The following is a 72,089-nucleotide window of genomic DNA, read 5'->3' as shown; positions in this document are numbered from 1 at the left end:
GCGTACTGCGCATGTTGTTCCATTGTTTAAAAAGGGGTCTAAGAGTAAACCTAGCAATTATAGACCTGTTAGTTTGACGTCAGTGGTGGGCAAATTAATGGAAAGGATACTTAGAGATAATATATATAAGCATCTGGATAAACAGGGTTCAATGGTTGGGTATTAATGGTGGAGTAGCAAGATGGATTCAACAGTGGCTGAATGGGAGATGCCAGAGAGTAATGGTGGATGGTTGTTTGTCAGGTTGGAGGCCAGTGACTAGTGGGGTGCCACAGGGATCTGTGTTGGGTCCACTGTTGTTTGTCATGTACATCAATGATCTGGATGATGGTGTGGTAAATTGGATTAGTAAGTATGTAGATGATACTAAGATAGGTGGGGTTGTGGATAATGAAGTAGATTTTCAAAGTTTACAGAGAGATTTATGCCAGTTGGAAGAGTGGGCTGAAAGATGGCAGATGGAGTTTAATGCTGATAAGTGTGAGGTGCTACATCTTGGCAGGACAAATCAAAATAGGACGTACATGGTAAATGGTAGGGAATTGAAGAATGCAGATGAACAGAGGGATCTGGGAATAACTGTGCACAGTTCCCTGAAAGTGGAATCTCATGTAGATAGGGTGGTAAAGAAAGCTTTTGGTGTGCTGGCCTTTATAAATCAGAGCATTGAGTATAGAAGTTGGGATGTAATGTTAAAATTGTACAAGGCATTGGTGAGGCCAATTTTGGAGTATGGTGTACAATTTTGGTCGCCTAATTATAGGAAGGATGTCAACAAAATAGAGAGAGTACAGAGGAGATTTACTAGAATGTTGCCTGGGTTTCAGCAACTAAGTTACAGAGAAAGGTTGAACAAGTTAGGGCTTTATTCTTTGGAGCGCAGAAGGTTAAGGGGGGACTTGATAGAGGTCTTTAAAACTGATGAGAGGGATAGACAGAGTTGACGTGGATAAGCTTTTCCCACTGAGAGTAGGGAAGATTCAAACAAGGGGACATGACTTGAGAATTAAGGGACAGAAGTTTAGGGGTAACATGAGGGGGAACTTCTTTACTCAGAGAGTGGTGGCTGTGTGGAATGAGCTTCCAGTGAAGGTGGTGGAGGCAGGTTCGTTTTATCATTTAAAAATAAATTGGATAGTTATATGGACGGGAAAGGAATGGAGGGTTATGGTCTGAACGCAGGTGTATGGGACTAGGGGAGAATACGTGTTCGGCACGGACTAGAAGGGTCGAGATGGCCTGTTTCCGTGCTGTAATTGTTATATGGTTATATGGTTTATGTCACTGAGACAGGATGTTTTTCCTGCATGTGCTTGTGAGTGTGGGAGACCTGAAAAACAACAGTGTGTACGCTGGTTCCGAGACCACAACATATGTTTCCTTAACCAAATAAATGCTACAATTTGTAAAGAAATAACATACCACATAGCACATGCATCCAAATCACTCAATTATAATGAAGGACGATGCGGCTTAATCCTTTATGCCTGCTTCACAGCTCCGTAAGTATCTATTTAAAATCTATTCTCTTACCCTGAGATTCTCGCACAGAATAGTTGTTTAAATTATTTTGCAAACATGTTTTCCTGTGGCAAGGCTATGTTAACACTCACGCCTGTGTTAGAATGTTACGCCTTTACCTCCCCCCTCGACTCCATTCAAGGACCTAAGCAGTCGTTCCAGGTGCGACAGAGGTTCACCTGCATCTCCTCCAACCTCATCTATTGCATCCGCTGCTCTAGATGTCAGCTGATCTACATCGGTGAGACTAAGGTGAGGCTGGGCGATCGTTTCGCCGAACACCTCCGCTCGGTCCGCAAGAACCTACCTGACCTCCCGGTGGCTCAGCACTTCAACTCCCCCTCCCACTCGGAATCCGGCCTCTCTGTCCTGGGTCTCCTCCATGGCTAGAGCGAGCAACACCGGAAATTGGAGGAACAGCACCTCATATTCTGCTTGGGGAGTCTGCATCCTGCGGGCATGAACATTGAATTCTCCCAATTTTGTTAGCCCTTGCACAACCCCTTCCTCAGCCCTCGGGCTCCTCCTCCTTTTTCCTTTCTTCTCCCCGCCACCCCCCATCAGTCTGAAGAAGGGTTTCGGCCCGAAACGTTGCCTATTTCCGTCGCTCCATAGATGCTGCTGCACCCGCTGAGTTTCTCCAGCATTTTTGTGTACCTTAGAATATTGTGGATTGAACTCACAATCCAAATGTTTCACCTTGACATTATAAAGAACGATGCTGGCAAATGAGTGAGAAAGACTGGTGAGCAGTAACTGAGAATAATCAAAGCTCATAAAACAGGAACCAAAATCAGTATTGGTGGGAAAAAAAACGAATAACAAGTGACAAAAAACACAAGTGACAGTATTCAGAGTTCTGTGAGAACCACACTGTTCCCCCTACGAATCATGCTGCTCTTCGACACTCTTCAATTAGATTTTGTGAGACCTCCTCTCACTGCTCCCCCCTCTGCGATTCCCGACAGGCTCCTTCTCTTCAACGCTCCGGAGATGCTGCCTAATACGTTGAGTTACTCCTCCAATGCATCTTTGTAGTGGTAATAAATATGCTGAGTACTATCAAGAAATAACAGGTTGTGACAAAGATTTCTACCTTCCTATAGATATAGCAAATCAAATTTGCGAAGTGATTTGGACGACAGGTTCATAAAATACACATAGGATTGTCTCCCAGAGTTACTTTGCAACAAAACAGTGGGTTGAATTAAACACAAAATGCTGGAAAGCCGCTGGCAGAGCCATTGCCTCAGTGCACATTGTCCCTGTGAATTTGTGGTATTTCTCCGGGTGTTCCGCTTACTTCCCACAAGCCAAAGACATATGGGTTAGTAAGTGTTAATGGGCCTCTGTAAATTGCCCCTTGTGCAGGAAGTGGATGCAAGAGTTGGATAACATAGCCATAGTGTAAATGGGTGATCGATGGTCAGAGTGGACTCAATGGGCCTGCTTCCATGCAGCATCTTTCAATCGTTCAACAGTTCAGGCAGCTTCTGCGCAAAAAGAAACGGAGTAAATATTTTGTCAAAGAACCTTTGTCAGAACAGGATAGGATGAACTATCTTGCCTTGTGCAATGAGACACAATTAAATTGAACACAAAAACCAGCACCAAGTGTTGGCCATTCAGTTCCTTGCACCTGCTCCACCATTCAATAGATTCATGACCAATCTGTCACCCCAATATCATCTTTTCATACCAAGTCTACACACCCAGATTCCCTTAATATCTAAAAATCATTTGATCTCCATTTTGAATGTACTCAATGACTAAACCTTCTTTGGTAGAAAGTTCCAAAGACTCTTATCCCAAATGGCCAATTCTATTTAGTGACTGCAATTCTTGCTTTAGATAGTCATTCAGGGATGATCATCCATGATCACATGGGCTCGAAGGGCTGAATGGCCTACTCCTGCACACGTTGTATATAAAAATCATCCATGCAGTGCTCTTTCGTATGGATTTCTAACATTTCATTAAGATCAGCTTTCGTTCCTCTAAAGTGGAGGCAAATCTGGCCTCTATTCTCTAAACTTTCACAAGACAGACCCCTCATCCCATGAATCTATCTATGTGATGAATAGTTGTTACATTTTTTGATACATAATTATTATTCATCATATTGCCATACCCTTCTGGGAATAACAGGAACAATTTGACAAAATTCTACTTGACACATTTTGTCAGAAACTATATTAGTTTAATGAGAGGAAGCAGAGGATGATGATGGAAGGTCTTTTTTCAGCCTAGAGGCCTGCAACTAGTAGTGTCGTTCAGAAGTCAGTGCTGGCACCATTGTTTCTTGTCAATTATATCAACAAGCTGGATGAAATGTATGAATATACAAACCACAATGAAGTTAGTAGATTACACTAAAACAGGTGGTATTGTGGACAGTAAAGGTTATCAAGAATTACAGCGGTATCTTGATCAGCAACATAAGTGGGGCGAGAAATGGCAAATGGAATTTAATTCAGATAAGTGTGAAGTATTGCATTTTGGTAAGTCAAACCAGGGTAAGACTTTCACAGTGAACGGTAAAGCGGTAGGGAGTGTTGTGGAACAGTCCGAGTACAAATACATACTTCCCAAAAAGTCTCCACAGGTAAACTGCAGTGAAGGAGGCGTTTTGGCACACTGACCTTATCAGTCATGGCACTGAGTAAAGAAGTTGGAATGTTACAAAAGACAAAGTGCTGGAGTAACTCAGCAAGTCAGGCAGCATCACAGAACATGCATAGGCTATGTTCAAGGTCGGGGCCCATCCTACCTGACCCACTGAGTTACACCAGCACCAGTTTAGGACACCAGCTGTAGGAAAGATGCCATTAATTTAGAACGATGGCAGAAAAACTTGACAAGGGTGGTGCCAGGAATTGAGGGACAGAGTTATAAGGAGAAGTTGGGCAAGTTAGGACGTTATTTCTTGTAATGTAGGAGCCTGAAAGATGTATAAAATCAGGAGGGTAATAAACAGGATGAATGGGCAGTCTTTGCCCCCAAGAATTAGAGGACATTGGTTCAAGGTAAGAGGGGAAAGATTTAATAAGAACCCAAGGGGCAGTTTTTTCCACTCAAAGGGCGGTGGAAATATGGAACAAGCTGCCAGAGGAGGTAGTTGAGGCAGATACTATAACATTAGCAAATAGTACTAACTTAGATGGACATCTTGGTATCTTGGTTCTTTTATTGTCACTCAAACTCCTGTGACTCCCTACCTAATAACAATGTAGAACTAGTTCTATAGCAGTTCATAGCAATACCTCATCATCTCCAAAAGCACAACTGTTAACAATTAAGTGCCGACTACAACAGTGCAGAGATTGCAAAAAAAAGATACAAGTAGAAAATATGGATTCAATTTCCGCACAGGGTCCCCTAAACAGCATGAGGAAAAATAGCCAGTTCATTGTTATTAACAGTGCTGTCAGGGAAATCAGGGATAGTATCAAAACAAAAGATGAAGCATACAAATTAGCCAGAAAAAGCAGCCTACCAGAGGACTGGGAGAAATTCAGAGTCCAGCAGAGGAGGACAAAGGGCTTAATTAGGAAAGGGAAGATAGATTATGAAAGAAAACTGGTAGGAAACTTAAAAACTGACTGCAAAAGCTTTTATAGATATGTGAAGAGAAAAAGATTAGTTAAAACAAATGTGGGTCCCTTGCAGTCAGAAACGGGTGAATTGATCATGGGGAACAAGGACATGGCAGACCAATTAAATAACTACTTTGGTTCTGTCTTCACTAAGGAAGACATAAATAATTTGCCGGAAAAAGCAGGGGACCGGGGGTCAAGTGAATTGATTGAATTGAATCCTTTATTTGTCATTCAGACCTTTCGGTCTGAACGAAATGCTGTTGCCTGCAGCCATACATGTAATAATAACAACACACAATAAACACAAATTAACATCCACCACAGTGAGTTCACCAAACACCTCCTCACTGTGATGGAGGCAAAAGTCTTAGAGTTACTGTCTCTTCCCTCCTCTTCTCCCTCTGCGCCGAGGCGATACCCCACCGGGCGATGGTAAGTCAGTCCCGCGGTTCAAGCTCCGCGGCCCGGGGGTGGTCGAAGCTGCCGCCCTCCAGTCCAGCGGACGCAGCTGTTGCAACGGGAGCTCCGGAAAACAGGCACCAGCCTGTGACCTGCGAGCTCCCGACGTTATCATCCACTGGCCCGCGGCCGAGCCCCGGATCCAGGTCGCCGCCGCCAGAACGCCGCCTCAGCCACCGGAGCACCGTCTCCGCCCCGCACCGGGCCGCCCACACGGCAGCGTCTCAGCCCCGCACCGGGCTGCCCCCACGGGAGCGCCTTCCAGCCGGGAGCCGGTCCGCCCTCACCGGAGCGCCTTCCAGCCGGTAGCCGGGCCGCCCACACGGCAGCGTCTCAGCCCCGCACCGGGCTGCTCCCACGGGAGCGCCTTCCAGCCGGGACCCAGGCCGCTCACACGGGAGCGCCTTCCAGCCGGTAGCTGTGCCGCCCGCACCGGAGTGTCTCAGCCCCGCGCCGTCCGCCCTCACCGGAGCGCCGATTCGTGCCGCTGCCCGGACGTCGCCGCAGCTCGAAGGCCAGCCTCGCGTTGGTGAGTCCTGGCTGGCTCTACCTCCGGACCCTCGAGGTCGGTCGCAGGTTGGAGGCCGCCAGCTCCGCCATTAGGCCTCAGCGCAGACGGGGGAAGAGAAGGGGGATACGACAAGAAAGTCGCATTCCCCCAAAGGGAGAGACAGAAAGCCCTGTTTCACACCCCCCCCCCACACATAACACCACCTAATAACCAAAAAATTTACTAAACTAGACGAAAAAAAACACAAAAAAGTAAAAACAGACAGACTGCAGGCGAGCCGCAGCCGTTTCACAGCGCCGCCACTAGGTGATGGAGGAGATGGAGGAGCTGAGTGAAATCCAGGTTAGTCGGGAAGTGGTGTTAGGTAAATTGAATGGATTAAAGGTCGATAAATCCCCAGGGCCAGATAGGCTGCATCCCAGAGTGCTTAAGGAAATAGTCCCAGAAATAGTGGATGCATTAGTGATAATTTTTCAAAACTCTAGATTCTGGAGTAGTTCCTGAGGATTGGAGGGTAGCTAATGTAACCCCACTTTTTAAAAAGGGAGGGAGAGAGAAAATGGGGAATTACAGACCAGTAGTCTAACATCGGTAGTTGGGAAAATGCTAGAGTCAGTTATTAAAGATGGGATAGCAGCACATTTGGAAAGTGGTGAAATCATTGTACAAAGTCAGCATGGATTTATGAAAGGTAAATCATGTCTGACGAATTTTATAGAATTTTTCGAGGATGTAACTAGTAGAGTGGATAAGGGAGAACCAGTGGATGTGTTATATCTGGACTTTCAGAAATCTTTCGACAAGGTCCCACATAAGAGATTAGTATGCAAACTTAAAGCACACGGTATTGGGGGTTCAGTATTGATGTGGATAGAGAACTGGCTGGCAGACAGGAAGCAAAGAGTAGGAGTAAACGGGTCCTTTTCACAATGGCAGGCAGTGAGTAGTGGGGTACCGCAAGGCTCAGTGCTGGGACCCCAGCTATTTACAATATATATTAATGATTTGGACGAGGGAATTGAATGCAACATCTCCAAGTTTGCGGATGACACGAAGCTGGGGGGCAGTGTTATCTGTGAGGATGCTAGGAGGCTGCAAGGTGACGGATAGGTTGGGTGAGTGGGCAAATGCATGGCAGATGCAGTATAATGTGGATAAGTGTAAGGTTATCCACTTTGGCGGCAAGCACAGGAAAGTAGACTATTATCTGAATGGTGGCTGATTAGGAAAAGGGGAGATGCAACGAGACCTGGGTGTCATGGTACACCAGTCATTGAAAGTAGGCAGGTACACAAAAATGCTGGAGAAACTCAGCGGGTGCAGCAGCATCTATGGAGCGAAGGAAATAGGCGACGTTTCGGGCCGAAACCCTTCTTCAGACAAAAATATATTTTATATATATATTTATATATATTGAAAGTAGGCATGCAGGTGCAGCAGGCAGTGAAGAAAGCGAATGGTATGTTAGCATTCATAGCAAAAGGATTTGAGTATAGGAGCAGGGATGTTCTACTGCAGTTGTACAGGGCCTTGGGAGACCACACCTGGAGTATTGCGTACAGTTTTGGTCTCCTAATCTGAGGAAATACATTCTTGCCATAGAGGGAGTACAGAGAAGGTTCACCAGATTGATTCCTGGGATGGCAGGATTTATATGAAGAAAGACTGGATAGACTCGGCTTGTACTCGCTAGAATTTAGAAGATTGAGGGGGTGTCTTTTAGAAACGTACAAAATCCTTAAGGGGTTGGACAGGCTAGATGCAGGAAGATTGTTCCCGATGTTGGGGAAGTCCAGAACAAGAGGTCACAGTTTAAGGATAAGGGGGACGTCTTTTAGGACCTAGATGAGAAAAAGAATTTCACACAGAGTGGTGAATCTGTGGAATTCTCTGCCATAGAAAGTAGTTGAGGCCAGTTCATTGGCTATATTTAAGAGGGAGTTAGATGTGGCCCTTGTGGCTAAAGGGATCAGGGGGTATGGAGAGAAGGCAGGTACAGGATACCGAGTTGGATGATCAGCCATGATCATATTGAATGGCGGTGCAGGCTCGAAGGGCCGAATGGCCTACTCCTGCACCTATTTTTTATGTTTCTATATATATTGGACAGGAATATGGGGAGACCTTCCTTGCTGCTCTGCAAATAATGTCACATCTGTTAAACATCTCAGAAGATACCTTGAGCAGTGCAGTCATCTTTCAATCCAGCACTGAAGACTGAATGAAGGTGTTCAATTTTAAGTTTCTTGAACAATGCTTATTTGAAGGGAGTCATACATATTAGTTTTGCTTAGTTTATAGACACAGCATAGAAACAGGCCCTTCGTGCATACCGACAACCATGTATCATACGTTCACACTAGTTCAATATTACCCCACATTCGCATCCACTCTCTACATATTAGGGGCAATTTACAGAGGCCAATTCACCTAAACCCACACATTTTTGGGATGTGGGAGGAAACCGGAGCACCTGGAAGCCCACAGGGTTATAGGGAGAACGTGCAAACTCCACACTGACATCACCCAATGACAGGATCAAATCTGGGTCTCTGGTACTGTGTGACAGCAGCTCGACCAGCTGCACCACTGTTCTGCCCTAATATTTTTAAGTGATGAGTAGGAAGTTTCATTACTATCTGCGAGATGTAGTGAGTCACTTTAGATGAATTATGCATTTAATGTTTGTGTTACCATTATCACCCTAAAATTTTAATTAAGTTTCTTTCTCGAGCTATGCTGACCTGGGGAGTATTTCCAGAAAGTTTAGCTTCTATTGCAGCAATCCCCAAGTATTTCTCTAATGTACCAGACAAGGCATTTACGTCAAAATTTAACTCCTCCCCTCTTCAAAGCTTTCCCATTTCCCCTCAGTGCTCTGCTATTGTGCAAACCCATCTGAGGCACAGTACATATGCTACCTGCAGATAATTTTCAATATAAAGCTTCTTTCAGTATATTTTCATACCACCCATTGCAGCTGGGGCCTTGGGCAAAGGGGTTTGATCAGGATGTGTGCATGGGACATATAGCCCAGCAAATTTATGTGCTATAAATAACATTAAAGACTTTTCTGACTGGGTTCAATGACAAGTGAAGAACACAACCGCTCACTTACACCCATAACATTGAAATTCCTTGCACGTCAAAGGTCGTAAATTTGCCTGATTCCAACACATTTATAAGGTGGGACCAGCAATACTCTAAATAGCATGTTCATCTCCCAATACATCTTTTGAGCTAGATTTGCTTAATTTTATGAAAATATGCAACAATAAATTCTATTTTGGAAATAACAAACCAATTTTGGGTGACCACTTTGTTGAGCACCTGTTTCAGGTTTCCTGCTACTTTAATTTACCATCTCACTCTGACCTTTATCTGCAGCATCCCGCAGTTACAATAATGCCCACCACAGCCTGAGGAACAATACCTCAAACTCTGTATGTGCATATTGCAGCATTTTGGATTCAATATAAAATCCTCCTTGACATATCCTTTCCGACATCCTGAAATAATGTAAGGGATTAATTAGAAATATGTTAACTGTTAAACCATTTTTGCTTTCATTGAAGGGGTTCAAAGTCAGCATCATATTGCACATGGTCACTGTGCTCCTGAAAATATAATCTTATAACCAGAAACAGAAATATGTTGGAAACATTTTGGACAGGCACCATCTGTCAAGACGAAAATTGCCAAGGGTGTTTATTTGTCATATGCACCCGATATGAACTGAAACAATTAATCTTTTTGCATAGAAGTGCTTCCTAATTTCACAACTGAGTCCTGGCTCTATATTTTGGACTCCTGAGTTCCATACTCCCCAAACATCAAAAATAGATTCTCTTTAAATCTAATATTCTTTAACATGTTGAAAATTATCAAATTAACTTTTCAGGAAATGAAACGAAGAGTAATCCTCATAACTGAACCCTTAGACATTCTATTGGATTCTTCCAAGGTTCTCAGATCTGCCCAAAGTTCTCCAGGTATAGAATAACCAGTGATCTGAAATACTGTAGCATATCTGCACCCACTCCCAACCTCCAATGTATTTTAATTCCTATACCAAGACCAGTATTGGGCACCTTTTCTGCTTCTATCCATTACATATTGTTGATGAACTCCCTAGTCTCTGCAGCCATCTGATGCCTGTAGATTTTCACTATTTAGAAAGAAATGTTTTGCAGATGCAAATGAATGACTACATTTGCCGACATTGAAATCTATCGGGCATAATTTTGCCCATTTACTCAAAGCCATTATTTTTTTAATGTAATGCTTGGACATATTTTACCTGCAATGTCAGCTATTTTTGTCTCATCGGCAAATTTCTCTCTCATCGTTTATGGCAAATGGTTCCAGTCCCAAAACCAATCCTCTGGGACATTAGTGATATGGATACTTGCTCATTATCCCCAAGTCCATTTTGTATCCATTCAACAATCTGCTTTAAATTCCATAAACTTCAATTTAAGCCAAAATAATCTAATGTAGGACTTTAATTTTATATGGTCAGTGCATACACCAAGGTCTGATTCTCTTGATTTTCACGTTCTATTAATTATACGAGTGTACATGCCAACTGCATTCACAGTGCCCTCCATAATGTTTGGGACAATGACCCATCATTTATTTATTTGTCTCTGTACTCCACAAATTTATATTTGTAATAGAAAAAAATCACATGTGGTTAAAGTGCACATTGTCAGATTTTAATCAATGCCATTTTTATTCATTTTGGTTTCACCATGTAGAAATTACAGCAGTGTTTATACATAGTCCCCCCATTTCAGGGCACCAATGTTTGGGACATAACAATGTCTTGTAAATGAAAGTAGTCATGTTTAGTATTTTGTTGCATACCCTTTGCATGCAATGACTGCTTGAAGTCTGCGATTCATGGAAATCACCAGTTGCTGGGTGTCTTCTCTGGTGATGCTCTGCCAGGCCTGTATTGCAGCCATCTTTAACTTATGCTTGTTCTGGGGGCTAGTCCCCTTCAGTTTTCTCTTCAGCATATAAAAGGCGTGCTTAATTGGGTTCAGATCGGGTGATTGACTTGGCTACTCAAGAATTGACCAGGCTACGCAAGAATTTACCATTTTTTAGCTTTGAAAAACTACTTTGTTACTTTAGCAGTATGTTTGGGATCATTGTCTTGCTGTAGCATGAACCGCCGGCCAATGAGTTTTGAGGCATTTGTTTGAACTTGAGCAGATAGGATATGTCTATACACTTCAGAATTCATTATGCTATTACCATCAGCAGTTGTGTCATCAATGAAGATAAGTGAGCCAGTACCTTCAGCAGCCATACATGCCCAGGCCATAACACCCCCACCACCATGTTTCACAGATGAGGTGGTATGCTTTGGATCTTTGTCAGTTCCTTCTCTCTTCCATACTTTGCTCTTGCCATCACTGATATAAGTTAATCTTCGTCTCATCTGCCCACAAGATCTTTTTCCCGAACTGTGGTTGCTCTTTTAAGTACATCTTGGCAAACTGTAATCTGACCATCCTATTTTTGCGGCTAACCAGTGGTTTGCATCTTGCAGTGTCGACTCTGTATTTCTGTTCATGAAGTCTTATGCAGACAGTGGTCATTCACAAATCCACACGTGACTCCTGAAGAGTGTTTCTGATCTGTCGGACAGGTGTTTGTTTTTTTTTCTCTATAGAGATTTCTTCTGTCATCAGCTGTGGAGGTCTTCCTTGACCTGCCAGTCCCTTTGCAATTAGTAAAGTCACCAGTGCTCTCTTTCTTCTTAATGATGTTCCAAACAGTTGATTTTGTTAAGCCTAAGGTTTGGCTGATGTCTCTAACAGTTTTATTCTTGTTTCTCAGTGTCATAATGGCTTCTTTGACTTTCATTGGCACAACTTTGGTCCTCATGTTGATAAACAGCAAAAAATATTTCCAAAGGTAATAAAAATTGGAGGAAAGACTAGGTGCTGAGAGCTCTCTTATACCTGCATTAAGGAGATAATTAAACACACCTGAGCAATTACAAACACCCATGAAGTCATGTGTCTCAAACATTATGGTGCCCTGAAATGGGGGGACTATGTATAAACACAGTTGTAATTTCTGTATGATGAAAACAAAATGTATAAAAATGGCCTTTATTAAAATATGACAATGTGCACTTTAACCACATGTGATTTTTTTTTTCTATTACAAATCTCAAATTGTGGAGTACAGAGGGAAATAAATAAATGTTGGGCCTTTGTCCCAAACATTATGGAGGGCACTGTAACTCATTTAACATCCACTTGCCAGCCATCAATTTTTTTCAACACATCAATATCATTTTAAGAGGGGAAATTTAAAAAAAAAATCCCTACAAATCATCTCTTGCAACCTGCCTGCCAAAACTTCATCTGTATGGGACACGAGGGGGAAAGCGGTGAGAAAGACTGCCCACATGAACCTTTCTATCTTCTCTCCCTCATCTCATGAAAATCAGGAGCAGATACAAGGGCAGTTTATGGAAAGTGTTCTCAGATACACCTAAATATCATCCGGGAAAATGCTCTGCAACATCACAATGAATCGCTAGCTTCAAGCACATCTGGTATGAAAGGGTTTTGAGGCAGACAGTACCTGGAATAGGAAACAGCAGTAAACCAGGGGGTGATTGAAAGCTGGAGTCAAATCAGTAAGTGTACAGGCCCTGACCTCTACCCAACTAAACATTAACATAATTAATTTTGAAAGTAGCAAAAACATTTAGAAAGATAACAGGCAATATACACATTTGGCTGAAAACACTCTACATTTATCTCTATATGCCTGTGACATTTGTATATTTAACCCAGAAGCAATAGATAACATTGAATCAGAAATAACATCTTGTGTATACCCTAAATCTGAAATATTGCTAACATAGTGTAGACAAAAAAGACTAGTCTCAGAATTTAGCTGAAGGAATATAATTTGTATTAGGGGAATTGATTACAAACGTAGGTGCTTCAATTGTATAAGATGATGGAGAGACTTTATCTGCATTACATACAACATTAGTCTTATTCAGCATCTTGGAACAGCTCAGAGGATTAGAGACTAATATCCAGAAGGAACTGGTTGTCTTGAGGAAAGAATGAGTAAGACAGACATGCATCTGCTGGATTGGAGCAAGAGGCGAATTGATGAAACACAAGATATCGAGGAGACTTGAATGGATGTGGAGAAACCATTTCATGTCAGAGAAACTGGAACTACAAATCACTGTTCAAAAAAAAAAGGTTATCTATTTAAGGCAGAATCATTTCTTCCTAGATACTTTGCCTTTGAAACTCGTCAAGACAGTGGAAGCAGAGTTTTTCAATATTTTTAAGAAGCTAGATTCTTGTCAAGGAAGGAGCGGATAGTTGCCATAGTAGATGCAAGGTGAGGTACAATTAAATCAGCTACGAGAAGTGGCTCAAATACATCCTGTAGACATATTCCCAATTGATGTGATCTCATCCAAAATATGGGAATATTTGAGGGTTCTCCCCACTTTTGAACAAGATGTACCCAATCTTCATGATCCTAGCATCTCTGGCATTTTCTTTTTATGTTTTCTAACGTATTTACATTTTCCTCTGGAGAATCAGACAAGATACAGAAAGAAAATACACTAACTTCTATTTCTAAGCAGAATATGTCATCTTCAATATGCCAACATTTTCTAGTTTTCTTAAAAGAAAATGCATTTGTGCCACTTGAAGAACCACAGTGGATTATTCTTGAACATGATGGGAACACTGTTCCATAGGTCATTTATCCAAGAAAATTAAACAAATGACGGTATTAGGAACAGCAGAATGCTGGAATTTTGCGGAAAAATCAAGTACTGGAGGAAGTCAACAGGTAAGGCAACATATGTGGAGGAAATGAATAGGGAACCTTTTGGGGCAGGCAAATGTCTTTCTCACTACTGTTTTCTCAGTTTAGATTGGTGGCTGCTATGGAGAGGTTCTAGAGCATACGGTTGGCAACCAATGACATGATTCTGAAAAATTCTGACGGCCTTTAATTAACTTTAATTAGTCAATAAACTTTTTACAGAAAGGTTTAGAAGGAAACATGGAAAGCAGACAATTATACCGTTGCAGTATAGCAAAAATTATTATTTAATTTATATTAATTAAATTAAAAGATTTATTGCGGAAAAACTGTTCAAAAAACCTAGTTCCAAATATTATTGCCCTCAATCATGACCATTTTCTTACCTGTGCAACTCTTTCTTAAATTTTCAATTGTCGATCTCGTTCCACTGCACTCTTGACAATTCTTCAAAAAATCAAATTTTCATTGAATCTAAACATTTATTTTTGCAACTAAGTTAAAGCAGCATTCAGCCGGAGGCTGCGTTTAGTTCAAGGTTCTGCATACTGCCATACATTGAAGAGCAGTATCCATTCCACATTCATAGGGACTGTAGACAAACATAAGTTTTGCAGAAATTAATCTCCATCTTTATTTACAGATCCATACAAAATTACAATGCCAGAATTTAATCTTTTTAACAAATTACATGTAACTTTTTGAAAAGGCCATAGTATTCATAAAACATTACAGTATAAATAGCTTTTTCTTTGAATTCTTCTGAAGTGAATATGAAGTAGGCTAACAGAATGATGTCCTGAAAATTTGAAGGAAAAAAAAACACCCAACTGATTTAGGGTGAAAGAGGAAGCATTTTGCAGCTGGGTTTGAATTAAAATATGAATGTGCCCATTTATCCCCGAGTATATTATAATTTTGGAATGATTTCTAACCTGTACCTTCCATGCACAACAGCGAAAGTTAAAAATCGTCTCAATTTATACAAGTGTAACAATAGGGTTTCTTGTACAGGGCATTTGTTCACAGTAAATATTGATGTCTAGTATGTTTGGGCACCAGAGAACTTGTATTATATGGTTTGTTTTTTAAAAAAAATGTTGTGATACACTTATATTTCAATCAAAATTCTGACTGCAGTTCTGACCGCAATTAATCATTACGGGATTATTTTGTTATTGGGGAAAAGAAAGCTTCAATAATTTATGCAGGACTCTGAAAACTTCACTCACCATATCTTCCAATTCTCTCCACATCAAGGGTAATATCCCCAAAACAGCTATAACTAATTTTATACATCTTTGCCAGATTTGTGTATGGTTGGAAATGTACTACAAATTCTCTGAATATATTACAATGGGCTAAAATGTAAAGTAATAAATTTATTATAACATTTCACTGGTCTATTATCAGAAACATGCTTTTTTTGAGATTGAACTAATGCAAAACATGAAACTGCGAAATCAAATGTGCCTATCAAATACAGCAGTTATTTCATTGCAATGATATTTATTGCTGTCTCCTGCACCAGAAAGCTTGCATAGGACTTGGTGCAACATGGATTATGGTGAGCAGACTAGTGAATCAAGATGTGGAACACCATGCCCAACCCATCATGCTCACCAAGAACAGATCACTTCTCCACAGTTGTATACCTCCATGTGAATTAAATGGCAGGAATTCTAACATAAAAACAGGGATTCTTGATAATTCAATAAACCTGGGACCTTCAAACATGCAAAGAGCTTTAGATCAGTTATGTCCAAAAACAAAACAGAAGTTCAGAGGTGAAAACTCCATTCTGCATTAAATTTTCAACAGGGCAGGTTCCATCTTTCTGGCCGCAGAACCAAATAAACCACGATATGCCCAGAACGGAGTCTCATCAGCTTCATTCGTCACAAGCTGCCTTATGACCATTTCCAATTATTTACAGCAGACAGTGACACTTCAAAGCAACCAAACACTTGTGGGATCTGATAGTTCAGTAAAAGTGGCTTTATAAAGTTGTATAGAGATTCATTTACAAAACATTCATTTTTCAGGAAGTATTAATTGTCATTTGAATTTTTATTTTAAACTACAGCTCACATTGCAAAGGGCTTTGTATTTTTTTAATATAGTAACTGTCTTGTACTACACACTGTGAGAAAAGTTCACCAATGTCTGTAGATCTCCACTGACACCCCTCTTTTCTGGCTGGCAAATCACTTTGTTTTATGCAATGTAAATTATTTTGTCAACAGGCAAAAAGGAACTGCCCAAATGAACAGAAAGATTATGTAAAATATTGGGGTAACCAGATGTCTGTTACTTTTTGTATTTGTTTCTACTTAATAAGAATTGTTTGTGATAGTAGACTACAAAGCAGGGCAACAGTCGTTTGCATGTACTTTACTTGAAGTTTCTGGCAACTGTCCTGTTTTAGAAAAATGGACCACATACTTGCTGTTCTTATTAATATAAAAAGGGTAAATCACTAGGTGTTATTTTAGTTCAGGAAGAATGTGAATTAATCACATTTCCTTCAATAATGCCAAGCTCAAGAACTGACTACTTGCTAATTAGATATTTATTCTAAAAGCACACTACTTAAGAGATTAGCAGAGTCACAGATAATATAGTTGGTCCAAATTCAGAAAAGCACTTCATGTACAGGATTTTTGCCAATCTTTTGACTAGTCTTGCTAAGTTTTTGTAACAAGTACCTCAAATGTCAGCTAGCCTAGAAATACCATTCTGTTCAAAACTGCTATAACAACGGGTGTAACCTGTTAAAAGAGAATCATAAAAATAATCAATTTAAAACAGAACAGAAGAACAGAGGATGGGGGGGGGGGGGGGAAATGTTGCAGTTCATGAGAGAAGCCTAGTGTTTTCTTCATTACTTCTCTGCAAGTACAAATCAATTTTGTAATAGAACACACGTCAAATTTGTCAAATCTAATAACTTGTATTTGCATTCAAATGTACACTTTACATTAAAAAAAATCCCTGCTACAAACGGCATCAATGCAGAGAACTTCCCAGCTTTATTATCAGTGTATCATTCTCGTATACCATATGAAGTCTAGTCTGCAAATCAATATGGTAAACCTCTGCCTCTTCCTCCTATGGTTGGTGTGCTAATATGCCCACTATAGGCATGAGGATAACCTGCTCCGCGCCCAGGGGAACCCCAGTTCTGTCCATGAAGAGGGCCACTGGTAGCTAGGTTCTCTTGTCTGTTGGCAACATATCCATAATTCTGCAGCTTTTTAGCAAGAGGCACATTTGCACTATTAGTACTTTCAGGTATTGCTGCAGGATTACTTCCACTGCTACCCAACGGGGGCAGAACAGGGCGGTTGTATTCAAATCTGTGGTCTTTATCACCTGTAAACTGCATTGCACTGTTGCTGAGATAACCAATCCCTTCTCCGTAACCTGTCACTGAGCTAGAAAAGGCCTCCGAATAACCAGAATGTAGGTGCACACCACTAGCATGAGATGATGGAGCACTGAACGTCGACGAAACTGATTCCAGAAGTGAGCGACTGGGGGCATCTGCACTACCCAGGAAGGTGCCCCTTCCCCCACTGCAGCCAAGTCTGCTGCTGTACCCATCGCTATTGAAATTACTAGATGTATACGATGTCCCAAATCCATCCCCGTAGTCTGCAGCAGTTCTAAGGCTGCCACCTGCTCGATAGTCAACAGGTGTCTGTCCCTGTTCCGTGGCTTGATGATGGGCTAAAAGCTCTAAAAGGGCTGCCTTCACTCCTGCAGTTGGATCACCCGTGGAGCAAGGTGTGGAATTGTGCTGATCTTCTGCCTGAAAGTTTCCATCTGATGCAGGTGGTGGCTCTGGAGGCTCTGGAGGTCTCTGGTCTGGGGGTAGGATTCGTGGATGTTCATGTGCAGGTGGCGACTGATCGGAGACACCAAGATCCAAAAGCCCAGTGGAGTGATCAATAAAATCTGAAATTGCAAGAAGTCAGCATTATGACGATGTTTTACATTACAATACAATTTTTTTTAAACCACATTTTCAGGCACATGCATTATGAAGAAAAAGTTGTTTCTCAGCCGTGGAACACTCATTCCCTCGCAACTAAGGTCAGTCTCATCAACATAACAATGAAAATGGTGCGAGAGAAGACAAGACAGCTCACTTAAAAAGTTTCTCCCCCACAACAGCAAGTTGTTGAAGATGTCACAGTACAAAACATATGGGTTTAGGCATGCATTATATCAGTTCAAAAGATGGAAAGTTGAAACTTATATCAGAATCGTGGTGTTATATCACATTTCAAACAATTATACACGTCATGTGCTGCAACCTTAATTTATCATTATACACAAACTGAATAATAAAGTTGAATTAGTCAAATTTAAAATACAGACTTTCATATTTTAACTACAAGCTCAGTGAAAATCCCAGAACACAGATATCACAATAACATTACATTCTAGCCATTCTATTAGCCACCTTTGTCTTGCAGCAAAAGGCAGTTTGCAGAAGCAGATTGACTTTCTAATGCAAGATTCCTGTATGCTTGGAATCATTACAAAAAATAAGAAACCATTATCCTTCAATGAGAAGGCATTCAACAATCAGGTTTTAGTTTCCCTACTACTTGTGTGTTATTTGAGTATTAATCACTTTTTATACAAAAGCCTCACCACTTGTCTTAATTCTGTACTTCGCAATTTAACAACATTTCTGATTGTGGCAAGTTTAGTTTAAGACCATATTTCCAAATCTATTTTCCCCTCAGTTTAATAATTTGCATATGTTTGCCAGGTATCTCTAAGATTTTAAACCAAAAGCTACCCAATGCGATACACATTATAGTTCTCATTTAAACTGTGTGCAAGGCCTTAATGATGCACATTGGCAACGTTTTTATGATCTACTGTGAGCAGAACTCTTTACAAGCCCTACACCACCTTGCTCCCCAATACCTCTCTGACCTGCTGCTACCATACACTCCTTTCCAGTCACTTCGTTCCTCCTCAGCTGCAATTTTAACTGTCCCCACATTTAGACTCAGCACCATGGGTGCCAGAGCCTTCAGCTGCTCTGCCCCACGTCTCTGGAACACTCTCCCACCTCCCATCCGTCACCTGGACACTATCGATCAATTCAAATCACAACTCAAAACACACCTGTTTAGATTAGCATACCCGACATAACTTCCACCATGTTCACCCTGATTTTAATGACTTAAAATGTTTTGTGTATTTTTGTTTTTTGTTTTTAATCAACTTGATTTTAATATTGATAAATGTATTGTGATTTTATGTCCTGTAAGGTGTCCTTGGGTGTCCAGAAAGGCGCCAGCAAATAAAATGCATTATTATTATTATTATTAATTCCACTGCCATATTTACTATTAGAAAAGATAACGAGCTGGCTTCCAGCTTCCCCTTTCTGCTTTGAGGTTAATGCTTTATATCAGAATAAGCAGGACACTCAATCTAATAACAAGAGACCAATATCTTAAAAGATGTTAAATGAAACTGCTAAAATTCCTTTTCCAAATAACTAATTCCTATAATTAAGGTAAAATTGTAAATTTGAAAGACCTTTCTGGCAGACCACATACACAAATCACTGAGGATGCCAGATGAAGACTCTGTAAATTCATTCACCCCCATCTATTTTCCCTCAATATTTTATACAACTCTATAGATGGATACTTGATGGTCAGTGTGTAGGCAATGGGCTCAAGCACCTGTTTCCTTTCTTTAAGACTCCATGATGCTCAGTTCATTTACTTGAATTTTAGAGAGATTAAAAATTGTTAAAAATTAAAAAAAATGTAACCTTTATAATTTTTTTGCTAAACGTGTTTTTTCCCGTCTAATTCTGGGTATTGGACAAGGAAAACATAGCAACAAAATGTACCCAGGAGATGAGCCAATATTACACTGAACATGAGGGATATTGCTATGTGAAGTAATTAGAGGCTGGCATTCTTCACTCTTGAACAATATTAACAATTAATGTTTTAATTGTTGTTCAGACAACAATTGGTAAAAGTATTTAAAATTATGAAGATTGGTTTTACTGATAAGAAGATTAATTAAAATATTACAAACTGAACTTGACAAAAACTAACAAAATAGATGCACAAAGGGGAAAAATTAAATTGGGGGGAAAGGGCCAAGGAAGTGCAATTACACAGTTGTACCTACACAGTTGCATGCATTTTCACTGTTCTCACAGGTCCAAGAGATTAGTCCAAAGCAGCTCTTTCCAAGAGCTGCTAGAGACAAAATCAAATGAATGGTCACCTCTCCTGTACGATTCATTAACTTCATTGCTCAAGCTCTCTGAACAAAGTGGTATTTCAGAATGCAAAGCTTTACACTCAACATGATTCAAATTACAACGTTATGACGGGAATTTCATGATAGCCATTGAAACATGTTTTGCTTTCCCTCCAAAGCTGGATAATGATTTGCATCTCAGAAATAGTCTGTTCCAATGCTCTCTCCAGCCCAAAGTGAAATATGCTCTTATCACTTCTCAGTTAGATATCAGTAAATCTTCAAGATTATGCAGTATAACAAAAAAAAACAAAAGCAACTCATCAAGCTAACATACTATATCACAACTGGAGTAAGTCAATGACCATTGTATCGCCAGCAGCTTCATTCAGGTTGGGACCTTTCTTCAGTCTGAAGGGCCTCAACTCGAAATGTCACCTATCCAGGTTATGCAGACATGCTGCCTGACTCACTAAGTTATTCCAGCACTTTGTCTTTTTTGTAAACTAACACTTGCAGTTTATTATTTCCATTATATACTGCGTTGTTGTACCTACACAGTTGCATGCATTTTCACTGTTCTCACAGGTCCAAGAGATTAGACCAAAGCAGCCAACCTTGGAGTGGATTGGCTCTTTTCAAGGTATACCTCTGCAAAACAGTTTCATTTTGGGATACAGCATGTTCAAATGACTCAAGGGATCAAGTAGCCAATTATGCAAGTGTGAATCATATAAACAGGAACATTTCTCAGTGGTACATTCTGGAAATGTTTCTAACTAGACAGTAGGAATCATGAGATAGACACAAAATGCTGGAGTAACTCAGCGGGACAGACAGCATCTCTGGAGAGAAGGAATGGGTGACGTTTCCGGTCGAGACCCTTCAGACTCGGTTTAAACCAGAATCTGCAGTTCCTTCCTATAAAGTAGGAATCATAATTTGGTCTTGCATGAAAAAGTGTTGGAATTAAACCAAGATTGTTGATACCCGATGCTATGATAGTTAATTATTAAACATCCATTATAAGAATAGCAACGTGGAAGGAAATATGGAGTGATTGTGTAAAATGTCTGAAGAGAACTGCCACGTGATTTTTAAAAAATTCTTATGTTACGCTCAGAAGAATTCAACATAAATTCACAAAGTGAAAGGTAATTGCATGCCAACATACTGGGAATGGTCGGCTCGGCCGGAGGCTCCGGTGGTTGAGCTGGCACCTCCACTTCAGCAGCAATGCTCTCCTTCTCTACGACAACTTCCTTTTCTTTTGGCTGAGGTGTCTTAATCAGCTGAGCCAATAAAACAGCAAGTGCACTCTGAATGGCCGTCTGAGCAGAATCAAGTTCACTTTTGGGTGGTGGCTGTGTCGCAGGTGGTGGTGGTGGTGGTGGTGGTTGAGGTGGGAGAGGTGGTGTTACCAGTGGTGGCTTTTCAACTTCTTGTTGCTGCTTAGCAGCTGCTGCCAAGACTCCAGTTGGAAGGTTAACTGTGCTGAGTTGCTGTTGAGTTTCAGGATTCACTTTAATATTCAGCACTTGAGCAAGATGTGCCAGGCTAAGATTGTTCTTGGACCTCAGTAGGTTCAGAAGGATGGCCAGGTCATTCTGGTTTAGTGTCTGTCCAGTGCTTTTACTCCCTGCAGAAAAATATATATGGTGTTGAGTAAATAAAAGAATAGTGCACGGCTATACATAAAATTAAAACCTTTTGCAAACTTTCAAATATGACACGCACATTCACAAATATAGAAAACTGATAAACTATAACAGTTATCTATTGCAAATAGTTAAAAGAGTATTACCTATGATAATAATGGTAAGCATATTATATAATTTTATTGACTCCATTGGATAATTAGTGTACATAATGGAAATATTCTTGAAAGAATATAAGATTCAAACTGTTATTCAACGGCTTGTATAAAAAATGATGGACCTTAAAGTGCAGCAAATAGAGCAACTCAGTGGTAATTAGGTTTTGGTCAGTCAGCAAATAGGGGCCTCGCACATTAATAATTTCTCTGATGCCAGTGAAATGGGAAACCACAAAAAGGGCAAAGTATGTCCCATGGGGGTGGGGGGGCAAAGGGTGTGATCCATGTAAAAACTAATGACCTAGGAAGGAAGATAGCAAAGGTGCTTCAGTAATTAATAAAGGGGTTGGAAAATGTCAGATTCCAAGCAATCGATGTTACCTCCACTGTCACATTCTTGCAAGATTAGATTGTGTGGGCTGAGCTATTGGTAACATGCCATGACAGGAAGATTAATTTATCACATCTCCACATCATTATATGAAGGTTATCTAACATTGTCAGATATAAAGATATATATTATTAAAAGGCTGCACAGATTTAAATTATTGTGGTGGCACAGAAGGTTTTCTCCTTTGGCCAAATATCTGCTAGTTGGTAGGTTGATGGGCTGTTGTGCATGTGAAGGACATAGAATTAGGGGGAGATTTATGGTAATGTTAAACGGATAAATGGGATGAATGCAGATAAATGTTTGATGGCCGTTGCAGATAGGGAGGGTCAAAAGTTCCGGATCTATCCTATGAGACAATGAAAGTTAATGGATTATAGAAAACAGCTCATTAAGGAGTACATGTGTGTGAAATTAAATGGTTAGTATGGTTGATGAGAAATGGTAATAACTTGTAATGCTAATAAGGGCAAACAAACAATAATGGATTAGACACTTGCACTTCCTAAGCATACAGCATTCCGAAAGGATAGGATCGGCCAAAAGAAAAATTAAGGAAAGCTTAACAGTGGTGAAAGGAGAAAATGTATATCATGGGTCAAAGTGATGGAATAATAAACAGCTATTATGTTTTTAAAAAGAGCATTTTTGTCAAATAATGGAAAACAAAAGAAATGAAAAGATTTCTTGCATATAACTGTTAATTTTAACCAATCCAACATTAAATTAAATAGTTAAGTTTAAGAGGGAACTGCAGATGCTGGAAAATCAAAGGTAGACAAAAATGCTGGAGAAACTCAGCGGGTGAGGCAGCATCTATGGAGCGAAGGAAATAGGCAACGTTTCGGGTCGAGAAACTAGGTGCAACATGTTCAGTTCCAATGAGAGAAAAAGGTTGAGGTTTGCATTAGACGAACATATGGAAACAAATAAAAATACCAAAGTATCATACACAAATTAGTTCAAGGGTCACCCAGAGAAAGCCGCAGCTGAATGGGGACCAAGTTTGCCCTTGGGCCCACTCAGTCTGTACCAATCATTCCCATTCTAATTTACACTAATACACTCATTTATATTTATTTTACACCATCTGTGAAAATGTATCCCTCAGTCCCCTTTAATCCATCAACTGCATCCTTATCCCTCCCCACCTAACCCCCCCCCCCCCCCCCCCCCCCCCCCCTCCCCCCCCCCCCCTCCCTAATTTACCAGCCTGGGATGGCAGTCTGTCTTTGGATTGAATGATGGATAACATGCAGACAGAAGGCACCAAGATTGGCACCAGGTCTCTGGTGCGGTGAGCCAGTGGCTCTACCAGCTGCACAGCACTTGTTCGGAAATGTCATAAATGTGACATAAATTGACTGTGAAGATAGCAATAATTTACTGAGATGGAATAGACAGTTGTCATTTAAGATTGGGATTAGAAATGTGTTACATGACAGAGAGGAATAAACGGGTGCAATATAAACTTCAATAGTGCTTAAGGAAGTAGCCCCAGAAATAGTGGATGCATTAGTGATAATTTTTCAAATTTTTAGATTCTGGAGTAGTTCCTGAGCATTGGAGGGTAGCTAATGTAACCCCACTTTAAAAAAAAGGAGGGAGAGAGAAAACGGGGAATTACAGACCAGTTAGTCTAACATCCGTAGTGGGGAATATGCTAGAGTCAGTTATTAAAGATGGGATAGCAGCACATTTAGAAAATGGTGAAATCATTGGACAAAGTCAGCATGGATTTATGAAAGGTAAATCATGTCTGACGAAACTTATAGAATTTTTCGAGGATCTAGCTAGTAGAGTGGATAAGGGAGAACCAGTGGATGTGTTATATCTTGACTTTCAGAAGGCTTTCGACAAGGTCCCACATATGCGATTAGTATGCAAACTTAAAGCACACGGTATTGGGGGTTCAGTATTGATGTTGATAGAGAACTGGCTGGCAGGCAGGAAGCAAAGAGTAGGAGTAAACGGGTCCTTTTCAGAAATGGCAGGCAGTGACTAGTGGGGTACCGCAAGGCTCAGTGCTGGGACCGCAGCTATTTACAATATATATTAATGATTTGGACGAGGGAATTGAATGCAACATCTCCAAGTTTGCGGATGGCACGAAGCTGGGGGGAAGTGTTAGTTGTGAGGAGGATGCTAGGAGGCTGCAAGGTAACTTGGATAGGTTGGGTGAGTGGGCAAATGCATGGCAGATGCAGTATAATGTGGATAAGTGTGAGGTTATCCACTTTGGTGGCAAGAACAGGAAAGTAGACTATTATCTGAATGGTGGCAGATTAGGAACGGTAGAGATGCAGCGAGACCTGGGTGTCATGGTACACCAGTCATTGAAAGTAGGCATGCAGGTGCAGCAGGCAGTGAAGAAAGCGAATGGTATGTTGGCATTCATAGCAAAAGGATTTGAGTATAGGAGCAGGGAGGTTCTACTGCAGTTGTACAGGGCCTTGGTGAGACCACACCTGGAGTATTGCGTATAGTTTTGGTCTTCTAATCTGAGGAAAGACATTCTTGCCATAGAGGGAGTACAGAGAAGGTTCACCAGACTGATTCCTGGGATGGCAAGATTTTCATATGAAGAAAGACTGGATAGACTCGGCTTGTACTCGCTAGAATTTAGAAGATTGATCTTATAGAAACTTACAAAATTCTTAAGGGGTTGGACAGGCTAGATGCAAGAAGATTGTTCCCGATGTTGGGGAAGTCCAGAACAAGGGGTCACAGTTTAAGGATAAGGGGGAAGTCTTTTGGACCGAGATGAGAAAAATGTTTTTCACACAGAGTGGTGAATCTGTGGAATTCTCTGCCACAGAAAGTAGTAGAGGCCAGTTCATTGGCTATATTTAAGAGGGAGTTAGATGTGGCCCTTGTGGCTAAAGGGATCAGGGGGTATGGAGAGAAGGCAGGTACAGGATACTGAGTTGGATGATTAGCCATGATCATATTGAATGGCGGTGCAGGCTCGAAGGGCCGAATGGCCTACACCTGCTATTTTCTACTCTCTCATTATTGCACTGTTTTGAAAATCGAAGACATCCTGGTGTTTTGGCTAATATTCATGACTCAGAGACGATCAGAACATTACCGCAAATTGCCTCCCTATGGCATAATAATAACCAGTTAAAACATGTCAGATTGCAACATTTTAAATTTCCCCCTCCACCCCCGAGGTTGTGAATTAAAAAACACCATTACTGCTGTGAACCATCTTGAAGATTTTTGGAACAATTTAAAACAGAAATAATTTGTTCTCCAATCTCTGACAGCCAATCAATGCACAAAGATACACATGATCCTACCTTTACTTCACATAGCTTTTGACAAATTGATTCTCCATTGACCACGTGCAAAAGGCCTCTATCTTGACAGATCCAAACAATCTGAATGCAGCTCGCACATGTGCAAAGATTTATTTTTCCAAACATGCAGCAGACTCCAAGATGCAAACATGTCTCCACTGCAGTACCTCACTCCCCAGCACTATTTTTATAATCTAGTTGGCATTGATTATATGCATCCCTTGAATGAACAATCACATCCCTGTCACCTGATTTTGTTCTGAAAGAAGCTCTACCCATTTTTGTCCCCTTTCCCAGACTAAACTGTCCCAGCACCCCCGACAATCATTTTTGCCCCCACCCACCTACTACCAACGCATTCCACCCAGTGGATCCCCTCTTTCATCTGTTTCCATCACCATTAAACTCTTCCCTAATAGTCCCCCTCTTTTTCACCTTCCTTATATATCTCACTTCGGCACTGGCAGCCTTTCTGTCCCTGCTTACCGCCCCCAGCAGCTGTCTGCACTTTCACCCATCCCTCACCTGGCTTCATCTGCTTTTTCCCGTCTGTCATCCACCTACCCGTCTCAAAAACCCATTACTCCCCCCCCACCTCCTCAGTCCATCAATCACCCACTGTCCCTTGTTTCAAACTCCCCCAGTATTTATACAGGCAATCATCCCTTTCAACTCAGCCCTGACGCAGAGTTTCGATCAATAAGAATGACAATTCCTCCCCCCCCTCCCCACAATGAGCCCATCATTGCTCACTTTTGCCACCTCCAAATTTGATTACTTGTTGCTCTTCCATCCAAGCACATTTCACTGACTTCGAGAGTCGAAAAGGTATCATGCACAGACTGTACTAATCCTGCAATGCATCAATATTATCTGGCCGTTCCAAGTATTAACATAAATATAAAACTTTTCTATGCATCTTCAGAACACGAGGACGAGGGTTTGATAGGTAAATGATTGAGATAAAGATAGGAGGTGCAAATTGTGATACCAGTGAGGGGAGTGTAGGTGCGAGGTGCGAAAGAGAGGGGGGGGGGGGGGGGGGGGGGGGGGGGTTGGTGTTTGTAGGTTAGTTACCAAAAATTGGAAAATTTAGTGTTCATACCGTCAGGCTGTAAGCTATACAAGCGGAATATGAGGTATTGCTGCTCGTTTGCGTGTGCCCTTACTCTGACATTGGAGGAGGCCCAGGAGAGAAAGGTCAGTGTGGGAGCTAAAATGGTCAGCAGGCCATGGCGGAATGAGCACAAGTGTTGGGCGAAACAGTCACCAAGTCCACGCATGGTCTCGCCGATATAAAGGAAGCCACATTGGGAACACCGAATGCAGTAGATGAGGTTAGAGAAGGTGCATGTGAACCCGTCTCACCTGGAAGGATTGCTGGGCTCTCTGGATGGATGTGAGCGAGGAGGTATAGGGACAGGTGTTACATCTACTGTACTTGTAGGGGAAACGACCTCGGGAGGGGTTGGTTTGCGTGGGAAGGGATGAGTAAACCAAGGAGTTGCAGAGGGTAGATACAAAAAGCTGGAGTAACTCAGCGGGACAGGCAGCATCTCTGGAGAGAAGGAATGGGTGACATTTCGGATCGAGGCCCTTCTTCAGAGGGAGCGATCTCTCCTCTTCCTCTGGTTTCATAATTCACACTATTTCTAACCTTATCTCACACCTTTTGTATTTTCATCTCTGGCCTTTGTCCAACAATACCCCATGCCACCTGTACCCATTTAACACTGGCCTTTGTTCTGGCCCTCCTCTCTTCCAGCTTTCTCCTCCTCCCACCACAATCAGCCTGAAGGTGGTCCTGATCCAAAACATCATCTATCCATGTTCTCCAGAGATGCTTTTCTGATAACTCAGTTAAACTTTAAGCTTTTAATTGTCGTGAATTGCACAATAGGCATGTAGTTATATCTAAATGCTTTAGTTTTTATTACGAAGCAGTCAGGCTGAAATGTAGAGAAAAAGCAAATTTGCAGTCATAATTCAAAACCAGGAAATTGAAGTTCAGCAAAATGAACCAATGCTCTGTATTTTAGCATGCAATTATTTCCACAATATTAAAGGCAGAAATTGCATCAATTAAATATTTTGTGTGTGTGGTTGGTTCACATATGTATAGTATCGTGCAAAATCAATACCGCGAGCTAATATTCACTTGTCGTTAGCCCACTTCAGAAAGACTGAAGAATCCACATCCAAAATACAGATGGGAGAAATGGGTGAAAAAAGGGATTCCACTGCTGCATTGTCAGCTCATACCATTGTACATGTACATATAGATATATACAGTATAGATAAGCAAGATGTAGATAAGCAAGAGAAAAACAAAAATGCTGGAAAAACTCAGACAGTTATCAACCAATACTTGCATTTCTGTAGGAGAAACTCAACATTTTAGTAGGAGAAAGAGCAAACTTTTCAGATTGAAAGCCTTTTGACAAAAGTCAGTTTCTCTTTCCACCGATGCAGCCTAGTCTGCTGAATATTTCCACACTATTTGAGCATGTGCAGATTTTTTTTGATTTTTGCCCAATTTCGTTACTTAGAGGAATGGATTATGTGAAATTCAACTATATATCAAGGTAGATCTGAATCCAAAACCAAACAGTCAAATTTCATCCATTGCTTTCAGTCAATGTTTAACTAGCCCCATGCATTTCACAGACTGACATGGATCCTAAATGGTAAATGCCACAGCACATTGCTGGAGCTTACATATATGGCTAATATGTCCTGTTCAGTAAATCAAAAAAGAAAAACCAATCACTCAATGTGTTAAAATCACTCCTCACAGAAAGGAAAATGGTCTCAGTTTTTGGAGGTCAACCATATCAGCCTCCAGGCAGTGTCCTCGTCCAAATCATCTTCAAATTCTTTAAAGTAACATTTTTTTTAACTAGCCCCATGCATTACACAGACTGACTGACTTTATGAACATTCACCAGACCAGTGAAGAGGGATTGAAATATATGGAAGAGTCAAGTAAACAGCTGGCTTGCAAAATGAGTATACAATCAAGTTAGCAAAACAAAGTGTACACTTGTAATGATTGAAAAGCGAGTTTGAAACAGGCATCTGAAATAAAGTTCAGTGGTCTTTTGAGATGTTTGTTTTCTCATATGGTAAGAAATAGCATCAGCCTCTGGGCTTACTTTTCATCAAAGTATAAACACAAATAATTGTTTTAATGCCCATGAATTTTTTTTAGGCAAAGAAATTCACCACAAATAAGCAGGTAATCTATTTTAAGACAGATGACATTAGATAAGTGTGGGAAATTAACTATACGCAAGTGAACTTCAGAATTCTTCACTCAATATACAGAATAATGTTAATGCCTTCCTAAATATAGGAGACCTTAATTTACTCGCTAACTTAAATCGCAATTGTGACAATGCAGAACTTTGAGCACTGCATTCAGGTGTCAGTATTGATTGTGTGTTCAAGTCCTGGACTGGAGCATGAACCCACACCTTTCCAGTTCAGAGGTTTCAGTGCTGCCAAGCTAAAATTAAGCACATTAACACATTTGCAAATAAATAGAGACACGTTGACAGGAGATGTTGTTCAGTGTGCACATATTGGGAAATGGCATGATGCGAGGGAAAACCGAGTAGGAAATGAAGAGGCGACAAAGCTAGATAGCTCAAGGTAGCCACCAATTGAAAGGATTAGAAGTAGCGGGAAAGAGGACAGAACTTTGCGGGCATGCACACACATACTTCAGGGGCCAAAGATACAATCACAAAGATAAAATGGAAATTGTTCAGGAATGAGTAAAGTATCAGGGACCACAAATCCAACAGCCAAGAAGTAATTAAGTGAATAGCGAGACATTTTATTGACCGAACATTTGACTTCAACAGCTCTTTATCTTAGGTGTTAATTGAAACAAACAAGGTGGTCAGTCTGGCATGTTATCACCAATGCCATTTAGAGCACGTTCTGTTTTATCTGGAGAAATAAGGCCAAATTTACATTTTGAAGCCTTAAGAACAGAACATGAAAACAAGCTGAAGGCATATTTGCAGCAGACCCTTTTATTAATGAACATGCAGCACAAACGAGAAAAACAAAGCCAACAGAAAGCAGAGTTAACACTGACCTATTCCTATACTGGAATTGCCCTGAGTTTTATGTTGAGGGAGTTGTAAGCCTTGAGGTGTGTTGTTCCTGCTATCATCCATACTTAAAGCAGAGTCCTTACGAGAAACTTTGGGTGCTGTATCATCACTAATTCCAGATTGCTTCTGTCTTCTCCGTTTTTTGCTCCATAATTCATGACAATCTTGCCAGTGTGGCAGGCTAAAAGAAATAATATTGATACTATTAATCATGTATAAGCATTGCCCATGCTACAATGTCTTAGCATTTGTGCACCAATCACTATTTACGACCATTTTTCCTAATTCTTATATTTGATCTTATTCTCAGGCAACATGACCAGATTACAGATTTACTGCTAACTCCAGCCAAGAACGAGTCCGGCTCACAGACTTCCATGTCTGTTGTAGATTTTCTCAATTTTATCAAAGATAAGCAAAACGCAAAGAAAGTTAGCACTCAGGATTGCACAAATATCCGTATTAACAAACGTGATTCACTCAGAATTGCAGCTGAACATTAAATTGCTATTTTTGGCCATTCAATTATTCAAGGATAATTTCCATCTTGATTCCATGTATCCACCTTGGTTTCAGTTTATTCTTGCCAAACTGAAATCTTACAACCTGAATTTTTTAAATGAAAGACAGTGCTGGGATAACAACAGGGTTAGACAGCATCCCTGGAGAACATGGACAGGTGATGTTTCAGCTTGGGATGCTTTTTCAGTCTGATTGTGGTGGGGGAAGAAAGTTGGGCCTGGAAATTGAAAGTTATTGAAGTCGATGGGCGTATGAGGTGTCTTCGATGTAGGTTGGAAGGGACTGGATATGGGAGGAATAGGATGTAATCAAGATAGTTGGAGTTCTGTGGAGCTGGAACAGGCAGAAACAGTGCGTCTGCCAGGGCAGTCCTGTTTGTGGATTTTGAGGAGGAGATATAATGGGCAGGGCAAGGTTAGGGAACTGCAAGGTTGGAGGCTGTTGACAGGAGATTGGTAGAAATATGGAACGCATGATCTCCAAGTCTGGCGTCGTAAATCTCTTTTGGATTTTCCCCAATGCCACCATATCCTTTCTAAAATAATTACCAAAATTGTGTACATTCCTGGTGTAGCTGCACTGATAATTTGAACAATTGTAACAAAGTGTCCATATTACTAAACACCAATGCTCTTACAATCAAGGGTAACGCACCATTTGCCTACCTAACTATTTGCTTGTAACTTTTTATGCGCGCAAGAACAACAAGATCTTCGTACTTTAGTTATCTGAAATATTTCTCCATTTTATATAAAAACCTCTTACTGAAATGTAAAATCTCATTCCCTTATTATATTCCATTTGCCAAGTTTGATCCACTAATTCAACCCATCTATATCAAGTAGCAGATTGCTAACATCCTCAGAGGAACGTGACCTCCCATATGTTTGTGGCATCAGCAAACATACATTATCTGCTCCTCCAGATTACTATAAATCATAACTCGGGGAATGTCGGTAGCGAGTCCGTAGGAGTCTGTAGATGTTTTGTAGCGGCTCGTAATGCCAGCCGTAGGAACTCGGGGCATCAGGCCAGTCGGGACGTTTTTTCAACATGTTGAAAAATGTCCACGAGTTAAAAAAATAGCCCCGAGTACCTACGGACGGCTATTACCGTAATTTTCCGAGTTCAAATCAAGGGGGAAACTCGGGAGAGTTCGTAACTCGGGAAAGTGGGACAGGGCCTTTAGCTTTCATGTGGTATCTTAACAAATGCCTTCTGGAAATTCAAATTAATTACATATACAGTTCTCGGTTTATTGATTCTGCTTGAACATTAGCAAATTTATCAAATATGATTTAGCATTTATAAAACTATACTGATTTGATTGTATTACTAATAGACTATCGATTTCTTCCTTGATTCTGAACTGCAATATTTAGCCAACAGATGTTAAACTAACAGGCCTACTAAGTTACATACATTATGTCATCCTATATTCTAGATCAATTCTCTTGATCACTTTTCAATCCGCTGGTAAACTTCTGGATTTGGCACGTCATATTTTACCCCAATCCTCCATTTATTTCTCTGTTCTCACACACTTTCCATTCAATTCACTCCCGTAATTCTCCTACGACCTCATTTAGCAGTAGCAAATTCACCTGGAACATCTTTGGGGGGAGGGTGGGGGGTGAAGAAACTCAGTGATCATATGGAGAAAATGCAAATATGCAAAACTTCATAATCAGATCAAGCCTGCATCGCTGGAGCTGTGGGATGAGCGTTGAGTTAAGTTGAGGGACCAGAGTGTTGCTCTGACTTAACCCACTCCCTACAAAAGTGAAGTCCTGCATGCAGAGTTGACAACATTACTGAAACAGTGGGAGGCTTTGGCGAGTGTGTAGAAAATGTTTACCAGGACCCTGCCTGGATGAGAAGGTATTAGCCATCAGGAGAGGTTGGACAAACTTGGATAATTTTCTCTGGAGCATCGGAGGCCAAGGGGAGACCTGATAGAAGATTATAAAATTACAAGGCGCACAGATAAGGTAGACGGTCAGAATCTCCCCCACCCCGCCCCTCCCCTCCCCAGAATAGAAATGTTAAATATGAGAGGGTGAGAGGGTGAGAGGGGGAAATTTTAAACGTGTGCAGGGCACATTTTTTTTAGAGTGATAGTTGCCTGGAAGATGGTGGAAGCAAATACTATTGTGGCATTTAATCAGCTTTTAGATAGGCACATCAATATGTAGGGAATGGAAGGATATGGATCACATTCAGGCAGAAGGAATTATATTAATTGGGCATCATGTTCAGCGCAGACATAGTGGGCCGAAATTCCCATGCTGTACTATTTTATGTTGTATTATTTTGTTACAGATACCAAGAATAATCATCTTTTCCACACAACTGCAGATTGGGTTGATTGGAATCCAGTAACTTCCATCCAGAATTGCAATCTCTAACAAAAGTGATGACAAATTAGCCACCAATTAACTAGATAGACTGATTTCACCTCACCCCCCACCTCTACCCCAATCTAGGAATTTAAATGTAAGAACCTAATTTAATCAGAAGGCTGTAAAATGACTTACTCGGGTGGAGGCATTTTTGTTGGATCAACCTCTCGCAGGAAATCAGACTGAAGAGCAAGTTCTGCAGTGCAGCGTTTACTGGGATCCAAAGCTAACATGTGATCAAAGAGATCCAGAGCAGTTGCTGGAATACTGAAAGCATAAACAGTAAATTTTAAACAAACCCAACTTCATCTGTAAAAAAAATTCAAACTAAATTCAATAATTAAAGATGCTATTGCATTTCCTTTCACATAACTTTAATTTTACAATCACCTGAAATTAAAAGTAATACAAATATTCTGAAATAGGATTCAAACTTTGAGTGTAACACATTTTCAAAACATGCATGCACCGACACCAATTAAATCCAACACCCAGGAGACTTTTCTCACAACTGGGTGGGTTTAGGCATACAGAAGTTTACAAAGATGTCACTGCAAGGTCATTGAATAAATATGCGCAATATTTCCAGCGAATGGTGCATAAACAGTAAATTTGTGCGAACATCAAAAAACCACAAATTTGGGACTGTCTGGAATTGCAACAGATTTATTTTTCGAAAGTTACTAGCATTGGCAAATTAAGAATGAAGACATGAAGATTCTAACTTTATAAACTAGATCTTTATCAGTGACACCTTGGGTTTGGAAAGCAGCTCTGCAACTCACAAAAGTAAAGACCCAAAATATATATTTTCCCCCCCTGGGAGAGAAAATATCTTAAATATTCAAACATGCAACAGGATTTATTGAGGTTGGGCCAATTTGGGACAGGTTAGCCAAGCACTGAAGAGATGATTTAAAAGACAAGAGACAAAAGGAGGATATGCTTAGATATTCACATGATTCTATTTACAATAAGAGTTTTGGGAAATGTTCTCATAGTTGAGTGCAAAGATAGCAGATGCTAAAAGTAGAGACACAAGGATCTGAATAAGAGCCCTCAGCCAAAACGTCGTCTGTCCATTCCCTCCACAGATGCTGCCTGACCCGCTGAGTTATTCCAGCACTGTGTTTTACTGATAACTTGTTATTCAGCCACTTATGAAAATTAAGGCTCTGGATAGTCTAACTGCTTGAAGTTTCACAATTGAAAAGAGACTCACATAAAAAGTGTCAACTAAAGAACTGTTGCTCTATGGGTAGAAAATATTTCAGCTTGAGATCATGTCCTTCATAAAATCAGAAATTTATAGCACTGACATTTAGCCTACTGCCCCTGCCATTAAAGATCATTGACCTTCAAGGAAAATATTTATGATAACCTGTTTAGATTTCTCGGTTTCACAAGTCATCATTCATTTTCCTTTGTTCCACAGGAAACAACTGCAGCCTATCCAATCTTCCGGCAGAATGATAATTCTTCAGCCTTTGTAATATACTCTTCTGAATACCTTCCAATGTCATCACATCGTTGAGGTCGGGTGACCAAAACTGTACACAGTACGCTGGCTTAGTTTCAGCGCAATGTCATGGCTTTTGTATTTTATGCTTTGGAAAATGAAACAAGCTGCTACTTATCATCCAGGTAATATATCAGGTTATATTTGAAATCTATGCATACACTTTTTAAGAACCATGAAGGACACTGCGCATTAGAATAGAATAGAATACGTTTATTGTCATTGCACAATACTGTGCGACGAAATTCCATTGCATCTCCTTCGGTTTAAAAAGAACAAAACACAACAGCCATTGACTCACATATACACAATTCATATTATGAATCACCTTAGCATTTTAACAATGTGTAATATCTAAAACATGATTCCCATTCAGTATTTCAAAAAAAATGAGGGGGGGGGGGGGTGGGAGGAAAGTTAGCCCCAAAAATTCCCTGTACTTTAAAATAAATTACTTCCCCTCAAGCAACAATGGATAATTTTCTTGATCCTGCCTGCCTACGCTGTGGCTTTTAAACCAGAATTTAATCTAAGGTTTTAATCCACTATTCTAGATACTTAAGCCATAAAACAACATTTATAGCAGACAGCCAAGCAGAATTTTCTCCCTACCTCTTATTAAAGGCATCTTTTGTATTCCCATTCTTATTCAAGGAAAAAACATCTTAGCTTTGTGTTTGGCTCCAGGAGAGCAATCATATGTTTGCTGATCTACTGATTGGTGTGGCAAGTGAAATGCAGCCTCAAAAATTATTTTCTAGAATCGACGCCATGGTCCTTAGTGGCTAGGACACTCAAAGCCCATCTTTTTGTCACCATTGTTTTCCTTGGTTTGACATCTATTCTTTTTAGTTCGAATTCTGAGGTACTGGAGGCATTTTGATGATCAACCAGTAACATTTATGCCTCAAATTTATCTTACAATACAATTTTTAAATGGGTTCTACTGAACATTTATATTGGTTTAACCATTAGTGAAACACAAAATTACACAATCTTATACAGTGCCCTCCATAATGTTTGGGACAAAGACCCATCATTTCTTTATTTGCCCCCGTACTCCACAATTTGAGATTTGTAATAGAAAAAAAAAATCACGTGGTTGAAGTGCACATTGAACCACGTGATTTTTTTCTATTACAAATCTCAAATTGTGGAGTACAGAGCCAAATAAATAAATGATGGGTCTTTGACCTAAACATTATGGAGGGCACTGTAGAAGTTTATAAGATCATGATGGGAATAAATAGGCTAGATATGCAGACTTTTACACAGAGTAGGGGATTCATGACCAGTGGGCATAGGCTTACCATGAGAGGGGAAGGATTTCGCTGGAAATCGAGGGGAACTTTTTCCATACAGAGGAAAGTTGGTATATGGAACGAGCGGTCAGAGGAGGTAGTTGAGGAAGCTACTCTAACATTCAAAAGACATTTGGATAGGTGCATGGCCTGGAAAGTTTGAGGGATACGGGCCAAACGCGGGCAGGTGGAATTAGCTGGGGCTTGATCAGCATGGGCAAGTTGGGCTGAAGGACCTGCTTCCATGCTGTATGAGACTATTACAATAATTTTGCAATATTTAATGACATTTTCTTTCTTTTTTTTAAACAAACCACCATCTAATATGAATAGCTATAGGATTGGTTCCCCCTTTGCTGCATTTTGAATTATCTGACTACAAGATTATAGTATCCAACTGCTTCCAGGCTTTCGTTTGTTTCTCAAGTGTGTTCTCCAGAAATGACTAAATTAATCCCAACTAAGAACCAATCAATGTTCGGGTAATCTGATTTGTTCTGGACTTTATTCCTCAATTAGGAAGCCAAGGATTTTGTTGACCTTGAGAAGCCATCTTAACTTGTCATGCCACCAAAAGCTTGTACATAAACATACATTACAAACATGTTTGCACCTTATGTGGGTGAGATGGTTCTTTAGGGTTGACACAGAACATTACCACACAATTGAAAATATTGTTAAATATTATTTTTTTATTTAACGTCAATAACAGAGAAGATTAATTTGAAACATTATAATTTGCATGGCGAAATAGGAATCTAATAGTTTGACACTTAGTAATTTGCTGATTGTAAAGCCCCTGTCCCACTTTCCCGAGTTACTCACGAATTCTCCTGGGTTTTCCCCTTGATTCATACATTACAAACATGTTTGCACCTTATGTGGGTGAGATGGATCTTTGGGGAATGTCTGTAGCGAGTCCATAGGAGGCCATAGGAGTTCGTAGATATTTTGTAGTGGCTCGTAATGCCAGCCGTGGGTGCTCGGGGCATCAGGTAAGTGGGGACGTTTTTGAGCATGTTGAAAAATGTCCACGAGTAAAACAAATAGCCCCGAGTACCTACGGCTGGCATCTCCGAGTTTGAATCGAGGGGAAAACTCGAGAGAATTCGTGAGAAACTCGGGAAAGTGGGACAGGCCCTTACCTCTACTCTATAAGAAATGTGCATTTGAAACTTTGAAGCCCTCATTGAAACTTACTGAATAGTGAAAAGCTAGATACAGTGGATGCGAAGAGGACGTTTCCATTAGTGGGAGAGTCTGGGACTAGAGGTCATAGTCTCAGAATTATAGGATGTACCTTTAGGAAGGAGATGAGGAGGAAATTCTTTAGTCAGAGGGTGATGAATCTGAGGAATTCTTTGCCACAGGAGGATGTGGAGGCTAATGGATATTTTTAAGGCAGAGATAGATTCTTGATTAGTATGGGTGTCAGGAGTTATGGAGAGAAGGCAGGAGAATGGGGTTAGGTGGGAGAGATAGGTCAGCCATGATTGAATGGCGGAACAGACTTGATGGGCCGAATAGCCTAATTCTGCTCCTATCACTTATGGCAGTTAATTAGTAAAATTTTGAAAATTGCAATTAGCTATTTTGCTTCTGCTGCACAATAGGTTATGTTGCGCAAGTGTACGGTAGTCCTCAGTAAAGATTAAATATATTTTGTAATGTAGCGTATAATTTTTCTGGCTGATTATTGTAGCATGCCACTCATGAGTTGTGAGAGGGGAAAAAGTCTAAATTCTTCAGCTTAGTGAAAGACCACTTAGTGAAATCAGTGGTCAACTGAAGTTGACTGGGATTGTATTGATCTGCAAGAACATGGGAGACAATAGATGAAACCTGCAGATCTGAGCTTTAGACTTGCTTCTAAGTAACAGATCAGATGTTTTCATTATTTGGTTTGTTCAAAATTGTTCTTAAATTGAGGGACATGCCACTGTCACTTGCATATCATCATCCTGTTCAATTTGTCTTTGAGGTATTGCAATTTAACAAGGTCATCTGAAATTTGTGATTCATACATCAAAATGATGTATTTGAAGTCCAACATAGGTAAATGGGGTGAAGCCAGTATATAATGTGCTTGCCTTCAATAGTCTAAAATACAAGAGTTGGGATATTGTGTTTTCACTTTATAAAACACAAATTCAACCACACTTGGGAGTATTGTGTACACATTTCTGGTCAGCATTAGTACCATCTTACCATCCGTAGACTTTCTAATCCCAACCCACAACCAATTCCCATTTTCTGTTAAGGCAATTGAGCCAGTTCCTTACAACTTGTGGTATAGTTTGCAGCTTAATAGGACCCAAAATGAACCATTTTTTGTTAATATAGCGAGGGAAATGGCCATGTCCTCCCTTGTTATAGTAATCATCTTCACCCAGTAATAAATTCAGCCATCAAAAAACACAAATTTTAATTATTAATCTTTTAAACCAATTCGTAACCTTGAAATTTGGTATTTCCTTATCCTGATTTAATAACAAAAACTTCTATTCAAACTCTAACATCCTTATTTTGCCTATTGAAAGAAAAAAATTTGAACACACTAGAATATAGGTTTGTACCAAGATTGGGGGGAAAAAAAATAATTTCAGCCGGCCCCAGTGTTTAAAACCAGTTTTCAGTAACATACTTACAAAGAATATTCTTCTCTTAACCTTCTACGATACTGCTTCTTTGGCTTCATTGTGTGGAAATATGGTAGTTTAATCACATCAGGCCACACTGCCGGACATGGGCTACCACAGATTCGGCTGTCAGAAAAACAAGTTACTGGATGAAGCACAATTTTTTTCCCAGCACATTATTACATTATCTCATTATGTCTCCTCACCTTGCGCATCCAAAAATGCAAATTATATTCAGTCAAATTTTGTTGGATCCAAACATTTGTTCTCAGTGGTAAATACAATGTCACCCCCGTTGCTTGAACATGGCTGACATACCGTATACAGTGGTAGCCACATCTATGACCGGTTCCTTTGGTGTATCATACGTTAACTGCCATCTACGGCCAGAGACCTTGACTTAACAGTTGAAACCTTTAAAAATATAGACCATGAAAACCTATTCGCTACAAATAGCTCTCTTGACCTTGTCAATGACAAAGAGAAAATCCTAGGAGGTGAAACGGGGGTGTTCTCGTCAGACAACCAGTCACAGAACTGAAACACTTTTTCTTTCCACAGATGGTCTTTTGGCACTGCATGACCTGTAGAGTTTTTACCAACATTTTCTGGTCGTTTCAGATTTCCAGCATCTGCAGCTCTGATTTTCATTTACTGTTGCCTCTTCTGATTGTTATGTGAACAGGGACAGTTGCAGAACAGTAATTGATTATACCTGGCATTCAGCCATGCAGCAATACTCTCCTGTAAATAATGCTTTCACTGGATTTGTCGTTCCTAGATAAATCCTGCCAAGATTTCATTGAGGGGGAATTCTGTAGAAAATGATGTACATGGTCATTATATTCTGGTAGGTTGAGGTGATGCTACATACTTTCTTAGGTCATTACTGTTTAGAAGGTCATCCCATTTTCTAGAGATATTCACACAATTTGCTTAAAGCACCATTAAAGCAGTTTTATTTTGTGATTTTTGCTCTAGTCAACTGTCAAGCAGAGATCATAAAAATGACTTGAGCATTAAACATTGCCAGATTCCTCTGGTCCACAACATTCATCAACAATCAGACCAAATTTACTTCGAGCAATGCTGAGATGCATTCAACATCTAACTGGGTGAATCTGGTCTCCTGGACCTACCGTACTGCTTTATTGTTTGAGTAATCAAATTCCTGTTGTTTTCAGAGCAACTTCCTACGTGGCCATAGATGATGGACTTTTAGCTCTTTCCTCACCACCCAGAGACCCAAACAGTCCTTCAAAGTGAAGTTGTAATTCACTTGAATATCTTCAAATTTAGTGTATTGAATTGGGTGGTCTCCTCTACACTGAAGAAACCAAACAGGTTTCAGATTTTCAGGTTTTCAACATCCCGCAATTCTTTTGCTGTCCAGTTCAGAAAAATGGTGTCTCTATTTGTCAACCATTTGTTGTTCTAAAGAACCAATTAATTACATGAACCAGAGACTGAACTAACAAGTTTTCATATTAAGGCAACAATTTTATTGTATCTTGAACACAAGCATCTGTAATTGTGGATAGCTTGCATTTTGCACACCATCTTAATTATTTAGCAGATACGGAAGGCATAGGGACCTAAATATAAAGCACACTTGGCACTTCTAAATCAATACTTGCATTCCGATAAAGTCAAACATTATCAACCCCAGGTCTGTAAGAAAAGAACAAAATGAGAAATGTAGTTTTGCCCTTAGCATTGAGTCCATTCACAATAACATGATGACTACCAAATAGAATAGTAAGTAGTAAGCCTAATGGTGCAAGCATGAAATCAGTGTGCAAAACGCCAATTTAGTTTATTTTAATGGACCATGTGGAATGGACCACCTCACCCAAAACATGGATGCCCGAGCTTTAGATTTGACTGACTGCAAACAAATTGGACTCCAAGCCAAGATTTTTTCAGCAATAAGGAAACAGTACAAAGAACCATTCTTTCCAAATAATCAGGCCCATAAATTAACACGGAACAAATCGGGTTAATGCAAATATGATTCACTTTTAAGGTTTGCAAGTTTCAATAGATAAATATTATATACATTAAATATTAGCCCATTGTGATTATCATTATTTTAAAATAATTTTCTCCCAAATAATTTCACTACATTCTAGGGGTTAATTCATGGCAAAAACAGGCATAATTGCAAATAACGTGAAGATTAAATTTTACAGCACAGTTGAATATCAACACCTACCTGATCAATTCCAGCTGAGCTAGTTCTTGGTTTGCTTGGAAGATTGGCTTTTTAGTAAACAACTCACCCAGAATACATCTGTACAAAATAAAAATAGTTCTAAACATCGACATGCTTTTGTTCATTTATACGACAAGAAAATGCTTTTCTATACAACTTTCCTGGTAGTGTTAAATAAAGTGCCTACCCACAACTCCACACGTCTATAGCTGGTGTATATCGTTCTTCTCCAAGCAAGAGTTCAGGTGGCCGATACCAGAGGGTAATAACTTTATTTGTGTAAGGACGACTGCAATTAACAAATAGAAAATGAATCAGAACCACCAAATTCTAAAGAACTGAGAACTTAAATCTCAGTTAAAGAACTGTAGAATTTTGAAAATAAGAGTTTAATAATTTTATCTTATAGAACACCAGCCTCAACAGCAGCCTACCCATTTTTTGTATTATAATGGCAAAGGATACAAATAATGCTGATATTTCACAGTACAAAACAAAATTAATTCAGAGAAAAATTGAGCAATTACATCTCGTACCATCCTCCACCCCTCAAAATTAAAGCACGTGTTGTTCAGATTGTAATGCCATTCCAAACCAGGGAATTATCTGGAGTCAGCACCTGAGAGGATTCTAAAAGTGGTTAGCAATTTCCCACCACAAGCCACATCTTCCCATCTCTACCCCTTCCCGCAGAGACCGCTCCCTCCGCAACTCCCTGATTAACTCGTCCCTTCCCACCCAAACCACCCATCCCAGGTACTTTCCCCTGCAACCACAGGAGATACAACACCTGTCCCTCTAGCTCCTCCCTCGACTCCGTCCAAGGACCTTGACAGTCTTTTCAGGTGAGGCAGTGGTTCACTTGAACCTCATCCATCTTATCTACTGTATCTGCAATCGTGTCACTGAACACCTCCGCTCAGTCCTCCTAAACCTACCTGATCTGGTTGCTAAATTTGACTCCACCTCCCATTCCCTCATTGACCTTTCTGCCCTGGGCCTATTCCATTGTCGGAGTGTCTAATTTCAAGTAACCCTTGTTTTCCCTCTCTATCCCACCCTCTTCACAGTCTCCGACCAGTCTGACCATCGCTGATTACATTTAATCTGTTTGATTTGTTGATATCTTCTCCTAGCTAACAATCACCTATTCTACATTTTCTTTGATTTCAACCCCCTCTGAAGTCTCATTTTCACACTTTACACTTCCTTATCTCTGTATCTCCCTCTCCTCTGACTCGAGGCCCGAGAAGGGGCTCATCCCGAAACGTCACCCATTCCTTCCATCCTGCAATGATGTCAGTCCCACTAAGTTACTCCAGCATTTTGTATCTATCCTCGGTTTAAACCAACATCCGCTGTTCCTTCCTACACTTACAATTAACAGGTTCTTCATGGCAGAGGAGAAAATATAATGGGAATAATGAACAGGAGAGATAGTCAGCAGATATTAATCACATCTTTATTATAAAACCCAAGAATCAAAAATGTAAAGAAATTAATAAAATTAATTTACATTGACAAACAGTCTTAGAAAAAAAGAATGCAAATTTGAAAAATCTCCTGGCATGGAGACCTATATTTTATGGTTTCAACAGAGGATACAATGGTTCTAATCCTCCAGAATTATGTAGGGCACAAAATAATCCATATACATTGAACTGCTGTTCAAAATAGATTTTCGTTAAGTGACAAAATTCAGGAGCAAAGATTGGAGTTGAAATAACTTCAGACATAATTGAATTGAATGGGAGAAAGCTTCTTTCAGAAGGCCCAATATTAAAGTCACTAGTACATATTATATTTTAAAATGCTACATACCTTTCTTCCGAATTGTAAAGTCGAGCAAGCCCAAAATCAGCAAGTTTAATCTGTCCCCTAGTGGAAAAGAAGATTTTATTCAAAATTTGAATAATGTACATTTATTTTGGCACAGTGACACATTTCAAAAGTAATTAATTAAAGAAAGCAGTAGGAAAGTAAAATAATGCTTTTCTTATATTTCTGACATTTTATCCTGCTTCGCACACTACTGCATGCATCAATTCTTCATTACTTGGGCAGACAGACAGGGGGGCATGTTTGCATTTCTAGCATTTTCTGCTTTTGTGAAGTAATTCCAGCAATGTTTTATTTATTTTTCACTAGCTACATTTTTGGACTATGTGTGTATATTCTATACAATAAACTCCCGGTGTAATAGACCCCTTGATAGCTGATTTTGGTCATGGTAGATGGACCTGCCGACTCCACCCCCAGCTCACACCGCCTCCCCAGCATCTTAAGGCCCTGGCTTCCGGCGCTGCCCACGGCTTGCAAGGTGCACCTGCGAGCAATTCTTCACCCACCGTACGGTCCGGTTAACACAGCTGTTGCTGCGGCTCACATTGTAGCTCCTGGGGACAACACTTTATTCAGGCTGCTGCCAACAACAGGAAGTGCTCGGTCACCAGGGGCTCCCTCCCCTCCTATCAGCTGCTGCTTCTTCCTGTCAGCCCATCTCTTGGTTCACCCCCACCACCTCCAACTCCTCCCGTCACTCTGTCCACTCCCTCTTCTACCCACTCTACTGTCATTGCCAGAGGCTACAACGTGAGCTGCAACAACAGTCGCTTCAACCGGACGGTGCTGCAGCCGGCGAAGAAGGGCCCACTGGTGCAAACCAACAGCATCGCCTCACAGTTTTAAGATGAAACTGCACAAAGCTCTGGAGTAACTCAGCAGGCTGTATCAGTCTGAAGGGTCCCGACATCACCTATCCATGTTCTCCAGGAATCCTGCCTGACTCGCTGAGTTACTCCAGCACTCTGCTTCCTTGTGTGTATTAACCAACATGTGCAGTTGCATGTTTCAACTATATTCAATAATACTTTACTCAGTTATAGCAGATAATCAATAATACTCAGTTATAGCAGATAACCGGCAGAAACAGACACCACAAGCCCCCCCCCCCCCCCCCTCTCCCCCACAATGTGGTTTATTACAACAGAGTTACTGTATTAGTTTAATTTCTCAAATGGTGGTGGCAACGGCACCCATTATTTCTAATTTTCAAGAAACAGATGTCACTCAAGGATGAATATTAAGTGATCTTTATTTGCGACTTAAGTTTAGGATCACTCAGTAGTGGAGTTCAGCAAGAGCAAACCCACAGGTTTACCCACCAAAGTCTGCAAGTCTTTCCTGGGCCTTCATGTTTCGTAGCGTTTACACACAAGACCAGTTTTAAAAGCCTAGTCCATTATCCTTCTGTACGCAATGCTTTAGGAGAGGCTGATGAATGGCATTTTACAGCAGATTCAACGTAATAAAATCAAAGGGCTCAAAACTGAGGATTGTCCAATTTTGTTAATTTGCTAGCATATCATTTTAGATCTGTGATGATTGAGTTATTGATCCAAAAATAAAAATACCTGTTATTAAGTAAAATATTGGAACACTTGATGTCACGATGCAAAAAGTTTTTCTTATGGCAGTAGTCCAGACCTTCCATTAGTTGTCTCATAAAAGATTTGATGTGGTTTTCAGTAAAATGCACCAGTCCTGATTCTAACAGTCCCATTAAGTCATGGTCCATATATTCAAACACCAAGTAAAATGCACCTAGGAGAGATTAAGTAGAATATATTGTTAGGAAGCACGGTCAGATTCTGATCACTTACTGCTATCAAAGAGGAGCTAAACACACTCCCATCATGGGAAATGGCTATTATATTCTTTTGATTAAAAAACAAGGAAAGACAATTATTTATGGTGTACTTGGCTCTTAATTCAGAGATGATCTGGAGAATTGAGAAAGGATAAGGGAAAGGGAGAGAGAATATGAAACAGATTGCCAGATAATAAACCGGTATCATCAGCCTTTTAGAAATATATAAATAGTAAAAGAGAGGTCAAAAGGGGGCCAAAATTATGGTTGCAAAAAAATATGGCCGTGTGGGCGCAAGAGCCTTGAATGGAGGCATTAAATTAATACTTTGGACAGCTTCTCTGGAGAAATGGAATAGGCGATATTTCAGGTCGAGACCCTTCTTCGGAAGAGTCAGGGGAAAGGTAAACAACAGATGCTGTGTGTCCCGCTGAGTTACTCCAGCTTTTGTGTCTATCTTCGGTTTAAACCAGCATCTGCAGGTCATTCCTACACAAATTAATACTTTACATCCATATTCATTAAAGATGGTACTCCTACTAAATAAAAATCGCAATTAAAAAAACAGAAGTTGGCAGAGAAGTTGAACAAAACTAAGACAGACTGGGTCATATCTAAAATAGAACAATCCAGATATTACTTATTGTACGTGGCAGGGTAGAAAAGAGGAAAGTGGAGGATTTGGCCATATTATTTCAATTTTTGTTACATGAGAGCGATTTAATCAATGTCACACTTTTACTCAGCAACTATTTGCTAGTTGTCCAGACATCAGTACTATGAAAATGTTGTGGTGTTAACAGTATAAAATCTAGGAATTTACATTTAACAAATAAATTTACATTTAACCTCAATCTAATTTAATCTCAATTTGAAGAAGGCCTTCAGTTCTGGGTGAATTTTAGAAAGATGCCAAAGCCATTAATGAGAATGAAAACGTGATCACCGATTGTCATTTAACGTGGAAAAACTTAAATTACAGCAAGAGACAAGGAATACTGCTTTTCGAGAGTAAGGGTGGTTAAAACATTAAATAAGGGGAAAGGGTAGAGAAAAGAAAACATGAAAAATCATGAAACAATAAATAAGGACGATGTTCCATTGCCAAATGAATCAGTAATCATTAGATGATCTAAAATAGCTGCAAATTTGAGGGAAAGGAATTAATGTAATGATTGTTTGATCTGGAATATGGCCTAGATAGGATGATGCAAATAGATTTAATAATTATTTCAACAGGGAGCTGGATACATTTTGAGGTGGAAAAATGTATCGAACTGAGAAAAGAGAATGTACAATATAATAGCGAACTAAGCTCCTCCTCCCTTCTAACAATAGTTCTTCTTATAACCAAATACAAAGAACTTCGAATGGTATAGTTTAGTGCCCAAGGTGAAATATACATGTTGTTCAAAATCCTACAAAACCTGTATCGGTGAATAACACAACTTTAAATTTTGTAAATCAAAGTGTTAATTACCCACGTGCCCAAGTTTATGAAATTGTTCACTGCCTGCAACACAATTTATGGATCGTCACACTAAACTTTATTACGTTCAGTCTGTTACAATGCATTTCAATTAAGAGATTCAAGGTGTTCTAAATGCTTCAGAATTACTTCTAATGGAACAAGATACCTTTATCTTTTTTAAAATCCAATGCATCTTCCTTATCTGTCACAATTTCTTTCATATTTATGATGCTCGAGTGTTGTAACTGCCTTAGTATCTTAATTTCTCGAATAGCAGTTATCGGAAAGCCCTCTTTTTCATTATCCAAGCGGACTTTCTTCAAAGCAACCATTTCACCTGAAAACAAGCATGCAAGTATTAAATCACAGAATCTGCATTTCAAAAAGGACCAGAACTATTTCCTCAGAAATGTTGACAACCGGCAACAAACATCGCTACTAATGTAACGGTATTCTTATACAATGCTTTGAAAAAACCCATTGGCAGCTCACTAGTATCAAAGGTTTTTGATCTTTGTAGTATCTGACAAAAACATTTAAAATTATTCAGACACAGAAAGGCAGTAGTACTAAATAGTACTAAGAGAAATAAAAGAAAAGTCTGCAAGGAACAAAGATGAACATCTGATAAAAAGGTAGAAAAATAAGAATAGTAATTTCATGGAATCATTATCACATTAGGATGCTAAGAAGAGAAATCATTAAGCCGGTTATAATATCATGGTCACCAAGGTGTCCTCTAACTACTTTTATATATTCCGGGCTAGATAGATGTTGCATGCTATTATATTTCATTGGTTGAAGGAATTAAAAGGGTACTGAGATGCTTTTTAAAACACCACAAATTATAAATTGGTAGAAAAAAGCCCATAGTCAAAACCACTATTGCTGTAAAAATAAAGCAGAAATCTATTTTTCGTTTACATCTCTTAATTATAAGTGGACGTAAAACAGATAATGAAAGTTGTCCTTCAGAAAGTGAGTCTGGGGAACTAATAATGAGAAACAAAAGGGAAGCAAATTAAAAGCCTTCACCATGGTTGATACAGGAAACCTCAGAAATAATAAAATTAGAAATTGGGAGGGAAGAACAACAATGGAAAATAGTCCCATAGGCAATAGTACCAGGCAAATTGTTAACGCTGCTGACTGACAACAGTCTGAGTCTCGATGGACCTCATCCTGCTCTCTTAAGTGGCTGAGATATTTAATGCATTAGTTTTAACTCTCAACTTTCCCTAGAATAAGGAACTGTTTTATTAGACTGTAATATAGTAATGGCTACACCTTCATTCAAAGAGAGACAAAGCAGGGAAGCTAAGCTTAACATTTGTCGTTTGAAAATACATGCGTCATTACAGATGCTGTAGCAGGGCAATTAAAAAAACCTCAAGATTATCAGGCAAAGGCAATACAGTTTTGTGAAAAGATCAATTTATTGTTCTTCATGCCATTCAATCTGTTGTGGATATCGGGAAATACAATAGATAGTTCAGCGACAGCACAATAATTATGTACCTCAGAAACCTTGGGTGAAAGAAAATTATGTCACAGAATCAACGATGCCAATGGGGAATGGTGGTTTGGGGGCTTGAGGTCGGATTCACAATAACAACATATCTTCTCCCCCCCCCCTCTCTCTCCCCCCCGGACCATGCTGTGCATTTGGTTCTCTGTAACAAGCTCCACACTTTGTTTCACATCAACAGGATGCTCTTCACTTCTTGCAGACCAATACAAAATACAGGAAGGACATTTAAACCTACGCTACATTCTACAATTTGCCTAATGCAGACTGGAATAGGCAGAAGCTTTGTAGATTGCTTGCTCTTGATTGAGGAAAAAACCATGGGGGAAGACACCAGTAAGTCCTGGCAGAGGATAAAGCATAATTTGGATTATGACATTTAAGGGTCACCTAATTAAGACTGAATATCCAGCCCATAAGAACATCAAAAGGAAATGAATAATGGCAAATTACTTTTCTGGTTATAAAACCCAGTAAAAAGCCCTTACTGATCTATCCAAAAGAAAGTGCAGTGAAAATTAGAGCAGGTATTATATGTTGAAAGACAAGTTAAAAAGTCTAGGTTTGTGACAAAAGATCAGTAACCTAAAATGTTAAACCTAATTCTCTCTTTAATATGAACACATTTTCTAAAGTTTCACAAAATATGCCAGTCCAATAAATAACAATTTACCTGCATCTTTATCCTTAGCTTTGTAAACTTGTCCATATGTTCCTTCCCCAATTATTCCAATAATATCAAATTTGTCTACACAACGTTTTCCCCAGTCGATTTCCGTTACTTCTGTCTCACCATGTCGAGGACCACAAATTCTAAAAATAAACAATCTTGGTTATAATTTTTTTAATTAGCATCTAACAAATGAGCAAAATTAATACAGCCACTCACCGACTTACGCAAGGGTTACATGCCGCAAAACCCTTATGCAAATCAGAATCACCTTAAAACTAGGTAGAAACAAAGAACTGCAGATACTGGTTAATACACAAAATGACACAAAGTGCTGCAGTAACTCAGTAGGTCTGAATCAGTCTGAAGAAGAGGCCTGACTTGAAACATTCATGTTCTCCAGAGATGCTGCCGGACCTGATGAGTTACTCCAGTGTCCTTCCACCTTAAAACTAAGTGTCGATGGCGCTGGTCTGTACCAGCGAGCCATTCTTCACCAGTTTGTGCACCATCCAGTTGAAGCAACTATTGTTGCGGTTCAAGTTATAGCCCCTGGCTGTCAGCGCTTTCTTCAGGGCACAACAGTGCGCGGAGCTCCCTCCACTCAGAGGCTCACTCCACTCTCATCAGCTGCTGCTTTGGACTCTCTCCCCTCCACCGCTGCTGCCTCCTCCACCCATTGCTTTGTCCACTCCTCCGCCCGCACCTCCACTGCCTCCTCCCCTTCCACCTTAGAATATGTCGGTGACGCCAGAGGATGGGGAGCTGGGAGTGGATAAAGCAACGGGAGGGTGAAGACTGGGTGGAGGTGGAAATGGGAGGTGGTGGAGCAGACAAAGCGATGGCCAACAGGAAGAAGCAACAGCTGGTGAGAGGAAAGTGCCCATGGTTCTCTCTCCTCTCAGGAATCAGTAGACACTGTTGGATCTTGCCATGCACACTTTGGAATTTATATAAAATTCAGGAAAGTATGCTGCAATGACATGAAGTTACTGCTTTATTTAAAAAAAATGTAACGACGCTGCTCATCTCCATCAGTACCAACAATTTCTGATGTAACTCCAACTGAAAATAACAATGCAGCTAAAAAAAGGAATTTCAATCAGGTATCCCAGCCATGGAGGCAGGCAAGAGACCCAATTCATTTTTTGCTCCAGAAATAGATTAGCTGCTTCAAAAGGAGCAATCAAAAGTCAGTGTTCAATAAGGCAGACAAATATAGAAGTGATCAAAAAAGCTTAGGATAAACCAAAAGTCACACATAACCTTGTCTTCCATTTGCAACAACTTAATTGAAATGGTATGTCCAATTAAGCTTTGTCAAAACACATCTTAAGATGAAAGGATAGAAAGAGAACCTCGGTGGTCACTGCATGGATTTAAGAGAGAGTTAGATAGAGCTCTAGAGGCTAGTGGAATCAAGGGTTATGGGGAGAAGGCAGGCACGGGTTATTGATAGGGGACGATCAGCCATGATCACAATGAATGGCGGTGCTGGCGCGAAGGACCGAATGGCCTCCTCCTGCACCTATTTTCTATGCTTCTATGGCTGTTTAAAGACTTTGCGGAAACTTATTGCCTGGGTTACACGTAAAGCTTTCCTCCTTGTCAGCCAGGGACCGGGTGTTTTTCAGAATCACAGAGTTAAAATGTTAAACTTCTTGAGAATAGACTAAATGCTGGTGTAATTCAGCCAGACAGACAGCTTATCTACAGAGAAGGAATGGGTGATGTTTTAGGTCTGAAAAGTCTCCACCCAAAATGTCACCCATTCCTTCTTTCCAAAGATGCTGCCTGTCGCGCTGAGTCACTCCAGTACTTTGTGTCTATCTTCGGTGTAAACTAGCATCTGCAGTTCCTTCCCACACTTAACTTACTGAGGATTGTGAATAGAGATACTAATTTCCTTTTTACATATATGATAAAAGTCGTGATGGTAGCCGGCAAAGCAGCTGACGAAGACTCAATGAGGAAGTGCTGGTGTAATGTCCTCAGGCATGATAAATGATCTCAAACAATCCGAGGCACTTGGACTGTCCAGAGCACACTCCACATTCGACATTTCCACCGACACCACATTTCCTGTAGCTTCATGTCGGTAGAGGATAAACACTTATTTTAAAAGAACAAAAATTATAAAAATTGGAACAAAGTTTACTTATAGTACTCGCAATTAATTCATGTACATTTCTATCAAAGGAAAACATTTAATTAGAGACATTAACTACCACCAGATACTTGCAGGTCCATAATTTTGGTTGAAAATCATTGGTGTTTACACAACCACAAATCACATTTGCTACTCCTCCAGTGTTATCCTGTAAAGAGCTCCAAATTTGAGCTCCAGGTCCAAATCAACATACAGGTGATGCCATCCTCAACAAGAAAACAAAATCAAGTATATCAATAAATCTTTATACATATCGCCCCCTTACTAAAATGCACAATTCATCTTATTAGTGGCCTAATTTAATCAATGTCATCAAACCAAAAGCCTTGATTCCTAAGAAAATTAACACAGATGAAAATTGAACATCTCTAATATATTGAAATATTCAACTCTTTTATACAGTGTCTCAACACCAATGCTTTATGAAAACTCCAGTGACAGCATTACAATTATTCACACCTTTATTAAGGATCCCACCTAACAATTTTCTCCAACAGCACTCCAATAGAGTGCTAAATTACTCAGACGTTATATTGAAAGATAAAATTGCAAGTCTGTGGCAGACTGCATATTATGAAAATGTGTAGAATGACCAATATACATAGAAACTTCAGATCTTCAAAACAAAACTAAAATTCTCACTTACTTGGGTCTCTTTTTAATTTGTGATGGAACAATCGCTTTTTTCTCTTCAGGAGTTGTTGGCGGGGATAATTCAGATCCTGGAAGTTCAGGTGGCAACGGAAGGTCTATAAGTAAGTGCCGAGACTTTCGCTCAACGTCCTTTTTCAAAGTTTTTATTGAGAGACCTGCTTTTGGACTGTAAACAGAAAAGATAAATGAAATTTAATTTTTTTATAATTTCCAGTATTCAAATGACCAGAGACTAAAAAGCCCATTGAAAACTAAATAGAAGCAGCCACACCTTAATTTCCCTCCCATCAATGCAACCCAGTCTTGTGCAAACTTCTACTATTTGCCTGAAATAGCCCCACTGGCAGCTCGGTCCATATACCTACCACCTTCCGAGTGAAAACATGGCTTGGTAGATTTGTATAAAATATTGCCTCTCTCACCTTAATCATGAGAACTCAGTAATCCAAATGTGGCCTCACCAACATCTTGTGCAACTATAGCACAACGTCCCAACTTCTTTACACATGAAGCCCAATGCATCAAAAGCCTTCTTCACCACCCTATCTCTGCGATGCTGCTACTAAATGCATGCCTTATTGGATTTCTTAGTTATGTCTGTCAAAATATCGGGCAAATTGCGTGAAGGCCAAAAGAAAACACAAAACTGAGAAAGCGCAATTCGTCAAAAATTGACATTTTCCTGGTTTAGCAAATTTCCCAAAAATTACTGAGAAGGCCTTTGATTTTTACATTAAACACAAGTTGTTGATGCCAAATAACATTTCTTCATATTGGACAAATCAACCAATGAATTGAGTGGTCAGTTTAATAAGGTTTACAACTTTGCAAATGGTGGTTCATACATCAGGCATGTTTTGGCAGTAATTTTGCTGTAAATAAAGTGTTTGCACTGGCAGTACCCGGTTTATGAAAGGATTTCATTTCCAAGAATTGTTTGTAACCAAATTATTCACAGAAACATGCGACAGGAGAGCAATCAGGCACTAAGAGCAGCTGTAGTAAATCAGTGACGGCATCTTTAGAGGAAATCACATCCTTACAAGGTACAAGGTGGTAAACCAGTGCCGCGGCTTCCAAGGGAGACAGGAAATTCAGCATGTCTCCAATAATTGTTACAAACTTATACAAAAACACCACAGAAAGCATACTGTTGAAATGTACCACAGCTCAGTTTGGGAACAACTCAGCCCAAGGCCGCAACAAACAGCAGAGAGCTATGGAATAGCCCAGCCACTCACACAACCAGTCCCCCCCACCAATTACTCCGTATACATTTCAAGCCACTTCAGAAAGAAAGCAGGTAAAACATAATCAAAGAATTCCCACGCTGGCCGTTCCTTCTCCTCACCACCAGCAGGCAGAAGATACGGAAGCTTGAAACTGCACCACACCAGACACAGGTACAGCTTTATTCTCCTGTTATCAGGCTTCCAAACCGTTCTTTCCATACTCTTTCCTTCCATAACCTTAGAAACATTCTGATTCTCTTCTAACTCATTGTGGACATTGGGCTTCATCTCTGGAATTGTGCTACAATGCTGAGAACTTTACCCTGCACTGAAACTTTTTCTTCACTTTTCCTATTGTATTTGAATTTAGCTTGATTGTATTTATTTATGTATTGTATTATCTGATTTGATTGGATAGCATGCGTAACAAAGCTTTTCACTGTACCTCGATACACGTGAGAATAATGAACAACCTAAATTCCAAACATTTGAACAAATGTCTCCAGTGTGAATAGGTGATTCGTGGTTAATGTGGATTCGGTGGGCTGAAGGGCCCGTTTCCAAGCTGCATGTCTAAAACTTAAATGTAGGCAAGGCTTAAGCAATGTTTTATAATGTTATAACACAGTTTCCCTGCTCTTCATGATGAGGGCAAGCATCTCGCATGCTATCTTCACCACCCTAATTACTTATGCTGGCAGTTTGGGCATCTGTGGACGTACCCCAAAATCCCTTTGTTCATCCACATTCCTTAGACCCCTGTCATTTAAGGGCCTGTCCCACTATGACAACCTAATTTGTGAGTTTAGAAGAGCTTGCGCTCGCCATAAACTCGCAGCATGGTCGACACATGGTCCTAGGAGGGCACTGTAACTCTCCTTCATGCTCGAGAGAAGTTCCTGCATACTTGCAGCCTCAGTTTGGTCAAGGAAAAAATTTCAGCATGCTGAAAAATTTTCCGCGAGTAAAAATTGGCTGGCATGGTTCTTTTGAACTCGTAGTGCAGTGGAGTGGGATCGCCATGTAGTTACAGACAGTCGAGGGCAGCCGTTGGAGTTTTCAGAACCAAGGAAAACCGACTGTGCCCTCGAGCTTGAAGGTCGAAAACAATTGCTGAAAAGTCGCATAAGTGGGACAGGCCCTTTAACCTTTCAGAATGCATCACTTTGAGTTTGCCAGGATTAAATTCCATCTGCCAATGCTCCATCCAACTTTCTGGCTGATCAGTATCATTCTGTAGCCCAAGACAATCCCACTCACCATCTACACCACTACAAAGTTTCATGTCATCTCCAAACTTACTAATCTTACCTTCTACAGTCACATCCAAGTAATTGCTATACATCATAAGCAAAGGTCCCAGCGCCAATCTTTGTGCTAAACCCACAGGTCAATTCCTCCAATCAGAAAAGTAATTCTCCAACACCACTGCCTCCTATTATTAGGGCAATTTTGGGTGCAATTTGCTAATATATCCTGAATCCCATGAGCTCTAACCATTTGGACCAGCCTACCATGCAGGACCTTGTCAAAGGCTTTACTTAAGTCTATGAAGACGATACCTCCTCAATATCCTTGGTTATATATATATTTTTTAATCAAATTAGAGACGCAGAATTTCCTACAAATCAATCCTGACTACCATAATCAATCACCATCATGCCAGGCAAAGATATATCCTGTACTTTAGAATTTATATATTTCTCTATGACAAATGTAAGACTCAATGGTCTGTAATTACCTGGCAATTCACGCTGTCCTTTGTCAATAAAGGAACCATATCTACTGTCCTCTAATACTTTTGTAGCTCACCTGTGGCAGTGAAGATACACTAATCTACATCCTTGCTTTTCATAGTCTGGGATAACTTCATCTGACATTCGGGAATTATTCATCTTTACTTACTCCAAGATGTCCAACAATTCCAGCTTCTTAAGATTAACATGTTTATCAATATCAATAGCCCTCTCCCTGAACACTTAATCTACCATTTTCTCTATTTGAGTGAATTGAGATAAGTATTCATCTTAAAATTTGCTAGCACCCCTGGTTCTACAAACAGATTGCCCCTTTGTTCCTCAAAGAACGAACTGTTACTCTTCCCTTGGTTGCCCTCTTGCTGCTAATATATTTATAAAATGTCTTTGAATTGTCCCTTAATATTGTCTGTCAGTGATATTTCCCAGCCATTTCGCCCTATTTGTTTTAATGTACTGTCAGGGTCTCAAGAGTCTCTCCGGTTTTTAATCACATAAACTGCTGCCAACAGGTAAGCTGGTTAAAAATGGAGAGGGAAGATTGTTTGCCTTTTAATGTAGGCGCTATTCTTCTTTCTCCAACACATCTGAATAAATCAATGTATGAGCAAAATCCGATAATACAGTACCCTACGCATTTGGAAACAGTTGAAATCAAACCTCAAACTGAGAAATTTCTCTCTCCTTTTACCAATCGCTAATAATCCTTTGTTTAAACCGTCTGCTTAAAAGTGTCTAAAAGAACCAGAGGGTACTATTCTGTGAATGGGTCACCTTCTAACACGTAAAGTCCTGACATGTAATGACAGTGAATTATCAACAGCATATTAATAGAACATTTTAAACATTTATTCTTCCCTACATAGAAGCACTGCGGCTATACTGCATACTATCTGTAAAATGCAATACAGCAACCATCTCCAACCTCTGACCTACTTATCACTCCTTCCCTCCACCCTGCCCAAGATTATCTGCTAAATTAGACATCACAACTTGGACACGTGCCACTAAGTCGCTGCCTCAAAAAGGTAGCCAACATCATCAAAGACCCACACCATCCTGGCCACACACTCGTTTCACCACAACCATCGGGAAGAAGGTACAAGAGCCTGAAAACTGTAACTTCCAGGTTCAGGAACAGCTTCTTCCCTACAGCCATCAGACTATTAAACACAACAACAAATAAGCTCTGAACTGCAACAGACTATTACTATTATTGCACTATATTTATTTATTTATTTATTGAGTATGTGTGTGTGTATATACACTGAACTTTTTTCTCTTTTTCTCCCGTTATGTACTATGTTTCAATATTCTGTTGTGCTGCAGCAAGTAAGAATTTCATTGTCCTATCTGGGACATATGACAATAAAACACTCTTGACTAATTCTTCCCCGCATAAAATAATGGATTTGGTCACAATTAATATGAAACCTAACATACGTTCAAGGTCGGCAGAGGAGCGACAGGTGAAAGAGTGAGTGCAGGGATTAGCTGAGAAATTTAATTAGCAAATCAGTAAATTCGCAAAGTCAATTACACAAACATCTTTAAAAAAAAGCAGATTATTCAGGTCTTTGTGCATGTTCCATCATTCAATAACCTCAGTACACCCCATCTCCAAATATGAAATCTAGTGAATTTCTCCAAGGCAGTACATTCTTCCTTGGATAAGGAGCTGAAAACTACACAGATGTAGTCTAAATAATGCCCCATATATGACTGCTCAAGAATGTCTTAATTGTAAAACTCTTAAAGGCCAACTTTCCCAATTAATCTCAATACTTGCAAGCTAACGCTTTGATTTATGTACAAGCACAGCTGGATCTGCTTAAATAACATTTCCTATTTTATCATTGATTAAACCACCCTTTACATCTTGCCCCACACAAGTCGGGTTCGGGGATTTGGCAGCAGTTTGTTCTATTTTCTCCTGTGGTGTTTCTCCACAAATGTTAAAACTTTCAACTGTATTCTTAATAGTTTTAGTCTTGAATTTCTACTTCCTTGTTGGTCGGTCAGACAATATAATTCATCATAATGGAATAGATACCAGGAAACAGATTAGGTTTCCATCCAGAGCATTTTACTTGACATTTTACTTAACTGTCTGAAAATGAGATCAATTTAAATGTGCCTTTGTCACTGAAGGATTATGTTATTTTTGACCCAAGGGTAACTAATTTCTAGAAGGAAAGCAAACAAAGCTGTTAGGAAATCACCCGAATTCAGAACTCATTCAAGTGAAATATGCTCTTGTGTTCAAAATTTTCTGATGTCAGCATCAGGCAATCTATGATCAGAAATATCATGGGATGAAAATTTGTCTCAATAAATATTTAGTCTCATACTACAGGAAAATGGATATGAATCTTGCCATAACATCCACTTCTCCCTCGTCTAGCTTTGGCACAAACCCCGATACCTTCTGAAGGAACAGGTCCAAAGTCTTGACATTCTAGGATAAGATTTACAAACATAAAGTGTTTCTTGGTATCTATTCCATTATGGTTTAGCCAGGATGACAACAGTTAACAAGGAACACAGACACACAGTGCCAAACTGTCATGTTTACACATGTACATATTCACATTGTCATAATTCTACTGAAATTGCTATCCCCAATACAGATCACTCTCATAAACAACCTGGCAGATATCAAGGATCAATGTTGCAGCCTCATGCACTGTAAGCTGTGTGGCATGCCAAATGTTACACTTATTCCAAAGCCTCCAAGGGGGAACTTAATGGCCCAATGAGAAATGAATTAATCACATCTCACCGGGTTGAAATTAAAAATCCCAGTTTTACATTGTCTAAATGAAAAAGCCAATTGTGAGAGAAGATTTAGACTGGTACACTACATGCCCAATTCAATTACATTAAAATATCTAAAGAAAAATTGGACTTTGGATCAATGATTTGAGAAAATAAAACACTCAAACATTTCTGTTGCCCTCCAGTCCAAATCCTTAGCCAAACATCCCGATGAAAAGAAAGCAAATGTATGCTCTAAAAATGTATCTTCTGCTAATATGAGAGACATTATAAATCAGTATCAAAATTACTTCCAAACATCTGACCCTATAAAAAAAGTGCATTAACTAACTCAGGTGGTTGTCTTGCACAGAGCTATCAAAATTCTATCCAAAAATGGGAGGGCAGTCAAGTACACAAAATGAATGAAATTTTGTTCCATAAGCCCAACAACATAGTCTCTGCAAGACCTAAGAATTCGAAGCACCATTATTAAAATAGAATCCTGTATCAAAATAAAACAACCACTGTTCCATAAATGACTTAAATGTATTTAAAAAATGAGAGACATCATCCTGGAAGAAACCTTTTATAGAGCAAGGCAGTTAGGACCATAGAAACAAGGAACTGCAGGTGCTGGTTTATCAAAAAAAGATACAAAGTACTGGAGTGGGTCAGACAGCATCTCTGGATAACATGGATAGATGACATTTTCAGTTGGGACCCTTCTTAATACTGATTGTACAGGAGGGAAGAGAGCAATGAATGGAGTGGAAGGACAAATTACTGACTTATTCAGCCCGAAGAAAGGTTTTGGCCCGAAATGTCATCTATTCCCTTTCTCCAGATATGCTGCCTGACCCGTTGAGTGACACCCGTTTTTTGTGTCTATCTTAAGAGCAGGACAAAGCCTGGCAGGTAATAGGCGTATACAGGTGAGTGTTTGATGGCTGGACAAAGGTCCATGCGGATGGTTGTAAGCTACCCAAATAGAATGTGATTATTTCCCACTTCGCGTGTGGCCTCACTCTGACTTTGGAGACGGCCCAGAACAGAAAGGCCAGTATAGGAATGGAAGAGGAGGTGCACCTAAACATCGGTCTCATCTAGAAAGACTGTTGAAGTTCCCTGGATGGAGGCGAGGAAGGTGGAAATAGTAGGGATGGGACGCCATGACTGGCGGTGGGATAACGTTGGAGGTGACAGAAGTGTCAGGTGTCGCTGGAGTAAAAAGTGAGGAACAGGGAAACTATCCTTCTCGTGTCTGGGGAAGGAGGAGAAATAGGAGAATTAAGGGGATGTAGTTGAGATGCAGGTGATCCTTAACAGTCTGAAGAAGAAATGCCAACCCGAAATGTCTCTTTATCCATGTTCTCCAGAGATCCTGTCAGACCCGCTGAGTTACTCCAGGACTTGGTGTGCTTTTTTGCAGTTGGGCCATCAATGAATTGATAAATAATTCTCCCTTTCTTTAAATTTAGTCCGAGAGTCAAGCGTGTTTTATTGTCATATGGACCAAAACAGAACAATGAAATTCTTACTTGCAGCAGAACAGATTTGTAAACACATTACTCAATAGATAATAAAATAAAAAAGTTCATTAAATTAAAAAAACGCAAAAATTATATGTTGTGGGAATAAAATCACTTAAAGCATAAGATTTCAAACCATGAGGATTAGAATCTCTCAGCAAAATTATTTTCGTTTATTGCAAAATATAGCGTATTTTCAAAGCAACGTGCAATCCTCCAAAGCCAAACCCAATTAATTACTACTAACAAAATTGAACTCAAAACAAATATCAATATGCAGCAAGGATAAATAAAGCCTTCAACAACGATTTGAGAATTAGATAAAAAATATAACTCAAGGTGTACTTCCAACAAAATTATGTTTACGTTTTGTAAAATTTGGTGTTACTGGGTCAATGTAATGTTCTTTGGAACATTTCATTATTCATAGGCAAGTGATATTATTAAACCAAGATGGTTGCATGTGCTGATTTCAGAGTGCCACATTTTCTGCACAATAACTGACTGCACTTAATATCCTAAATGGTATAAGTTCACGAAAGCCATTATATGAATTAAATATGTGTAGGAAAGAACTGCAGATGCTTAAATCAAAGGTAGACACAAAATGTTGGAGTAACTCAGCATTACAGGCAGCATCTCTGGAGAGAAGGAATGGGTGACTTTTCGGGTCGAGACCCTTCTTCAGCATTTTGTGTCTACCATATGAATGCAATATATGCTTTATAAATTACAGCACCAACCTAACAAAGTCACTAAATCAATGGGAAACACTATGCAGGTAGAGGGGCAGATCTCTTGCCTTATTAAATATAATCATTGCCTTGTCATTTTTCTTATACTTACCACAGAATAGAAATATGTAATTTAGCCCATTAGCAGAGCTGCCAAGTTTTGTCAGAGCATTTCAGTATTCTTGTACCTGAAAATTCACTATTTTGCTGAGGAAATCAGTAATTTTACACTGTGCCATTTTGCTGAAAAAAGTGTTGTTTTTTATGTGCGGTCATACCCATGTAAGAGTACAAAAATGCATAACTTTGTCACCAATTGATATGTCTTCTACGCACCTTAATTGACAGTGCATTCATTGCCATCTCTTTGTATACTGCTGTTTGAAGGGCTGCTTCCTGCTTTTAGCACCAGATGATGATGTGGAAGCCATTTTGGAAGCCTCCCTCTCCCTCCTTCGCTCTCTTTCCATCCTTCCTCTTTCCCTCCCTCCATCTCTCTTCCTCCCCCTCCCCCTCCCTCTTTCTTTCACCCTCTCTCCTTCCTTATTTTCTCCCTCCCTCTCTTATTCCCTCCCTCCCTCCCACTCCCTCTCTCCCTCCCCTAACAGTCTGTGACCCACAGCACCGTGGCCATAGCGCTATGTGTAAAGTGCTCCAACAGGGAGTGTTGTTTTTAGAACCCATAGCACTGTTCGTTTAAATCACCACGCTTTAAACTGACAGCGCTGTTTAAACCTGGAGCGGGACAGGCAGATCGAAGCTTACAACAATAATCATGCAGATCTTGAAATTTCAAATACTAATAGATTTAATCAGCTATAATTTTTATAGTTACAGTATGACTTTTTAAATCCTTGCATATTTTAAGCAGCAAGATGAAACAGGAAGTTGGGTTGATTTTTTTTAAATCCGTATTTTACAAAGCAAAATCGTACATCCGTATTCTGATCGCATTTCCGTACAAAATACGGAAAATCTGTACTACTTGGCAGCTCTGCATTAGGGTTCATGCAAGCCCCCAATGAAGCAATCGGATCAGTCCCATTTTCCACTAGCCCACCAACTTATTTTCCCCACTTACCAATGTTAACTGATAATTTATAACGTTCATTTAACCTACCAGCACATCTTTGAAAACAGAGCAGCCAGCAAAAATCATGTGGTTACAGGGAGAAAGTATAAACTCCAGCCATTACATTAGCCCTAGATCTAATAAGAGCCCCATCAACTCTGATGCAACAGCATTAACTGTACAACACTATGAATCACATTTGTTTGAACTCAGCTCCACACTTCAAATGTGTTTATTGCTACAACCTTCAAACTTTCTTACAATCAACCCCACTTTACAGGGCGAGGTTGTGTACCTAAGAAATGGTCTAACATTGCAACATTTCTAAATTTTTTGGGTCGTGATTTGTCAATTTTGCAAGGGCAAGTTTCCTTTACCCAAATGGCCATAACCTGTGAATTGTCTGTACAGCAGGTACAGACTATGGCTATGGCTCTAAAATGCAAAAAGGTAGAAGACTGTGCAGAATCTCTCTCTTGCTGCTATATTGACATTTGGCAGCTGAAAATAGCAAATTAAATCAGTACACAGATGTCAGACAAAATCATATTTGAATCCAGTATGGTTTAATCATTTGGAAACTTGGTGCAAATAGCAAAGAATTAATGGAGACAAAAACTGCAGATATTGGAATCTAGAATAAAAACAAAACACATCAAGCAGCATCTGGGGAGGCAAAAGGTCAGTCTATCTTTCAGGTTGACACCCTGTTTTGGAACTGCAAAGGAGGGTGAAAGAATATCAATACTGTGAAATAGTGGGGGCTGGATAGAGGCTCGTGGGTGTTAGGGGGAATGAGATAGATGGAAGCAAATAAGGGAGAAGGGACGGGGACGGGGGGGGGTGCTGGGAGAGAGGGGGGGGGGGGAAGAGGGGGCATGGAAAACAGGCTGTCGGGTGATAGATAGGGACGGTGATGGGCAGATAGAACCTAGTCAGGAAGTTGAGGGTATTGGAAGGATGAACAAAGGGAGAAAGGGAGAAAATTAGGTGGTATGAATGTTCAATTTTCCAATTTCAAACAATCCATTTCCCGGTGCTCTCTGCCCACATACTCACGTGATGCATAGTTTTCATCTCTACAGAAGTTTACCATTTGTCTCCACCTCTGGACTTAGCCCCTACAACTAGTTGCCCTGAGAAACTAAATCAAAGTATAAACCAAACTAGATTAATCCAGTAACACAAATACACTATCCAAGCTTTTATTCACGTTGCTTTTTTTCTTTCCAATCTATCAAATTGGAGCCCCATACTATTGATAGATATATAGCACGTCAAATTGAAAAGAGGAATTTTCCTGCTTGCCTGGTCCATGTTTATCCCTCACTCAATGTCACTAAAAGCTGATTATTTATTTGCAAGTCACATTATGACTATTTGGGTCGTTTTCCCAGTCAGAATCCACAAGTCACTATCCAAAAGATTTAGAGAAATAGAATGAAATTTCCTCTCAGTATTTGTGGAAAAAGTAAAGAAATCAATACAACATATTTTTGGTAACATTGCTTCGTGTCAAGGAAGGGGGGAAAAAAATCACAATAAGACCATTTCCCAGCAACACACTCACAAGAACAAGGGGGTTACCTGTTCTTCAATGCTTTTCATTGCTTACGCTTCAAATCCATTCCAAGTAGAAATGTATAAAACTTATCCTAAACTTCAGGCTTCAAAAACTAATCAACACTTCTATATTCTGGAATCATAAGAAACTGAAATGCTGGAATCTTGATGAAAATACAAAGTGCTAGAGGAATTCAACCCATCAGGCAGCATCTGCGGAAGGAATGGACAGGCAACATTTCAAGTCGACCCAACTTTAGACTGCTGCCTGACCAGCTGAGTTCCTCCAATGCAGTGTTTTGCCCCAATTCCTAGCTAAAGTAACTTTTACCTGCTCACATCTTCTTGCTCCTCCTTTGTTAGCACAAGGGGCAGAGGTAGTGGTGGCAACGTTGATGTTAGCAACTGTGAATTCTTTTCTTTCTCTTTTGTCATTTCACTTGGCACAGCTTGCTTGGGTTTTTCTTTTGGTGTGGTTGATTCCAATTTAATTGCTGGAATCTTGGGAATTTTTGTTCCTAGGTTTATCTGTATTACTTCCTTTTTGTCCAGGGTTGATTCATGATCTATTTTCACCTCTTGGGTAATCATCTTGGTTTTCAGTTTCTCATTTTTAACTACTGTTTGGATTCCAGTGTTCAATGGGGAAGCAGGTGCTCTCTCTGACTTGCATTTACTTGCTTCCTTTGCATCCTTTGTCTGTGATGCGCAGCCGACTGTTGAACTGACATTGCCACTTGCCTTGGCAGTAGTCACATTAAGTGCATTAGAGATTTTAGTATTATTCTTAGCAGCCTCAACAGCTCTCGCTTTTTTATGCTTACTTAGCTCAGCAGCAAGACTAGTCTTATAAGTTAAACTGTTTGGTGAAATGCTTGACTGCCGACTGCGAGACCTTGACACACGATGCTTGCTGCGAGATCTTGAGCGTCTGGAATAATACGGACTCCTGCTTCGCGACTTGGGTCTCCTGAAAGTGCAAATAATTAAATCAATCAAGGACAAATTAATTGGAAAAAAATACAAATCACTTAATATGAATACAAAGTCTGCATGGTTTTAAACATTTCTTATAAAGTAGCTTCTTGATGCAGGAAATAAAACTTGGGAAAATGTTGCTATCGAACCAAATCAATTTAGCAAAGTAGCTAAAAATCTTCAAAAGAAGTGAATTATTATAATTTTAAAATATAACCCTAATATCTATATACTTTTAAAACTGTATGTGTGTGTGTGGATGTGTGTGTTTTACATATTTTGCATGTAAAACGTATCTCCTCGAAAACCGGACGCAAAAACGCGGATTTTTACCATTTCGGTAGGGATTTTCCTTGGTCAATTTTGAATAAAATTGATCACAAAACTAAAATTTTAAAATCTATACGGCACTCACCAGCTGCTGGCGTCACAATGCCCACCTGCCTCCAGCCCCCAGCCCAGCACAAGTACGCTCGCGCCACGCCTACAAGGGGGGTAGTTAGCGTGTGCGCGGGGGGTAGTTAATGTGTGTGTGTGTGTGTGTGTGTGAGGGTGGTTAATGTGTGTGACGTCGCATGCCGCCCCCCCCCCCCCTCAACCTCACGTTGGGGGAACAGACCCAACGGGTCTGCACTTAGTCCAGTAACACTTAAAATTGGCCATTTTCTTGCTTGATGGCTTGCTTGAGTAAAGTAACTTTTGAAAGCAAAAAGCCTGAGTATTCCTGTTCCATCCTCCAAATTACAAAACTAAATATCGGTTAAATGGAAGGCACCACAGAATTTTTGTAACAAGGATAATGTTTAGGATTCTTTTCTTTGGATTAGATTAGATTTAATGAAGAAGGGTATAGACTATATTATTTGTTCACTTATGAGAGGTGGATGTAGTTGGCAATCCCAGCATTTATAATCTATCCCCATTTGCCCCAAAGTGATGAAGTGATCCGCAGTATTAAAACTAATTTCAGCAAAAAAACAACTGGTGAGTGAGGCTACATCTGTGACTGATCAATCCGAAAAAAGTTCCTGATCCAAAACATCATCTGTCCATTCACTCCATAGATGCTGTTGGACCAGCTGAGTTTATCCAGTACTTTGTTTTCCTCAACATGCCAGAATCTGCAGTTTCTTGTCTCAAAGTTTTTTACAGCAACTAGCAGCCAAATTTCACTTTAATTCCAAAATATTTGAATTTAAAGTTGCCAGCTGCCATGGCGAGATTTAAATTCATGTCTCTGCTATGGACCCAATATTTTAACCAGTAAGCCAGCATACCCAAATAAATTTCTCTTTTCTGGAGTGGTTAATAGACGGGGATTATTTAAAATAGTGGTAATACAAGAGGCTGCAGGTGCTGACGTCTGGAGCAAAACAAAATGCTGGAGGAACTTTGTTAAAGTAGGCATAGCTTGAGGAGATTTTACAGTGGAGCTGCAAGACGTAGAAACATGGGGCTACAGATGTTGTTTACAAAAAAAGACAAAGTGCTGGAGTAACTCAGTAGGTCAGGCAGCATCTCTGCCCAAATACTCCCAAAATGCCACTATCCATGTACTCCAGAGATGCTGCCTGACCTGCTGAGATGCTTCAGCGCTATCTTTTTCTGCCCCTTGGATACTACTCCAGTAATCTAACCACCATACTATCCTATATTTCAGTCCTAAAATTTTGGGGGTCAGACTCTTTCCTCAGCATTAACTTACAGCTCCCAAATCGGAATACCAAAATGTCTTGCATTGATAGGTTGAGATTCCTACAAATTAATAACCAGAACTTCATATTATCCCTGATGATTTAACCACTAATACTACAAAAAAAGTTCACTTTTGCTTGAAGTATCAAAAAGCGTTAAAAAAAAGGGTATTCCTTTAATTATAACTATAGGCAGCAACCGTCCAATCCATCAGATCCATGCCATGGCCCAGCAGAAGCCCATTTCATTTATTTTTCTATAGTGTACAGCCCCATCACGCTTATGAACTACCATTTGACTATTCTACCGCTTACCCACAGCCAGGATAATTTGCAATTATCAATTAAGTTAACAGCACATCTTTGCGAGCAAAACATTACTTTAACCATTGAAAATTTCCCCATAAAGATAAGAACATCCATGCAACAATGCACTCCAATTTTGTGCCAATATATACTTTGTACCAACTGTATATCACGCACCTATCTTAAATAACCAATGTCAATAAAATGACCTGTTACTACAAAATACAATATGCAAGAATTAGAGAGCCTCTGAACCCTCTAAATGATATTGCAAGATTATAAATACCAAAAATAGCTACTTTACATTCTAGTCATTATTTTCCATATTAATTATTAATTCACCAGAAAATAACAAGAATAATGATATTTTTATATGCCAGGTGGTTTTATACAGTCCATCCAAGTTGAACACCCATCCTCTAAAGATAACAAAACTTGAAACCATCTTTTTCAAGGTTTAAAAACAGCAATTTATAAACATCACAGAACACTTAACATAATGAACATGAATTTACACAAAGTGTATGATCTGGTTACATTATTAGATTTCATGCTCCCAATATCTGCAATTAAAAATCAATATATTATCGGCTACAGATAGGAAAGGTGGGCTAATATTATTCAGACTTCATACAACTTCCGATGCTTGACACTGGTATATTTAGTTTTGTGGAAAGTTATATCCCCATCTACGTTTCCTGTGTAAACTATATTTCAGACTATTTAAAGATATTATAGACTTACACAGACAGTATGCAATAACAACTTTGCAGCACCCCAGGCTTGTAAACCAGTCATCTTCACCGACAATCAGACTGACCTGAGTTCGGGGCTCCGGCTGGACGAGCGGCGACGGCTGCTGCTGGAGTAGGGGTTGGGGGACAGGCCACCAAACTCATAGGGACTGAGATGCCTGGAGAAGCTGGGCGAGCGGCGGCGTGGGGCCGAGTAGGGGCTGGGAGAACGGCCGGTGTAGACAGAATGTAGGCCCTGCTCCCGCGAACTGTACAGCGGCTTGAAGGCAAAGAGCGGCGGCGGTGGCGGCGGGGTGCGGCCGAAAAGCTCGAAGGCGGCGGACCTGGCGGGGCTGTGGCCACCGCCAGCTCCGTAAACCTGCGGGTAACAAGGCACGGCTGTCCCGTACGGGCTCGGCTCACGGTACGCCGGGCTGCGAGGCCCAGGCGAGGTGCGGTAGGCCCGCGGCGCCTCCCAGTCCAACTCCCGGTAGGCCCGCGGAGGCTCCCGATAAGCGGCGGGCGTCTCTTTGTCGGTGCGGTGAGAGGCGCGGCTACCGCGGGCCTCAGGGCCGGGTTGCTCTGCCCCCGCTGCCGCAGTCGTCGCCGCCGCCGCTGCCGGCTTACTGCGGGCCCGGCTCTTGCCCTTGCCGTCAGCCCGGGCCCGGGAGCTCTCCTTCGCCCTCTCCCGTTTCCGCTTGTCCTTCTCCCGCCAGCGATCCGCCCTGCGGCCGGCCGGACTGCGGCCTAGGCTCTCCGCCTGCGAGCTCACGTCCTCGTACTCCACCAAGCCCCGCAGCGGCAGTGGCAGCGTCAGCGGCAGGGGAAGGGGGAGCGGGCCGGAGGCGGACACCGTTACTGCCGGTTGCAGGGCCTTGCGCTCGTCCGAGCGCTTTCTGCGGCGTTTCCTCCGCCGCGAACTGGAGGAAGGACGAGCGGCGTTAGATGTTGCGCAGCGGCCTTTATCCCGGGCCTGCGCCAGGCCGCTCTCACTCTGGCGTCTCCTGGTGCTGGGGCTGTGACCCCGGCTCCCGCCGCGGTTCTCCGTGCTCGGCATTGACTCCCGCGGCCTCACTCGCTCACTCGGCGCCGCCGCCGCCGGACATCGCGGGGCCTGCAGCCGCCACTCAACAACGCCGGCACATCCGGCCTCACGGCGGGCGGAACAGACTCACAAAATGGCCGTCCGCTGGGCGCCGCCGGACGTGACGTACCGTCGCCGGCGGATCTCCGGAGAGGGGCGAGGGAAGGGCAAAGATGGCGTTCGGTGAACCTCAGCCCTTAAACCATGTGCTGAAGAACTGCTGCTTCACGCCGAAGATAGACACAATATAAGCTGGAGTAACTCAGCGGGACCGGCCAGCATGTCTGGAGAGAAGGAATGGGTGACGTTTCGGGTCGAGACCCTTCTTCAGACTGAGTCAGGGGAGAGGGAGACAAGGTGTGAAGACGAGACATCAAAGAGAAATGTCAAGAGTGTTTTATTGTCATATGTCCCAGCTAGGTCAAAGAAATTCTTACTTGCTGCAGCACAACAGAATACGGAAACTAGTACATAACGGGAGAAGAAACAAAGTTCAGTGTGTGTATACACATACTCATAAACAACAAATATAGTCGATTGTCAGCTGAGGGGAAGGTGACATCGAGGCATGCAATCAGTAACATCAGTTGACAACTGGCTCAATGTGCAATACTTTTATTTATTTATAGCTGTTATTTTACCTTCAATGCCTGCCCCATCCTCTGTACCTGTTTTCTTTTTTTAATCGCTTAATATGGTTTTTTCGTTTTATGGGAGAAAATTTCACATTCCAACCCATGATTCAATTAAGGCAAAAAACAGGTGTTGAAGCATGTCATTCATATTTTGATCTATGATTCCTTAAATTGTCACAAATTATGATATACTATAATTTTAATACCCAGATGATGTGATACGATAGAACTTTATTTATCCCAGGAGGGAAATTGATCTGCCAACAGTAATAAAAACACAAAATACATGACACTTGAAACATACAAAAGGTATTTACATCTACCGCGATATGGGTTCCACAGATTACAAAAAAGCAAAACATTAGCGCGAAACACAATTGGAAAGAAAAACAAGTCTGCGGCAGTGGAAGAGATGTTTCGTGTTCCGTTGTCAAGTTTGCAGTTTGGTTCGAGGACATGTCGTTTTAGGAAAATTGCTGTTCTTGGCTTGGTGATGAGAGACTTAAGGCTTCTGTACCTTCTGCCCAAAGGATGCAGTGAGAAGAGGGCATGGCCGGGGTGGTGGGATCCATTAGAATGGATGCCACCTGCGTGTGGCAGTGCCTCATGCATATGCTTCGATGGTGGAGAGAGCTGTGCCTGTGATGGACCAGGCTGAGTCCACCATTCTCTGTAGACTAGATATGTAGAAAGGAACTGCAGATGCTGGTTTAAACCGAAGATAGACACAAAAAGCTGGAGTAAGTCAGTGGGTCAGACAGCATATCTGGTGAAAAGGAATAGGTGACATTTCGGGTCAAGATGAAGAAGTCATTATCATATTGAATATCTAGTCTGAAGAAGGGTCTCGACTCGAAACGTCGTCAATTACTTTTCTCCAGAGATGCTGACTGACCTGCTGAGTGACTCAAGCTTTTTATGTTTATTCTTTGTCTATTCTTGTGCAATGGTGTGTTGGAATTGCCATTTCAGGGCATGAAACAATCAATTCAGGATACTTTCTATAATGCATTTGTAGAAATTTGTTAAGAGTTTTTGGTGGCATGTGGAATATCTTTAAACTTCTTAAAAGGTAGAAGCGCTGCGCATATTCATAATTACATCTATGTGTTGGGCCCAGGACAGGTTGAAATGGATAGAACTTTGAGTATTAGGACAGATTGTAATCATGGGCATCAGTCAGGAAGTTGGGAGTTGAGGCCGAAAATCAGATCAACCATGATTGTAGCGGCAGATTTTTACATCGTTCAAGAGATTACTCCCTCTACCCACTAAAGAGACTACATGGCTTTAGGAGAATGTCGTAATAAGCATGTGAGCTCTCCGTGAGACCTTCAGAACTTCTTCACAGATAAATCTTCATAACACAGTCTATTGATTAATAGTTTCTTTACTGTTGAAGAAAAACAATAAGATATACATCCGACCTTCTTCTCCGACTCATACACTTTAATCTTCGTCAAACTCCAGCATATTGCTTTTAAACGTTAGAAAACTCCTTGTGTCTCGATTAAACTTCACATGGTCGAAGGGTGTTCCTTCCCCATGTAACTCCGAGCTAAACTAAAAACTAAGCTTCTGCGCAAGAAACCCAGCACCAATCACGCCCTTGACTACGTAATAAATCCCACTCACATAATAACGGGCAGTCTAAAATTTAAAGACAAATGCCATAATTAATGACGCACAAAAGAAGCCAAATGGCCACTACATACCGGCCCCTAATTGTTCCGAGTATATAACGAGGCAATTATTAATAAACATCAAAAAAGTATATCCGCATTCAGAATTCTTCATCAACTCTTCCATCTTCACCTTCGCCTTCTAGAAGCAAGCATAACTTGATTATTGATCTTATTAAAACCCTGTTTTTAGTTTAAAGTCATACCGTGGGATCTCACGCCGAAGTCGCCAGTGTCGGAGCTCCGTCCAGCGCAGCCTGTGGACTTCGAGAGCTGCGGTCTCCGGGGAGGAAGCGGCCGCTCCAGGCACTCCAAGCCGCTGAGAGTGTTCACCCGACACCAGAGCTTCATCATCCGGCGAGAGGGCCTGAAAATTCGGGCTGGCGTAGCGGTGACTGCGGAGGCCTCAATAGGCCCGAGGATGGGTGAACAGGGGACGGGACTGGACTTTTGATGCCTTCCCCCACTGTGGGAGCCATTGTGGGGGGATGTTTTTATGTTTACTGGTAAATTCTTTGATGTTGTGTCTTATCTTTATCTGTATGCTGCAATGGCAAGTCAAATTTCACTACACCAATTGGTGTATGTGATAATAAATGTTCTTTGTAGAGAGACTCTAGTTCATTGATCCATCTCTTATCGCTTAAGAAGCGGTTCGCTGCCAGTTCTCTAGAAACTTCATCCGCAGGATTTTCTTTTGTGTTAACATATTTCAATTGTGCAACATTAGTAACTCCCAATGCTCTTTCCATTGGCAAATTGTCTCTGTCCAAATTATTCTTCAAAGTGGTTATTCATGTAATTTAGTATTCTCGCCAAACTTGCATTTCAAATTCCGGGTGCGTTGCTCTGCCATACGATGATTATTCAGCAGATTAACACTTTCTTGTTTGAAAGGTAAGTCCAGACAATAGGAGGATGGCGGACTGCAGGAGTGGGGCGCCGTTGTATATGGCTGCTCTGCCTGCAGTCCGTCCTTTCATCCTTTTTTATTTTTAGTCCTGTTAAAAACAAAATGTTTGTTGGAGGTCTTCTTTTATGTGGTTTTTGGGGGTAGAGGAAAGGGAAACTTTATTTCCTAGTCCCTACCTGGTCGGAGAGGCAGCTTACCTCCGAGCTGCTTCTTCGCCCCTTCCTCGCGGCCTACCATTGGACTGGAGCGGTGTTTCCTGTCGGGACCGGCCGGAAAGGAAGCGGCACAGCGCTGGGACACCATCACGGAGCGGGCGATGCCCTACCCGGGTCGCCGTCCGAGGAGGAAGCGGCTGCTCCAAACATTCCAAGCCGCTGAGGAGTGTTCACCCGACGCCGGTGTTCCATCGTCCCGGCAAGAGGGCCTGAAAACATCGGACTGGCTGCGGAGGCCACAAATAGGCCCCAACCTCGGGTGATCACAGAGGAAGAGGACTGAACTTTCTGGTGCCTTTCCCCACAGTGGAAATTTTTGATTCTGCTGTGGGGGGACGTTCATGTTGAATTCTATAATGTGTTGTGTCATTTTATTTTTTGTTAATTTTTCTATGGATGTACGGAAACTACATTGTTTCTTCTATGTAAAGCACTTTGGTTTCAACGCGAGTTGATTTAAACGTGCTATATATAAAATATTGGTGGGCGGCGCGACTTTCGTCAGCAGCGGCCTCTGCAGTCCGTCTGCGTTTTTATTATTTTATGTCTATGTTTTTTATGTAGTTTTTGTTATTTTTTGTTGGGGTATGTGTGTGGGGGGGGTGGGGGTGGTGTGGGGGGGAGGGGGTAACTTTTAAATCTCTCCCTGCACGGGAGACCCGACCTTTTCTTTGTCGGGTCTCCGTTGTCGTTGGGGCTGCAACGAGGAGCGGCCTCCAACAGGAAGACCGGGGGCTGTGGTGCCGACTACTCACCTCACCGTCGCAGAGCTGGCCGAGTCCAGAGCGGGTGGAGCTGTGGTGGACTCTGCTGCGGCCTGATCCCCGGAGTTTCGGAGGCTGCAACTGCGGGTCTGGCGGACGGCGGCACCGGGAGCCCGCGGGTCCCTGGAGGGAGACCGCTTTTCAGGGCTCCCGCAACGGCGACTTCTCCCGCCCGAGTTGCGGGGTTGAAGAGCTCCTGGAGCGGGGCCTTACATCACCGCCCCGCGCGGCTTGGAATGGCTGCGGGACATTGCGAGCGCACGCCGGGGGCTCTAACACCAAGACCCGGTGCGCGACCTTGCATCACCCGGCGTGGCTTTAATGGCCGCGGGACAATCGCCATCGCCCGCCGGGGGCTTTGACTTTGACTCTGACATCGGGGGGGAGAGTGCAGTGGAGAGATAAGTTTTTTTGGCCTTCCATCACAGCAATGTGATGGATGTTTATGTAAATTATGTTGTGTCTTGGGTCTATTTGTTTGTACTGTATGGCTGCAGAAACGACATTTTGTTTGGACCTCAAGGGGTCCAAATGACAATAAATTGAATTGTATTGTATTGTATTGTATGTACTTACTTACTTACTTACTTACTTACTAATAGTGTCCGTCAATCTTTACTGAGTAGTTCATAATATCCACGAACTTTAACTCTTCTTTGGACATTTCTTCAGATTCCTTATTGGTACTTTAATTGAAGTCATGATTGTATTGCTTCATCACCAGGTTTTCTAATTTATAAGTAGATATTTTGATTAACAATAATGATAGGATAGTCCTTCTGATTCCTGTTTTCATTGTTCCTTCTCCATAGATAACCCATCCCTGTCGTGTTTTCACAGCATACGGTCCATCATCTTGGCTCCTCACAATCTGTATACATTCCAATGCCTTCAAAACATTTGGTCCGATAAGTAGGTCAACACTAGATTTTATTTTAGATATTTTGACATCCTTCAGGTAAGCCATTGTTTCAAGTCTTCATGTCTGGGTATAGTTTGACGACCAACAGGCATGGTTTCATGTGTAAATACTTCAGATATTGGTTTTAAATTATCTTCATCCAGACTGGATATCTCCATACTTGCAATGTTACGACATGCTCTCTTTATCTTCATTCATGGTACGCAATCAAATCTTAGTCTCTTCACCTGTGGTATTCAGTCTTCTCATCAGGTTTTCTGTGCAAAAGGTAATTGAACTTCCGTGATCCAAAAATGCACATGTTTGCAACACTGTATTCGTCTTGCCATTCCTTACCTGTACTGGTAAGATAGAAAAGATACAGGCTTCTATCCCGGCCCCAATATGAGCAGTTACTTGAGGCGAGGTGATAGCATCACTAGTAGCTGGCTTCTCCTTCTGTTCTGTTTGCTCTTCTATTTGTTCCGGTTCTTTCTCTTCTATTTGCTCTGGTGGCTTCTTTACAATGTGAAGTGCTTCAGGATGTTATTGCTTGCACTTATAACAAATTATAGGACTCCTACTGTCTCTCACCATGTATCCTCTCAAACATCCAAAACAGATTCCCCTCTCTTTCAAGAAATCCACCTTATCTTCATATTCTTTCTTCTTGAATCTTCAACTTGACCAACTTCATCACATAACAAACAAAATCCTATTTGTTTGATAATAGATACATCTCCTTTCATTCCATCTGTTGTTTCCGAAGATATTATAGTGGTATGTTCTTTCCTTTCTTTATATATGGTATATGGACACATTTATCTGTTTTGTAGTAAATGCCTACTATTTTCTGTGTGCTTAAGCAAAGCAAGAATTTCATTATCCTATACAGGTACACATGACAATAACCTCACTTGAACTTGAACTTCAGTTTTGGTAAAGGTAGAACCTTTGTTCGTTGCAATTG

The 72,089-nt window shown here is 40.7% G+C and overlaps 1 protein-coding gene across 2 annotated transcripts; it reads right to left on the bottom strand.

Annotated features, from left to right (window-relative positions):
* Nucleotides 1-15,183: 15,183 nt before the first annotated feature.
* Nucleotides 15,184-66,098, bottom strand: cdk13 (cyclin dependent kinase 13). 2 transcript variants are annotated; one of them, XM_033019977.1, is made up of 14 exons: nt 65,012-66,098; nt 61,545-62,183; nt 50,559-50,732; nt 47,746-47,885; nt 45,711-45,881; nt 43,838-44,027; nt 42,246-42,302; nt 40,612-40,713; nt 40,425-40,502; nt 38,219-38,335; nt 32,886-33,017; nt 29,910-30,007; nt 21,362-21,826; nt 15,184-17,889 (listed from the first exon to the last, which is right to left on the bottom strand). In XM_033019977.1, exons 1-14 carry the CDS (start codon nt 65,980-65,982, stop codon nt 17,012-17,014), a joined length of 4,212 nt encoding a protein of 1,403 aa, XP_032875868.1. In that variant the 5' UTR covers nt 65,983-66,098; the 3' UTR covers nt 15,184-17,011. The 2 variants fall into 2 exon arrangements, with proteins under 2 accessions (XP_032875868.1, XP_032875867.1); XM_033019976.1 differs by having other exon boundaries at nt 29,808-30,007; nt 65,012-66,097.
* Between the last annotated feature and the right edge of the window lie 5,991 nt (nt 66,099-72,089).

Source organism: Amblyraja radiata, chromosome 4 (genome assembly GCF_010909765.2).
Source record: "Amblyraja radiata isolate CabotCenter1 chromosome 4, sAmbRad1.1.pri, whole genome shotgun sequence".
NCBI classification, from domain to species: domain Eukaryota; kingdom Metazoa; phylum Chordata; class Chondrichthyes; order Rajiformes; family Rajidae; genus Amblyraja; species Amblyraja radiata.
The sequence above is the reverse complement of the archived record's forward strand: the minus strand, read 5'-3'. Positions and strand labels throughout refer to the sequence as shown.

Coding starts and splice junctions, on each gene's coding strand:
- cdk13 (XM_033019976.1), bottom strand. CDS start 65,982: ATGCCGAGCACGGAGAACCGCGGCGGGAGCCGGGGTCACAGCCCCAGC. Junction 50,733..61,544: donor GAGCAAGAAGATGTGAGCAG/GTAAAAGTTACT, acceptor TTCTGTTTACAG/TCCAAAAGCAGGTCTCTCAA. Junction 40,714..42,245: donor CTTTACAATTCGGAAGAAAG/GTATGTAGCATT, acceptor TGTTAATTGCAG/TCGTCCTTACACAAATAAAG.